Source organism: Medicago sativa, chromosome 5, assembly GCF_051527215.1.
Source record: "Medicago sativa cultivar Bolivia chromosome 5, Bolivia_mono, whole genome shotgun sequence".
NCBI classification, from domain to species: Eukaryota; Viridiplantae; Streptophyta; class Magnoliopsida; order Fabales; family Fabaceae; genus Medicago; species Medicago sativa.
In genome coordinates this window covers 65479188-65545516 of record NC_140753.1, presented here as the reverse complement: position 1 = coordinate 65545516, position 66329 = coordinate 65479188, and the positions used below count along the sequence as shown (strand labels likewise).

The following is a 66329-nucleotide window of genomic DNA, read 5'->3' as shown; positions in this document are numbered from 1 at the left end:
AGTCATCGAAGCTTAATGACTCTACATACAAGGAGAATTCATTACACCTTTTGAGGTTAGTCATGGTTTAGTTAATTTAAATTCTTTTTATTGAATTTGATTACACTTTGATTACACTTGTTCCCTTATTATATAAGGGATGTGGATATCTTATTGGTGTAATATTAATTGACATGACCATTGTGTGATAGAGAATATAGTTGAATATTAGTTTAAATATTTTAAAGTCTTGGATTGAAAATCTAACTATCATTCTCTATCAAGTGGGAGAATCTTACATGTCAATTATATATAAATGAGAAACAAACATCCTTTGTTGATGAATACTCTTTTGTTTATTATGGAGACTTACATTGAGGATATTATAGTTTTTTCTTAAATAATATTTTTTTTGACTATTTTGTCTTTTATCCTCAATGGTGGTGAAATTTAAGTCTCACATATTTCCGCTGCGTTGGTAATTGATTTAAATATTTACTTGTTGATGAGATTATGAGTTTAGCGGTAATGGTTACTATTCCAAAAGATAGCACATGATTACATGTTGATTTTCTTTTATGTGCTTTTAACGTACTTTTCTACCGCATTGTATCAAACAAAATTATGATGAATGCAAATTGAGACGATATTGACCAGTTTAGATGCATTTAAATAATGCATATTTTTTCTGTGTCGTATTTTGACAAGAGTTGTTGATTCCTATGCAAAAAGAATTTCTTGCGTTGATATAGGTCGTTACCACCAAAGTGGGACCGCCTTTATTGATTGATTGATGAAATTTATTTTTGTAGCTTGAGGAATGTTTTTAATCGTAACATGTAGTTTCCTGCCCAAAGGTGGTTATTGCATTTTACAATTAAAAATTTATTTAGGATAAGTTATTGGAGAATGTTTTGAACTAAGGAATTTTTCTGCCCAAAGGTGACAAATTTCTGAATTCAATACATGCTCATTGATTAACTTACCTGAGGTTTTGACTGGGGTTTTAACCTTAGTTTGTGCATTCTGCCCAAAGGTGATTGTACAATTATATTGACCTCATTGTGATAGCTTGTTTATTTTGAGCTATATTTCCTCAATGGATAATTGTTATGCTTTTATTATGCATGCTCATTGATTAACTTATATGAGATGGAGTTATTGGAGTATATGTTGAACTAAAGAATTTGTCTACCCAAAGGTGACAATTTCCCAAGTTCAATGTATCCTCATTGATTAACTCATTTGAGGTTTTGGCTTGGGTTTTGACCTTAGTTTGTGCATTCTGCCCAAAGGTGATTGTACAAATATATTGGCCTCGTTATAATAGCTTATTTATTTTGAGCTAAATCATGTCTTATGACATATTTTAATGAATTCATGTTTTGTACCAATGAATTTCTATGAATAATTGTTCTGCTTCCATCGAGATGTTAAACAAGTCAAACTGTAAGAAATGGAAGTAAAATTTGGAGTTGCCTCTAGGAGAACATGCATGAACTGCAATAACCTTTTGGTAAGTGGGAGATGACTCACAAGTTAAAGTACCTTATCATATTGGTCTCTATGTGTCTAATGAAAAAGCTATTGGACGTGAAAATATGACAATGTTGTAATTTATGAGTAATTGCGAAATCAGTGGGAGATGTCGACTTAATTTCAGATTAATATGATCTAGGAGTAATTGTGAAGTCAGTGGGAGTTGTCACCATGATTTAACATTCTAGTTTTGAACTTGTTTTGAAAAATATTTTTCCCTTACCTTCATTTAGGATGAATCTTGTTTGTTTTTCTTTGTTGAAGCAACTTTGTTTTAGTTTTACTCTTGGAGGTAGAAAACTAAAGTTTGAGATTAAACTCACATAACCTTGCTTCATCCTTTGTTCATCTATATAAACGGTCTCTAGTAGATAGTTCATGACTCCCTGGATCTTTTGTTGATGGTTTATATAAGTTGTCTTTGACTTCACATAACATTGCTTCGTCTTTCGTTGTCAAAATTTTTGTTGCTATAAAGTCTAATGTTGAGGAAGACATCCTTTACTTCATGACATAAGCACTTGGATCATATTTATTAAGGAAAGGGCTGAGAAATTAATCAAAGTAAATATTCTACCTTTCTTAATGTTTGATGATCCAGGTACTTGTGTAGATTGCATTAGAAGCAAATTTACTAAAATCAAAGGTTACAACTAGCATTTCTGAACCCTTAGAAATTGTCGAAATTGAAATTAGTGGCTCCCAACTCCTATATTTTATGGTAATAAATTATTTATTACATTGATTGGCTCCCTAACTTTGACATTAATTGTTCTTTTAACCAAATGACTTAGGTTCATTGTTTTCAAGAGTCGTTTTGAATAAACATGAATACTGTGAATTCTTTTGATGCATTTGGTTAGTGGGAGTTTGAATTTTGTATTATCAATTTTTGATGATGAATTTTTCTTTCACTTATTTTCTTTGATATATTGATGTGAATTTCCATTCAATTTAATTATTGATGATGAGATGAATTCTCGTATATATCAAATATCAAATGTGAAAAATTATAGCTCAGTGTTGAAGGGATCATTATGCCGGTGATCGACACTATTTTGGAGCTGAGGCATTACATGTGAAAAATTTGAGCTCAATGTTGACAGGATCTTTATGCCTGCTGTTAACATTATTTTGGAGCTGATGTATTATGTGTGAAAATTAGAGCTCAGTGTCGTTGGGATCACTATGCCGGTGATTGGCACTATTTTGGAGCTAAGACAATGTGGTTTTCCGTGGACCACATAATTTCTCTGGCTTTAAGGCATTTGAGAGAAATCACATAATTTCTTTGGCTTTAAGCATTCAAGAGAAATCACATAATTTCTCTGGCTTTAAGGCATTGAGAGAAATTGAGGACCGACAATGAAAATGATAGTATGATCGATGATCACGTTGACATATCATTTCTTGCTACACTCTACACAGATGACTAGCCGACAGAATTGGTGATATTTGTAACCATGGAAGGTGTTGTATCAATTAAGGATATAACTACCGCCATGATTCGATATCATTCAGTTCTTAGTTGGACGGAGTCTTTATTAAGTGTTGCATCATGGGATCATGTAGTGGCCACGTTAGTAAGTTTGTTATCAGTCCGAGAGTCGTTTTCAAAAATTATTTTTTTAAATTTTATTTTTATTTTATTTTTAAAATACACAATTGATTTTGCCCAAGTGGGAGAATGTTAGAATTTCTTCTAATATTTTGTGGGCTACAATCAATTGTTGGTTTTGGTTTTAATAAAAACGGACTGATGTTGTGATCCATTTGATGATGCTTAGGCCCTAATAAAAGTGATCAATTAATAATGGGCTTTTGGGCACTTAATATGATTTGTGTAGAAACATAGTGTAGGCCCAAACGTTAGGCCCATGATGGGTGGTGCCTAGGGTTGCACGATTATAAATAGAAAAGGCTAGGTCCCCTTTGCCATCACTCTGACTATTCTGCTCATTAGCGGTTTGCCCCATCGAAAACCCTAAGTTCGGAGCATGTGAAAGGCAAAGGAAGACTCTTGTCTCCAATCTCGGCGAATCCGCTCACCATGGTTTCCAAGTAAGTGTGTTCTAATTTCATATAATAACTCGATCTTGATTATTAAATTGTTTACATCAAAGGCAAAGACATATAAATTTCATCCCTCCAAACTCAAATTTCATCAGATTCAACCAATTCAACTTCAACTTCTACTTCAATTACAAGTATGTGCTTATGATCCTTTTGCATTGCCTTTTTTTTTTTTGTTTAAATGTTTGATTTTTTTGATAAAAGTTGTGAAATGTTAGGTTTTTAGGGTTGGTGAAATTATTAGATTTTTTGCATATTAATGATGAAATTAATTAGAAATTGGATTGTTAATGTTGATTAGTGTAAGTTTGAGCGCAATGTGGTTGTTTAGAGATTGAAATGACACAATGAACTCATAATGTTTATGTTGAACTCTAGGTGTTTGATAAAATGTCTCAATGAAAAATTAATTGATTTTTTGCATGTTAATGATAAAGCTACTTAGAAATTGGATTGTTAATGTTGATTATAGTAAGTTTTAGTGCAATGTGTTATTTTGGAGATTGGAATGACATAATGTACCCAAAATGTTTATGTTGAGCTCTAGGTGTTTGATAAAATGTCTCAATGAAAAATTAATTGATTTTTCGCATTATTTTATGTTTGTGTAGATATGTCTCACAACCAAAACAGGTAGAGACTCAACAAGGAGACGATGACCGGGAGTGCATGGGCAAAGAGGGTGGTTGTGAGCCCTTTTATTAGAAGGGGATACAACAACGGGCGTAGGAGTGGGGAAGGGTCGTCATCCCAGATAGTGGACCCTACACAACATCTTGAGGAGGACCCTCACCATTACGAGCATACGACTCAAGAGAAGGGTGAGGCTGACCCTGAGCAGTAGGGGGTACCAGAGGTTGCACCTGAACCGAAGGGTTTTCATAAGGGCCCTAGTGATCTGTCGCTTCTACCGAGGTAGGGTAGACACTTGGCCTGCAGGCTTTGGTGCGATGCCGAAGTAAGTATAATTGTTTAATTTTATTTAATTATTGTCTTTTTAAGATTCAATTGCTATCTTAAAATGTTTCTATGTTTATTTTAATTATTGTTTTTTATTATTTAATTGCTATGTTAAAATGTTTATTTTCATTATTGTTTTTTCAACGATCTAATTTTTATACTAAAGTGTTGATTTTAATTATTGTTTTTTTTACAATTTTATTATTATGTTAAAATGTTTAATGTTTATTTTAATTATTGTTTCTTTCACGATTTAATTTTTCTATTATAGTGTTTATTTTAATTATTGTTTTTTTACGATTTAATTGTTATGTTAAAATGTTTATTTTTTAGTTATTCAAATGTTTATATTATTAACGGTTTGTTGTTTGTTTTTCTTTTTGTATTTAAGTTTCGGATGACGCGTCGGCTGGGACGAGTTAGGCATTGAGCTGATGACTACTCAGTTGGGTGTATCTTCTGACGAGGCTACAGTGGAGACAAGCGCACAATGGGGTGGAAATGTGAGTATTCCTTCAGTGAAGAAACTTTACGAGAGACACCTTTGTAGGTGCAATGAGTTGGAGGACCCGACTGATGAGGAGGAGGAGGAGCTTCGTCAAACTAGGGAGTATTGTTTGAGAGCCTTTTTGTTGTTCTTGGTTGGTGTCACCATTTTCACCAACAAGAGCAACAAACACATTAGTTTGATGTGGCTAGAGGGGATGCAGAATTTTGTATAGGGTGCACGAGTAGTCTTGGGATGGGATGACACTGGATTATCTCTACAGTCCCTACAAATGACTCCATTGTCGGATACATGTCTCTACTTAAGGTAGTAATTTAATATTTTCTGTAAGATATTATAAATGTGTTGATATGAGTGTGTTTGTATATACATGTGATGATGACATATTTGTTTCAATACACATATGTTGATATTGTTTGTTTGTATTTGTAGGCATGGTATATGTAGCACTTCACCAAATTATATTTGTGGAATGTTAATGCAAATTATGAGCATAATTATCCACGTGCCAACCAATTTGTTCCGACAAGGGGTCATGCTTCAACTAGTCACTACCGAGGCCTCCTAGATCGACTGGCGATGGAGGATATCATATGGAGCCCATACGATGATCACATAAACGTTATGCCTTTTCAAAGAAATGTTTCTTTCCTATTTTGTTCACCAAACAAACACTTAATGTGTTGGACGGACCATAAACTATGATGATATGTCATACACCCAATCATACATATTTTTCTAATAAAAATCATCTTCTTCTTGCCATGCATCCTCCTTATCTCTCATCATCTTCTTCAATGAACATCATCCCACTTTCTTCTATGTTCATTTTTCTCCATTTCTTTTTACTTTCGATTACTCCATCTTCTCATTCCTTGCAAATAATCCATCAACTGTAATGATCTATTTTTCCACATTCAAGTAAGCCTATGTTGTAGAATCCTTAAACTCATTATCCATAAGACTTTCACGATAATTTACTTTTTTAGATGTGCTTATTTAACATGAAATGTTTTATTACAAATTAAGAAAAACAAATTGTGAGTAAAGACTAGGACACGTTTCCATAGTTGCATATTCATGTAAAATTCACTAATTAAATTTCGTAACGTCCAACATACTCTTATGTTAAATGGAAGAATAATAACTTGAGAGTTGAGTGCTCTAAATAATTATAGTGGACGATCGGCCATATACATATGCCTGAGTTTCAAATATCTAATTGCACTACTCTATGCAATATGGTGGACATGACTTTTTTTTTTTTTTATGTCGACGAAGTGGATGTCAAACACCACCTGAAAGTCACATAATTGCAAGATCTCGTATTCAAATCCGGATGAAAGTGTCCAATTTAACAAGATCGTCATTGTCGATTAAGCTACGTTTTACAGACAAAAAATAAATGTTTAAGACACAGAGAAAATATCTTGGAGTTTTATAAACACACATCTAAATCAAATCCTTGTGTCATAAGTAAAAGATAAACCTAAATCTTTAGTTACTCAGTTTATGGTTGCAAGTTTATTTTCACAAAGTGCAATCAATGCAAAAGAATGAGAAGAAATTGAGGACAAATGAAATGCTTTGGGGCCACTACCACTAACAAGCATATCCAATCCCTTCAAAACACATGTAATTTTATTTATGAAGAAAAATCTAACTCTCTTTTTCTTTAGACAGCTTATGTCTTCTTCATAAAGCTTGTGTAGTCCAAGAGGGAGACATGTATGTTACATATCACTCTCGTAGACAATTTGCATAGTACTCTTTTGTCCATAAATTCCATCTCACCTAGGACCCCATTTTCGTGTACAATTTCAATTCAATGTCATTTCATTAGAAAATTTGAAGTCCATGCACTCATGAAACACGGAGACAGAAATATCACGTATGTTTTTTCCACTAGATTACGACAATTGTTAGTTGAGGTTGTTCCGTAGTTATGATTTTTTTTTTTTTACTGACTTGAATTATTTCTTACTTGGTCCTTGGTACTTATATTTACCACTAATTACTTTAGTGGATCATCTGTAATTTTTGAATTACTTGGTTACACAATTTGTATAGGGTTAGTTAAATAAAAATACGTACATTAGAGGAGGGGTAAATTTCTTAAGTAGAAGTTAACGGTCCTCTCCAACCTCACGTCTTAGAAATTGGATTTTTACTTTTGAATGACAAATCGAAAGTATATTGGACCGAACTAAAGACTCGGTCTAACATGAACTTGATATAAACTATATCAGAAGGTTATGTTAGATGGTAGGACCTATATTTGTCAAAGGATTAATTGATAAATAGAGTTAACTCTTATAGGAGAGAGATGGGTAAATGGGGATTGGATTGGAAACCATGTGATACAAGGGATCAAGAAGAAAGTATAGGTAAGGACGTATGAGGAAAAAAGGACTTTTAATTCAAACAAAATATTAACTATACTAAAAAAACTTCTATTTTTAAACTCTTTAGGGCTCTTAGCTAGCACGTGTAAGTGATTCCATTACCTATGGGACACTCAGTACTATGATAGCTCAAATCAATATAAAGAATACATAAAGAGACACTTTAATTTCATTGCCTTGGATTCTAATTTATATGTCCATGAAATCATGTGGTTTTTGAGTACTATTGACTCAAGCACAATATGGTTTTAAATTTCCATACTCATCATTTGCGCCTCAATTGTAGCTAATTTTTAGTTATACTTTTTACTAATAAATTTTTTTCAGTTATTGCAACTCTTTACAATTTCTACATGAAATTTAGGACCATGCATAAGGCTGTCATAAAGATATTTTTACTGTGTGACAATGAAGATGAATATCATGCATGTCTTAAAATTGTGAGTGCCAAGCTTTCCCAGTTAGCTTTTATACTTAAAGGAAAATGATCATGTTCAATGGGGGGTAAAAAATTCTTTATCAAAAAGTGAAATCCCCATTTGTTGAATATATGTAATGATTAAAATTCCAAAATTCCCAATGGGGTAAAAATGACTTTGGCCAAGTAAAAATGAAGAGAATGATGATATATATTCATCCTCTCATCAATCAATGAACACTGTTTTATTCATAGTACCATTAATGGATTGCTAACACAATTTAAAGCGTTGCAAACAAAGCTTGCTTCCACTTTGTTATTGTACTTAATTACAAGTTCTATATATTTTTCATTTTCAAAAAAACAAAATTATGACTTGTACTAACATCCTCAACTAGTAAGAGTGAGAATATGCGCATATGTAGTCTTTAAAAGAAACCACATTTTTCTTCTATTCAATTCCAAGATCATATAGCAATACTTGATAAAAATTAGTATATGTTGAGATTGGGCGAGTTTAATAAAATTACGGTGATACTGTGATTTTGTTTAAGCCCTAAAGAGTGTCACCGAGCATAAAATATTTCTTAATTATCCTCATAAAAGATATATCTATAATTTCTACATAGTATCCATATTTTATCAAATTTAATCGTTTTCAATCTATAACATGTTTCTTAGAAGTACATCCAGAGATAGCACACCTAAGGGCTCATATATCACAAATCTTAATGTATAAACTTCAACAATTGTTCTCTACCTTGTTAATTTATTTATTTTTTGAAAAATCTACCTTGTTAAAGTTAGCATATAATTAATAACTTGCACGTTATAATTACATGTTTAGTGTCACGATGAATTTGTCAAATCACATGAGCCATTCTAATCTTGCAAAAACTATAACATTTATGTTAGGTGTCATAGTGAGTATGTTAAAATAACGGCGAACCATCGTAATTTTAAAAAACTACACCATAAATTTGACTAATTCACCGAGATGAGCATGCACAAAGTATATCCGACAAAGCCACCTTAAAACCAAACATGTGTATCTTGTGTGCTCACTCCTCAGCACAAACAATCTAATCTATTTGTTATGTACGTGGTGCTGCATATACATTTACATATAGGGTTTTTAAAAAATGGTCTTAAACGCATTTTAGATCACCACACATTAAAGTTATTCATTAACCACAAAGTAACTGTGGTTGAGATCGCATCAACCAATAGGACCACAATTCTCTGCAACATCATTATGATACAACCACGATTAATACAAACCATGATTTGAAACTAAATTACACAAATTGACATTCATGGAAGAAGAAAAGTTTGGTAAAATAGCATAAACATGGGATGAAGAAATAGATAGACCCGGTTGAAGAATAATTTACCTCATAGAGATCCAATTATTATTCAAGAATAATTTACCTGAAACATGTGGATCTATGGGAATTTCAGATTAAGAATTCAACCATGCTTAAAAACATGAATATATCATAATCATAAAAAAATAAAAAATTAACTTGCATCTGAATATGATTAAATAATTGATAAGAATAAATTAAGAAAGAAAAAGGACAAGAAATTAATGGATTAACTAAAGAATTTCCTTCATCTCAAAAAAGAAAAAACTTAAAGAATTTCCTTGGTAAGTGCAATAGGGCTAAAAAAAAGGCTAAAAATATGAACTTACATGAATGATGTCACTCTTTTTCATCCACTTAAAAGCATCTGCTATACGTGAAGAATTTCCTTGAGTTTGTTGATGTGCATAAGTTGGAGTAGAAGCCACCAAAGGATGAATCCAAAGGGATAGCATGATCCCAAATATTATGAGAAATTAAGGAAATTAAGATATTAATTAAGTAGCTAGGGACTTAATTAGATTTGGGATCAATGCGATCCCTTTGGATGCCTCCTCCAGTTGCAATGGATTAATTATAACCAAAACTTGTATATAATTCTTCTCTTTTTCTCATGGCTGGAAAGGAAATTGAATGGCTCTCAGTTTGAGCCTTTGAAGAAGAGGCTTTCAATGTAAAGGGGAACTGGTGCTTATATAACAACAAAGACTTCTCTCTTCTCTTGCCACACCATCATTTTTTATTTGATTAAATATGTATATTATGAGAAGTTCTATGGTATACTTGATAATTCTATATGTATTGGTATGTTTGGTCTTTGAATTATTAGCTGAATATTTTTTTAAAATTATTTTCTATCAATTAAATGAATATTTTAAAATTATTTGAGCCTTTGAATTATTAGCTAAATGAATATTTTTAAATTATTTTAAATATGTTAATTGTGTAATTTTTGTTTTACTCCTTTGAGTGACTAAAATCAAATATTCTACAATGATAAAATACCAATTCCAATGTGAAATAAATTGTTTAGAGACAAAATAAAACATCAATGACTAAAAACAAAAATTTGTATATTTACAAGAACTAAAAAAAAATAAAATTACGTAGACTAAAAACAAAAAAATGATATATTTTTATAGAGACTAAAAAATATTTAGACATTTTTTATTTGAGTAAATTAAGACTTTATTCCTTGAGATTGTAAATTCTATATATTACTTCAAATTTTTTGAAATTAAATACCACAATTATAAAGGTTTATGTTTTTTTATAACAATTATTTAGGGTGAGGGGGTGATGCCCAATGCAAGGGGGGAAAACACTTACAAATAAATTTATATATATTTATTCAGATCCAAACTACTATAGGAAATATTTAGATTTTTCCTCAATTTTAATAGATATTTTTAAACAGATATTTTATAGATGAAATTTTTTTCCCTCCATAATCATAATGTCTATGTATTTATTTCTGAATTTCCCTTAATTGGTAGTATTTATTAAGATTTGCAGAATAATCTGAAAATGTTTTGCACAAAATTATTATATTTTATTAGATGTAGACCCCATTCCCTAAAAATCCAGACATATGGAAAGAAAATTTACCCGACAATGGGTCACCTATCCATTATTGGAAATTCTCTACAAGTGGCCAGCAATATATTTGTTAGAATTTCATTCTCTTTCTTCACCAAAAAGAAAAACAAGTGATATGATTCTCTATATTTTTCCCTCTTTATTTAAATGAAAGATTTGTGGTCCAAACCATGTTCCCACTGACGCACAATGAACACTAATAATACTTTTTTCACAAGGTATACATACATTATACTATATATTACAAAATTATGACACATTGTTTATATGCATTAATAGATATTATATCAATTATTTACTTTTTTTTTTGTTTTGTTTGAAAAATATCAATAATGATCATCATATTGACTGGACCAGGGACTAAAATAAACATAATGAAAGATACTCAAAGAAAACCAAGTAATGTATATTGGTCAAAGATGCTTAACACAACGCATTAATTATCGACAGTTGAATTAGTACAATGTGTCATTTTTATACTGCTAATGACCATATGATTTAGGGCCTGTTTGTTTTGGATTTTTTTTCAAAAAAATCTATTTTTTTGAGTAAAAAATCACTTTTTTAGTTTTTGTTGTGTTTGTTTGAGATTTTTAAAAAATCCATTTTACTAAAAAAATCATTTTTAGCCTCAAAATGAAAATCTATTTCAAGTAGCTTTTCCAAAATCTATTTTTTTTCTTAATGCAATTCCAAAATCTATTTTTTTTCTTAATGCAAGGAACTCAAGTGTAAGTGTTTTAAATCTCAAAAAAATGATTTTTATGATAGTAGACAAACAGAAATAGCTTTAGATTTTTTTAAAAATCTCTAAAAAAAAAATCTCTAGATTCTTTTAACTCAAAATCTATTTTTTTTAAAGCTGAAACAAACGCACCCTTAGTGGTACCATACTTTTAAAAAGTAGGAATAATCGATATCATGTTCCCATTTCTAGTAAGTTTCCATGTTTACACTCAATCATCTTTTCCCATCCTCTTACATCAAAATCCAAAGATCTGACTTAACCGGAAAATTATATTACTATACATAAATAAATTTATACTTTATAGTATTTCCTTTCTTTTTTCTTGCTTAATATATTATATTTGGTTGCGGAAGGGGTTTAAAGTGACTTGTGTTTGTTAACCATGTTGTAAATAAAGTACTCCCTCCGTCCCGGTATAATTGACCTACTTTGGTTTTTCACACAGATTAAGAAAAGTGTATAAATAAAGGGGAAAGTGGAATATATTGTATTGGGAATGATAAAAGTAGTATTATTTAGTGTTATATTGTATTGTGAATGATGAAAGTTGTATTGAAAATTGAAATGGGTCAGTTATTTTGGGACACTTTTTTTTAGAAAATGGGTCAGTTATTCCGGGACGGAGGTAGTATTCATTACTATTTAACCGTGTGATTAATCTTTGAGGGGGTAATGTATTAGACAATGTCCAAACTGGATAAGAGTAGGAGATTTTGAATTCCTAACCTTTCTTACAGTTTCTGATTTTTTTTTGGTGGTTTACAGTTTCTGATTGAAAACGAGTAATAATATTTTTTTTAAGGAACGAGTAATAATATTTGTACAATCAATTAATAATAATTTTTGGATAAATTTATTCTTTTTTTTTATTATTCAAAAATAATAGAGGGAGAAAAAAAAAGAGATAAAATAAGAACACTATGAAAATATGAGAGAAAATTTTGTACAAAAGTTATTATAAAAATAGTTGTACAAATATCATTTTTCATCGAATACATTGACATCTATGTTAGCACTTCTACTAATCTTACGTAGGGCCGTCTTGAACATTTTGGAGGACCTGTTCTGATTTTGGGTCTTCAAATTTTGGATGTCGGAAGACCCTGTTTTAGACCCTTAAAATTGGTATATGCATGAATTTAGATTCATAAAATTAGTATATATGCAGAAATTTGGGCCCTTAAAAATTGCTATATACAAGAATTTGTCCTTAATACTCAAAATTTAAGATTTATTGATGTAATTAAGCTCAAAACTTTAAATTTAAATAATATTTAGATCCTTAAATATTTCTATTATTTTTTTTTTAATTTGAGTCCCAAAATTTAGAGGCCCTGTGCAATAGGCTGCTTGCACCTATCCACAACCGACCCCGCTCTTAAGTTATAACTAAACATATAATGAACCCTAATGATTTATTAAATTTTTTTAATCTAAGGGGCTCAAGCCCCAAAGAAAAAACAACTAAAATTCTTTAGAAAACACAGTTTCAGAAACATCAACCAATAAAGTAGAAATCTGTTATATGATTGATCAGCTAATCTATTATAAAATAATATCTTATTTGTTAGAGAGTGTTATTTATTCACAAAGTTTTAATTAACAAGTATTAGTATTCTTAATCTCTAATCGTGGTTGGATACAACCGAAGAACTATCTCAATTTGGGGAAGAGATTCTCGCTAGTCACTTTACTTCCTTCGAAGATTCAAACCATTGAATATATTCTCTCTCTTGTTTTTAATATTAAATGTTTTTTATCATTTATTTTGAATGGTTAAGATTTCACTAGATTTTTTCATTCACTAGTGATGATCCATTCCCCTCAATTTGAATCACTCAAAATTAGTGTCATGTGACTTCTCTAATGATTATGATTGTCTTTGATAAAAAGAAAATACGTTAATTTCATCGGAAAAAGTCATCATCAATAATATTGAGATATTTAATTTATGGGCAGAGATCAAACTTGGTACTCTGAATTTGCAACACTCAAATCCATATGCTAGACTAGACCCTAATGACAACAATAACGAGTTATAATAATATACGGTAAGTGTGTCAAAAAATAATAATATACGGTAAGTGATACACACACTTTTTATTTTTACAGAAAAGAAATTAAGAGATCACCTGTATAGAGAGTACATTAGTAATAGTATAGATAATTGTTTTTTTTTCTAAATCATTTCTCAATGTGCTCTATACATGCAACTATTTTTGAAAATTTTCATCATATTTAAAAGCTATCTCTCTTAAATGGTAATTTTTTTTACGCTGAAGTCATGATCAAACTCATAATGACCACACTAAGGACCACACTTAGGATTCTAGATGTTAATTTACCAGTCGGACCACACAAACTTAATTGGTATTTCAAATTCATTAACGTGAAGAAAGTTTTTTCTTTAATCACATCCTTTTAATGGGCAGACAAATACATAAGGATCACCCAAAAGAGAGTCATTTGTTTCCTTCCAATTCATCCTAGTAAATTTGCACATGGGAGGCACCATTAAGCTTGTATTTTAGCTGTCTAGATCCTTGCAATCTTTTCCTTTCTTTTTTTATTTCTGTTGTAAATCTTTCCCACATGATCAGGGGCCTCATCAACCATGCTTATCCCCTTTCAAAAACAAAAATGCTTATCAAATATTCCTATTATTCGTAAAGCTTGAGGACTAAATTTGTCTTCTTTACTATGCAACCCATGAAGCCAAAGAGTTCAACTTTTATCAAAATCTCCACGTGAAACTGTCTTGTGATTTACCCATAAAAAATCTTGTAGTGTTATAAAGATCTTTGTAATTTTCTGAAATTTGGAGGACTATTTGGTGGTTATGATAGGATAAGAAGTGATATGATAAAAGAATCAAATAATGATAGAGTAAATTATATTCTTTTTTCTTTAAATATGCTTGAATTAAATATCTCTCACTTCTTAGGTTAAAATATACACTCTCATTCCCTATTATGCAAAATATATTAGAACACATTCACTCCCATCCTTTATAAGAGAAACTTGAATTATATTACTCTCTTATGTTAAAATCTACTTTTTCTCCTTAATAATTGTTTTGTTATTTCTAATAATCTAACAAAAAACAATCTAACACACTACAAAGAAAAACAATGTTGCAGACCCATTTTAATATAATCAAAATTTGAAAGCATATTTTTCTCTATTTTTTATTCACAATTTCATTAACATTCAATTTTAATTCATATTATAAAATCGACACAAAATAAATTAAAATATATGAAAATTTTCGAAAGTTGATAAAAAAAGATCATTTAAAAATGAATTTTATATACTAAATTATCAAATTAATAATAAAATATTTAAATTTAATTATTCTTGACATTTATATTATATAAAAAATAAATTTATTTTTCTTAAATAGTGTTTCAAAGTTATTAGATATCATTCCTTAAAAAAAGTTAGTAGATATAATAAAAATATTTATGTTAAAATAAATTAAAGAGTAGTGCATATTTAATTGTTAAGGGAGGAGGTTATAATTCAAGCATCATATATAGAAAAAGAGTATTAATTTTACTTTTCAAGAGAGGATATTGTATATTTTTGCATAAGAGAATGGGAGTGTAATTCAAGCTTCACTTAAGAAAGGGGAGGTACAATTTACTCATAATGATATGATAAGATATAAATATGATACTTGACCATTTTTTTTTGGTGAGATGGAGAGATATGTTGAAATTTTCATAGGCAAAATCAATCTTATTTTACTTCCAAATTCTAATATTTAATTGAAATTATTATTTCAACGGCAGATATCATAACAAAATTAATTTTATCAAATTAATATAATATTGTATAATTAAATAGTAGAATAAAATAAAATTAAAGAGTACATAAAACTGGGGGACATAAAATCTGACCCAGTGACAAAAAACAATCCTAGTTGGGTAAAACAAAGGTTCACTAAAGATTATAAAGACCACACTGATGACATAGCATCATATGACATTTTGGCTATATTTTTTAGTACTTTTCTTTGCATTTAAATACAAATAAGATGAGAGATAGATGAGTTGTCAATGGTTTGAGGAATATATTGTATTTTTCACTCGAGTCGTTGTAATTCAGTTTTATCCTAAATCATGCAACTTCATAGGTGTTTTGAGTATTTTGTAGTGATGAATCATGTAAATCGAAAAATCAAGACATCACAAAAAGGATCAAGGATATGAAATTGAAGATCAATGGTTCTTAGAAGGTAGTTGAAGACAATACAAAGTGAAGAAAATTCATTTCAAGTTCCTAAGAGTTTTTAGACGGAAGAACGATCGAAAACGGGACGAAAACGCAAGAAATCATACCTGTGGGGCTGCCATAGGCTCCCCTGTACCATGCGCCCCTGCACGTGGGACAACATTTATTGCTGCCTCAGGTGCCCCTTGCGTGTAACCCCAGGCGCTCAGATGCGGGTAAAAATCGTTTTTTGCTTGTTTTCCAAGCTGCATAGGTGGACCCATTTTTCTTCTCTTAATCCCTAAGTAACATCATGCTATAAACAGAGACCCTTGCACACTATTTTATTCATTCATAAACATTTGACGGTGAAGGCAAGGGTCAAGCATCATGGTTCCAAGACAGGATTCATCATTCTTTTGTTCTCTCTAGGGTATGTTTTTGTATTATTTCATATGATGTCTATTGTCATGAGCAACTAAACCTCTTTGATTAGGGTTCCACGATGAACCCCTTCTTATTTGTTGGAATTTATTAATAAAGTTTTTCATTTAGTTTATGCTTTGATTGTGCTTGATTTAAATTAGATTATGCATGTTTATAATGCTTCGTCAATTGGTTAACTCTAAGTGTAACCTTGAGGATTGAATCGTAGGATTAAAGTAGGTCCTGACAACTCAAAATTTTACATGTTCCATTGACTTTTCTAATTACCACTTCTTATAGAGGCTAGGAAGTTTGAGGTTTGAATTCCTTCCATCATTACTCTTTTCTTTAGACAATGTTGTACACGACTCCGGTTGTTTAAAGAAACTTCGTACGGGTTTTACCGTTGGATTCATTAAATCAAAATAAGTACCACATAAGTTGTTTGGTCTCTTAAAAGATAATTCCAATAAATACGAAGGGGGGATTCAAGGATACCCTAATTGTCGTTAATCATCTGAATCACAAAAACCTAATCTTGAATTGGGCAGGGCAATTCAACCCTGCAATTCTATTAACTTTTATTTACTTTCGCCTTTTGTAATAAGTTTTAATAATTACTAAATTGAATGACAATCCCTGTGAAGAACGATAAACTTACTACTTTATTACTTGTTACGATTTGGTGCACTTGACAATTTCGTCCATCACCCATCCTAGTCCAGAATTGACAATTCCACACCGCAAACACAATCCAGCATCCCCATTACGGGACTTAAACCAATTTGCAAAAAAAAAAAAAAATACAGTGTATAAACTGAATAGTACCAGACCTAAATGTAAGTACAACCATCAACTGACACCATGACAGAGCCAAATCTTCGTTAACAAGGCAACTGCGAACTTCTGAGCAGAACTAAAAATTATCGACTCACACCTAGGCCACCGAGAAATCTAGTTATGGTGGTGTGAAGTAAGGACCTCGTCGCACCACCAAGAGAAATAGTTACATGGTGGCAGGTCGTTTGCATACTTGAGGGAGAAAAAAGGGGGGCAGTGGTGAAGGTTGAAAGGTTAGAGAGAAGGCAGAGAAAGTCAGTTTAATGCTTTAGAGAGATGAAAACAACCACTAAGGATATTGATAAGGTAATCAAGGAAGATATCAAAATTGTAATCACTTTAATCTAATAAAGGACATTATATTTTAAAGTTTCTAAAAATTATCTAGAGTTTAATGGTGGTGAGTTGACAGTTCAAAACAATTTTAACCTGTCAACCAACTTTCATTAAACTCAATTATCTATATATTAAATATTCAAAATTGATCTTATTTTACTTATTTATTTTGATAAATCAATTTAATTTTTTTATTTTAATGGGAGTGAGACTATAACTACAGTAATTCTAATATAATATTATCTATTAATTAAAAAAATTAAAATTTAAGTCATATTCTGTGAAGTGGCAGGACCATCTCTTTTTGAAAATTATATGGGTAAAATTAACCTTATTTTTCTCTAGAGTTTTGAAAATTTATTTTCAATTATTATTTCAATATTAGATAATGTATCCCATACGTGTGTGTCTATATATATATAATCTAATTTCTTTATTATTATTTTTTGACAAAAAAACTGCTTTATTATATCATCCTGAAAAAATGCTTTACTATATCTATTTGGAAAAGTAATTAAATTCTTTTATTGGAACCAATTGAACAATTCTATAGCATTTTTAGTAAGTTTCTTCATAATTCTTTATTTTTGACTCGTTTCTTATTATTTTTACAAAAATAAGGGAAGGAGATTTATTCCCAATTCTTATTAATTAAAGAGGAATTAATTTTCTATTAAAAATATACAAATATAAATTTTTATTAAATATTATTTTAAACATACAGTGAAGCATAAATGGCATTTGCGAAAGCACATACACTTTGCTAGTAATCTAAAAAAATTGCTTACCTCATTTGACAAACACGTCCCGATTCACCACTCAATAGGTGTTGATGGCCCATTATTCTCTCAATAAGCCAAACTGTTACTATAGGTATATTATCTATATATGTATTAAAAAAATTGTATTATCTAATCAAGCTCCTTTTGTTCTTATATTTATCATGTCTACTAATCACTATAAATAGTTTGTTAATTGAATTTATATTTGACTACAGTTAAATTGTTAATAGATCAAGGATGGAAATCAAGCATTTTACCTTCTTGTTCTTTCTTTATGCACTAATTATAATTTATGTTGTGGCAATTGATCCATCAACAGATGGGAAACAATGTATATGCATATAAATAAATTGTCTTCTCATTTCTTTTCTTCTTTTATTATAATTAATAGACGTGTTTGTTTGATTTACAGTTGACGAAACTAAAGATTCCAAAACAAAATTAACGGTAGATATGAATGGAGGCTTTGGAGGAGGTGGTCACTGTAGAGATCACGGAGGAGGACATAGTGATGAAAATTTGGCAAGTTGGTCAGGTTCCATAGAATGGAAAGAAAACAAAGGAGTTTGGGGGCGAGTAGAAATTGGAGGACCTAGAAGAGGAGGAAATGAAGGAGGAGTGGGAGGTGAAGAAAATGAAGGACCTAGTTGGGGAGAACGAAAAGGCAGATGTGGAAAAAATCAAGGGCCTAAGGAACGTCCAAGCAAAGACAGAGGAAGACGTGAAGGATATTTGGAAGGAGGGGAAAATGAAGGACGTAGTTGGGGAGGACAAAAAGGCAGATGCGGCAAAAATCGAGGGCCTAGGGAACGTCTAAGAGAAGGCATAAGAAGACGCAAACGATGCTGGGAAGGAGGAGAAAATGAAGGACCAGGTTGGGGTAGACGAAAGGGCAACTACAGAGAAAATAAAGGTCCTAAGGAACGTCCAAGAGAAGGAAGAGGAAGGCACGGAGGATGTTTGGAAGGAGCGGAAAATGAAGGACCTAGTTGGGGGGAACGAAAGGGCAGATGTGGCAAAAATTGTGGGCCTAGGGAACGTCCAAGAGAAAGAGGAGAAAGACGCGAAGGGTTTTTGATAGGAGGAGAAAAATAATGAACTAGTTCAGTAGAATGAGAGGGCAGATTCTGTTGAAATCGAGGGTTTGGGGATCCCATAAAGTATGTATAAGAAAAACACACATTTTACCTTAGTGCATAGCTAGTCTTTAATATGATTAACATATTTACCTTAAATTAAAATGTCTTTCAATGACCATCCTTAGATTTTACCACTTATATTATCATATTTAAATGAATAAGAAACACCACAGTTTTTTGTCAAATTGTTTTATTCAATTGCCTGCTTTTATTTCGATCTTTAATTTTGTCATATAATATAACTCATCAGTGAATAAATTACAAACAAAATGTAATATGGTCAGGCTATATTTTGTAATGAAAAATTAAAAAAACATTAAAATAGCTTCGACTTAGTTAGTTCCCACTGATTAAATAAGCTTTTGATATTTCTTTTAAGATTTGATTTTCTCACTTCTTGATTAATTTACCAAGGCTTTCTATTATAAGCCTTTTGCTCAAATCACTCACAAGTCGGGAATTATGGACATCTAACATGCTTCAACTTGTGGGATTGTGTCACAATCTAATGACGCCAGCTCGACAACCAACTCAACGACTATAGTGTTAGATACTTAACCAAAGTTGTTAGTAGATGTTAAGAATGTTAGTTATACAGTTATTAGATAATGATCTATGTACATTTGAGTCTAGCTCACTAGTCTATACCCTATCCAAGTATACTCTTTGTCGTACCTTTCTCTTCAATAATGAATAATGGAATTTTATTCATTAGCTCTGAATCTGAATTTATACTCTTGTAAGTTACCGTTTTAAACCTTGAGTTTTACATCCAACCATTAGGACTGGAGTTAGAAGGAGGACCATCAGAGGCCAAGGTCCATCAAAACTTTTTTAATTTTTTTTTTTGGTTACATTTTTTTTTTAATTTTATGTTTCATTGCACTAATCCTTAACTAGAATCCTAATTTTGGGATTCCTCATTGCAATTTCACTTAGAATTTTTGACCCATTGTTTGTTATTTTGTTTGCACATTCTAAGCCATTACAAATGATTCACCACTCGCAATTTCATTATGAATTCATTCTCTTACATTTGTATTTTCTTTGTTTAATATTTTCTTTCTCTGCTATTTAAAAATCACTTAATCTAATCATTAACGAACAAGCTTCAAGATACCTGTCTTTTCCATATACTTCAAAAAATTTATTTATAATTTTGGATATATTTTAACTTTAAATATATCATATAATTTCTTACTTAAACATACTTTCAACTCGATCTTCCCTAAACCTAATTTTTAGTTCCGTCCTATAACCATCCCAAAATGTATTGGCTATCTTGTAAGTAATTTTCTGCATGATTCGACCAATTAATAGACGGCTACAAATTATAATGTATGGTGTTAGATTTTGTCCACACCAATGAAGCAAAAAATGACCAAACACCACAATATGCACATAACGATCCATTAAAGGTGGTTGATAGACCCTACCACCTCATTAACATTTAACTTTCCTGAGCACACCGTGCTTTCTCATGTGTTTGTGCACCAACTTTCCTGACCATATATACCACAATATGCACCTACCGTTTCTAAAAAAAAAGTTGCGGAAACAAAACAAGTGACTAGTACACCAACTAAGTGTGTCTTTCCTTTTGAAAGAATTAATTTTGTAAAATTAGTTTTAACTATAAGTGAGTTGAATACTAGCTTATAATTTGATAAACTGATTATTTGTAGAGTTTTATATAAAGGGGGTTGAGGAATAAATGTAAGGTTAAAAATCAATTAAATAGATAAAAATGTCAAAATCTTTTTTTTAAAGAAAAAACTTCAAATACTATCGTTAAGTATAATCAATTTTAGAGGTAAAATCTATATAAGGTGACAAAAGAAAGTGATAAAATGGCTTGGCAGTATGTATTTATCTAAGATGTTTATCGAACTTGATTGCAAGCAATTACGTGACTCAACACCAATTTCATATTTGGTGTTATTGATATTCGTAAAACTTCATTTATAATCCAACAAAACTTTATGATTAGATTCATTAGAAGACAGGTAAATATTGTTGTCTATTTGTTAATAAATGTGCCATTCCTTTATGCTAGTTCTCATGTTCATGAGCATACATTATTTTGTATTGAAATTGTTATTATTAATGAAATGTGTCAAGTTTTCCTTCCGCTAGAAAAATAAATAAATCTTTATGCCATCCTCTTAAGAATTCTAAGAAAATTGTAAAAACATATTATTATTTTTTAAATAACTAGTAACCTCTCAAAATACGTACTAAATAAAAAAACATCTGAATCAGTAATACATGGATTGAGTCAACTATAAGTCTACTATGACATAGAACATATAGTTTTAATTGGGGGTATATATATCATATCACACACATAATGACATAGAAGTAAATGTTAAAACGATCCTGTTCTGTCTGATATATGATTTAAAAATGGTAGGGTTTTGGTTCAGGTTGTGACCTGTCACCTGTGAGGTAGATGACAACATATGTCTGTTATTTAAAGGACACAAACATTAGTTCCTCTCAGCCTTTGTAACCAATTGAGTGGAGCACAAAGGGCTTTCAATCAGTGTCCCATTTACATTGCTTCCTATGCCCTTAATGTTTTTCTCGTACCTTCCATCAATTTCCTACACACATTTCATTTGCTTACTTCCACTCATGGTTCCATTTTTGGGGTGAAACTTTGTCATAGTATGTATCTATATCAATCACTTCTTATGTTTAAATAAAATTTATGGAATCGCTTAATTAATAATTTATAATTTGGTTTTAAATTTTTTAGCACTAGCTTGTTTTTTGAATAGCAAAGAATTTTTTTATTGAATGAGAAGAAATAAGTATAGATCTAAACTAGCTCTAGCTAATTGAAACAAGTGTTTATCTTCTCCATAGAGGTGATTCAGATCCATCTAAAAATAGCTATGAAGCATGCACACCTTTAAAATTAGGCGTGTTCCTTTGTCTGACATACATGAACGACGTTCGTATGACACATGTCGGATAGCTCTGACAAATGTCTCAAAAAATATATTGTGTCTTGTTGGACCGACCCTGATAATATGTTGTGTCTTGTTTATGGATGGATGACATAGGTACATTTTCATAACAATGGGTAAATCACTTTGTTCAGCATGTAAGTATTCTTAAGGGAAGAAAGGCTACGGAAAGTTAAACATTTAATTTGATTAACTTCTATTCGGATGATTTGGTTAACAAGGAATCGTTATTTTTTTAGGGGAAATTGCGGATAATAGTTTCTTGTTAGCTAAGGTTAAGATAATGTTTTAGACTTTTGGGGTTGATTTGTATTTAGAAAAGGTAGAAATTCGAGATATATATATAATTATTCTTTCTTGTGCTTTAATCCATTGAGAAAAGTGGGTTTTACCTTGTATTAAAAAAAAGTGTGTTTTACCTTGTATAAAAAAAGTGTGTTTTACCTTGTAGAAAAGTGTGTTTTATCACACAAAAATTGACTTTAATTTATATAAGTTACAAGTAGCCCACATCTTTTTCTCCCACTTTATTATTGGCAATTGAATTGTGACCTTAAAATATGGTGGCTGTAATCCATTTATCTTCCAATCAAACTCAAATTGTAAAAAGAAAAAGGATGCCTATTGTGCACCACCTACCTGATTTAACCAATTTGACATGACAAGTTTGAAAGTTTGCTTCATTATTTCTACTTTCTATATTACAAAAAATTCATCACATTATATTGAAGGAGCTAAAGTTACATTGGACCTTTTTAATTTCAATTGATTTATAATTCTCTAAACATGTGCTGGTTGTTAGCTGACTTTCATGTCTATGAATTCTGCAATTCAATCTTTCCTTCTTTTCCAGCTCTCTCCCTTCCCTTTCGTAAAGGAAGTAGTTGCATCTTTTTAAAGAATTTTTTTGGTGGTCCTTTTTTATGATTTTTTATTAGTTAATGCTCAAATTGCCATGCATGGACCACATTGCAGCTCTAAAGTCTAAACCTTTCTTTGATTCCGAGATAAAGCAACAAGGAAAGAAAATCACAAAAGAAAACTTAGTTATTGCGATATATTGTGTATATATTCTTAGAATTTGAGTTGAATCTAGCTCAATTTATAAACCTTTCTTCAATTTATATAACTTCAATATAGTGAATTGGCTAGCCTGATAACAATAAGTTGATAGCATGTAACTCAACAATCTTAGATAGTTCTTATACCATATTAGAATTTAAGTTGAATATAATTTAACTCATATAAAATCAATTTATAAGACGATGATTGTCCCTATTACAAGAAATAAGAGATAGTGAGAATAATCCGTCCTTTTCTTTTTTAGGGCTAATATACTTATTTTTTTTGTGAGAAGGTATCTAATAAACTAGATCTCTGTTTGGGTGAGCTAGGATTGGCCCTTGGCTAGTCTGAAACATGCTCCAAAATTGACACACCAATATGATAATATGATAATGAAAGTTCAAAAATAAAAATTAGCCAAGAAATTATGTTTAGGATATTTATTCCTAGTCACGGATAAAGACAGAATTCAACAGTGTATATAAAAACACATTAATATCGAAAAGTAAAGTTGTCTAGGTGTGACAAACATGTTAACATGCAAGAGCTCAGTAATGATTATCATGTGCAGAGATCGAATTTAAATTGTTTTGTTTGTTTGTTTTCTCACAACCACATGAAACTTCAGTGTTACATTATCGCAGACTCAATAATAGGAAACTAATAGTAAAAGAGCAATACTATATCTCTAAAAAAATAACATAATTTTTTAATATTGGTCTTCAGTAATTTTTTGGGACTATTTGAGGCCTAGTTATGCTATGGCTTGAAATTCATTTGGAGTATTACTTTTCCCACCCTATGGCCACCTCGCGCGCCCTACGCAAATTACAAACATACCCTCCGGATTATGTAATCCGAAATATAGGTAAAACCTCCGGATTATATAATCCGGACAGTTGCGAGGTATAAAAGGAACTTCACCCCCTATTTTTACAGTTTTACAGTTTCACTTCTCTCTCTCTCTCTCTCTCTCTCTCTCTCTCTCTCTCTCTCTCTCTCTCTCTCTCTCTCTCTCTCTCTCTACATTATCCCAAAATCCGGACACCAAAAATCTTGACCAAATTTGGAGTTTTCTTGCTCAAAAGCACCACATTTCAACCCTTGTCAAGCATCATGGAAGGTAAGTTCGTAAGTTCGATTTCTCTACACAAGCAAGTTCAATTAGTTCGTATTTTTTTTTTGAATTTCGTTCGAATGAAATCCGGATTTCGTTTTCCGGACTAGGTTGTTGCTCCTCCGGATTACGAAATCCGGAGTAACCCAGAACGTTGTTTTGTTTCTGTTTTGTGCTGTTTGATTGTGTTGTTTGATTGTTATTGTTGATTACCCTAATTTGAATGTTACAGAAGGTTCAACATCAGATACCCGACGCGTAAGAGAGGCAGGGCATGCTTCCCATAGGAGAGAGCGTTCTCGATGGATGCAGGAGGAAGGTGGTCTTCGTCCGAGGCGTCGGGGTGGTAGAGGACGCCATGCTGATGTCGAGCCTGATGTCGAGCATCAACAGTATATGGAGCAGGAGTAGGAGCAGGCTGATGCTGATGTGGAATTGCAGCATATGGAGGAGCAGGAGCTTGAGGAGGAGCTATAGGGTATGGACCAGGAGATGGAGGATGCCGAGCCACAGCAAAGGCGAAAGAAGAAGGAGAAGGTGGTGGACCCTGAGCCACTACATGACTATCCCGGTGGCCCACACCAGACTGACCTGTTGTGGAGGTATCATGTGCACGTGGCCAGGAAGGCGGCTGATGGCGTGGTATGCACTGTTAAACTCACTTTATATATGATTTATATTTGGAACTGCCTGTTTATGTACTGTTTAAACTCACTTTATTAATTTTAAATATATGCAGTGGCGTGGAAAATTAAAATGCATCAACAACGGAAAGAAGATAGAGGCGATGCATGATGATGATACCAGACCTATCATGGCTGCACGGTGGTGGGAGAGCAGATTGCGTCGCACAGGCCTTGGTTGGCTCCAGGATACGAGCTACACGATTATTGATCATGGGCTGATATGTGCTTTCGTGGAGAGGTGGCACGAGGAGACTTCCAGCTTCCACCTTCCGTTTGGGGAGATGACGGTCACACTTGATGATGTGGCCGCTTTGCTGCATATCCCCCATTGACGGCATGCTCCTATCCCACGGGTCCATAACACGGGACGAGGCAGTGGAATGGATGGTGGAGTACTTGGGGTCTGATATGGGTGATGCACTCAAAGAGATCGAGAAGACCAAAGGTGCACATTGCAGATTTAACTTCTTGGAGAGGATATTCAAGGAGCGGTTGAAGGAGCAGAGGGATTTGGTGGAGGAGTATGGTGTGACTGAGGAGGTGGAGAGGTTGCGGGACCAGGCTGTCCGCATATATTTGCTGTACTTGGTGGGCATCACGATCTTCAGTGACAAAAGCCAGTGGAATGTCCATGTTGTCTACCTGAAGTTGTCTACCTTAAGTACTTCAGAGACCTTGATATTTGTGCTGGTTTTTCGTGGGGAGCTGCGGCACTAACTCAGTTGTATAAGGAGCTTAACAATGCTGCACGTTGGAACACCAGTCAGGTGGCAGGATACCTGAGTTTGCTGCAGGTATAAATTAAGAACTATGTTTTTTTTTTTTTTAATTTAAGTGTATATGGTTTGTATATTTATATGTGGTTGTCTTTGGTGCAGGCTTGGGTGTTTCATCACTTCATAGGTATGGGCAGCAAGGATGTCTGGGAGGGATATGTGGAGAATTTGTATCCACGCGCGATGCTTTTTGTACCACTGCATGGTTTAGGCACAGTGGACCAGTACAGGAGCTATCTAGATGCGCTGGATTTGACGAGGGTTGTCATGGCCCCATATGGAGAGCACCGTCAGACACGTCCATTTGAGCGGGTCAGCCTTTACTCTGGATGGCTGAGATGCGGAGAGCGCATGGTGAGATACCTGCCGGAGAGGGTGCTTCGCCAGTTTGGGTGGGTTCAGACCATACCGAGACATCCTGTTCAGAGTGCACCTGTTGATGTTAACTTGGCGGAGATCACAAACCGCTTTCAGCGTGCACTTGATTATGCGCTGACACCTCAGGAGTTGGGACAGGTTGCAGTTCATGGTGTGGAGGTAGCAGATGGATACATCGACTGGTTTTACCAGGTGTCTCATCCACGCATGATTCTTACAGACATGCCGGTACCGGTGCCACAGCCACCAGAGCGTGAGGTCCTTGATGCCCGAGCTGCTCAAGATGATGGAGACCTTGCGTACTTACAGCTTAGCGGTAGGATGAGCCGCATCAGAGACCACATTTATGCTGTGATGAGAAGCGGTCTGGTGCCAAAAGGGAGTGAGGAATGGCAGCATTTGGAGGATGCCTTGAGAGAGGTGCATGATGCCAAAGTTTACTGTCGTCGGAAAGCTACTGAGGGTGGCAGGGGTGGTGGCAGAGGTGGTGGCAGAGGTGGTGGCAGAGGTGGTAGCAGAGGTGTAGTTATTAGGGACTGATAATTTTATGTAATTTTATTGTTTGAATATTTTGGATAATTATGTTATGTACCATTTGGATAATTTTGATATTTTATTAAAGTTTAAAAATTATATTATGTTGTTAATTTTGATGTTATAATTTGATTTTCTGGTTTGCGTATGGTCAAAGGCCAAAAACATTGACTGAATTTGCTCTAAAACAGAGGCTCAGCCAAAACAGATGGCTTCTGCCTCTGAACTGATGCACTCCGGATTATAAACCCCGGACATATTTAACGCTTTCCGGATTATATAATCCGGAACTGTCGTTCACCCCCCCTTTTGTTGACTTTCAACGGGGTGATTTACATGTTTCGGATTATATACTCCGGAATATCTCTAACGTTTCGGATTATATAATCCGGACCACTATTTTTATAACTGGTATCATCAACCATCAGGGTGAATGGTGTCAAACTACACGAATAAATCCGGAATATGTATTCTGGAACTGGTTCGGAATAGATAATCCGGACGAAGGGTATTTTGGAAAAAAAATAGGGCGCGCTAGGAAAGACATAGGGTGGGAAAAGTAACTCCCATTCATTTGATGTGCCCGTTATACTTGTTTGACCATCTGGTGTAGTTTGGTAATTTATGTGGCGTTTTTAGAACTATTCAGTCTTCGTTAAATATGATTTAGATAGTTTGTGTTTGAATTTTTTGGGAGGAAAATAATAGTTATATCTTTCGGTGTAAGTAGGAATCAATTTTTAATTTGTTCGATAAAGTTAAACGTTTATCATTTTAGTGGTTGAAGAAGAAAATCATTAATTTAGCTTTGTTCGACAAAGTAAAACATTTATCATTTTGATGGTTGAAGGCGAAAATCTATAATTTAGCTTTTTGATCTTCAACTTTGGTGTCTAGTCCTATTTTGTATATTGGTTTCGTCTCTTGGTTTTTCAACTAGTTTGGTTTTTCGTTCTTTGTTATGATTTTGCAATGAACTATTTGTATTCTTGATTTCTATCATCGTAGCCTTTGAGCTTGATAGAGATCTTTGTTTGGTTAATATATTTCATTTTACCTTCTTATTTTTCTTTTAATTTGGTTTATTGTTTTTTTTTTTGAAAGAATTTGGTTTATTGTTAAGTTTCAAAATATGCACGTCGTAGTCATTATTGTTTTTAATTAAAAAAAACGTTCGTGAATATTAAATTCTAAGATAGCTAGTTCAAATCATCAAATTTCATTCTTTTTGTTGTGGAAGCACATCACATTTTTTTTAGGAGAGCATGAAGTTTTGGGTTTCCTTTTGCTGAGTCTGATTAACGTAAATTTTTTTTTACTTTGGATTACTTTTTTTTTTTGACAAATACTTTGGATTACTTTTATTAAACTAAAAATTAATTAAAAATATAATTTACGTGAAATTGTCACTTAACAATGTCAACATCTAACCATATGAATCTTTTTTGTTGTTGAATGATGTGAGGGGTATTTCAGCAACCTAGTGGCGTCTATAAAGCAATCATCTAACTTGAGTATCCATTTCTCATTCTACTTACTCCTAATCCAATAAACTGAGCCCTCTAATGCGATTAGGTCTAGCCCAACTGCAAAACTGCTAATTTATAAGAATATTGATGTTCACACCTCAAAAATTGCTATCATACACATGGAAATTACACATATCTCCAACTGCAGTTAACTACCGTTCCGCAAGCGAACTGTATTTAACTTCCGTTGTGCTCAGCTGCACTTAAGTGCAGTTCCTGGCAGAAGCATTTAATGTTTTTCCTTGAGTGCTTGAGTTTTTGATGTTTTTCCTAAAAATTATGCTTTTCTAGAGTCTTCATAATCAAAACACACCTCATTTGAATTTAAAGTTTATATTTGAACTCTTTGTACTGAAGCAAGAACATAAATTCAACATATTGAGTATTATGTACTTTCATTTTACATAAATGACTATGCCTGATGCAAATTACATATGTTACCTACTACCACTGTCTACAAGTACCAATGAAGCACATATACGGATACGGACACCGGACACGACACGGACACACCAACACCGCTAATAATTTGAGAAAATCACACATTTCAATGTAATTATAAGTGTTGCCTGTCGGTGTGTCCAACACCGGAACATGCCTAATCCAAGGAGTGTCCGTGTTTCATAGACGAGTACTAATTTATTAGCTCGCGATGTGAAAAAAAATATAGATTATTGTTTGCAATATGAGAAGAAGAAATTTATTTCAGTAGTTTTGATAGGGGATATGGAATCATGTTATTCCACATAATCATAATTGGTGTTGCACACATGATAACAACATTCTTAACTGTCTGAGTAAGAATTCATTCTATAGTGACATGACATCCATGTTAATCTACCTATTGCCTACTGCCTGAGCTTCTTCTGCATATGTTAATCCATTGTTGTATGAGGCATCTAAGTTTTTATTTTATTTTTATTTTCATTTTTCTAAAAAAATTAAATAGAATTTTAATTTTTTAAAATATGTGAGAAGCTAGTACATGTTAACTTTATTTCTTAATATTGTTATGTATACAACATGTGATTCTTAAGAGATTCTAACATATAAAATGTATCACTTTAAATCTCGGTCTCTAAACATATTGAGAAGTGAGAACTAACAGTACATATAAAAAAATTCTTGATATAAAATTATTATTGAAATCTATTAATTAATATTTGTTGATGCATTTTTTCACCACACTATTTTATTGAAATTAAATACTTGTTTTATACTACTATTGATTATAATATGAGTGATACACGCAAGAGGCAAGATTGTTAGTTTTTTTATGTTATGCCAGCTATGGAAGCATGTATGTTTTTCTTTTTGAGAGCATGCAATCATGTATGTTAACATTTCCCGATAAGTAAACATGTACCTCTGAAGCATGGATATCGGACACGAACACCGCCGACATCCATAACAATATAGTTCAATGTAATTATAAGTGTCGGCGTCGAATATCAACGCATGTCCGACAACGGACGAGTCTCCGTGTTTCATAGACATGTACTCTTCAATATCATAGTGAGAAAAGTGAATGCCGAAAAGGACAAAAAAAATTCTGCTTTTCACACTTTCCTCTGTACTTCTTAGTTTAAACTATATCGTAAGCAAGCACCTTCTTCAACTTCATTTTCAATCTCAATATTCCTCATTTTCTTTTCCCTTCTTCCATGCATTTTCTGTTCTCATGATATGGCAGCAGAGTGCAGACAATAGAAAACACAGTATTTTACCCGCAAAACTCGCTTAGAGTAACAAAAAAGAAAAAGTGGGGTCCACTTATTTCACATCTCATTAGACCATTAATTTGGATTTGCACCATTTGACAAATATAGCATTTGACTAAATTGCACATCGTAGAGCATTTGATTAAGACGTAGCACCTTAAATATTAATTGAATTCGCATTGACTATGGTTGATAATCGCATGGATTCACGTGGTTGCAATTGAATCGAGATCAGATGATCTCAATCCAATGACTAGCCACTTTTTAAGTGCATTAGATTATCGACTCTAGACAATCCGAATTTATATTATAACTACGACTATATAATTAAACCTCTAAAAAAGATTGTATAATTAAAATATGAACTGTCACGTCTAAATTTAAAAATCTACTATGCACAACTGTGTCAAATGTATAATTTCTTAAATGTATCTTAATTTCTTAAATGTATCTTTCACATGAGCATTACCCTTGTTGAATAATCTAATCCTGTTTTAACCTTTCTATATTGCTTGTTTTTGTTATCATAATAATATGGACATGGACATGGAGAAAATAACAAATTAAAAACTATACTTTTTGTGATACAGTTAGATTTTCAAGAACCATTTTTCTATTATTGCATAGAAACAAACAAAAGAATAGGAAAAAAAATTATTTACTCCCTCCGTTTCAAAATGAGTGTCGTTTTAGGTGTTTACACACATATTAAGAAATGCAATGATTAAAAGAAAGAGAATGATTATTTTACCAAATTATCCTTATTAACTATTGGTTAGTTTTAAAAGTAATACTTTGGAAGTAGTGTGCAGAGTATTAATTGGAGGGTACAATTGAAAAGAAAAAGTTATTATTGCATTGGAAACTGAAAGCGACATTCATTTTGAAACAATTTTTTTTGGCTAAAGCGACACTCATTTTGAAACGGAGGGAGTATTTTTTTGCCAAATTTTTCTCTATTAGATTCACTGCATAATTCATAATGCTGTTTCTTACTTTTGTTAATAATAACAACAGCTTTTGTTGTTGCATCTCTCTCTCTATAGGGACACAGAAGAGAGAGAGAGAGAGAGAGAGAGAGAGATAAGTTACCTACCACAGTGTAGAGTAATATCTTTTTTCACACAATTCATTAACCTTTTGGTTCTTTTTTGTTGAGCTTCATAAAAACTCAAACTATCTTCATCAAACTTTGGTGGAGTATTAATGATCTTTGCTTCACTTAGTCATTACATGAAGATTCTCATCTTGGTTGTTTCAAAATGCAGGTAAATGAGGACAAGTTTCATGTTGTTGTAGACATAGACAACAATGTATGTCACCGGAGTAATGAACGATGTTCTAACTCCGGTGACCGGTTAAATGAGGAAGATCAAAGGTGTGAGATTGTAGGAGTGTCTGAAAAACAAAAAGGATCTTGTGATTCAGATGATAATTCATCTGAATCAGAATGTTCTGTGGAGTTGGATCTGGATGATGGTGGTTTAGTTTCTGATGTTAAGGTGCATTTGGATAAGGTGGAGAGGGATTGTAGGATTTGTCATCTTAGTATGGATATGACAAATCATGAATCTGGAATTCCTATGGAGCTTGGATGTTTTTGCAAAAATGATTTGGCTGCTGCTCATAAGCATTGTGCTGAGGCTTGGTTCAAGATTAAAGGCAACAAGTAAGTACTAGTATACACCCTTTTGGAATAAAGTTGTAAATTTGTGAGATTTATGAATGTTTTTGCTATCCACTATATTTTAGTTGATATGTGTTGTAGACTTGTAGTATTATGTGTGAGTAAGAAGCCACATTGAATGAAATTGTAGATGTTGAACAATGTATAAGAGTATGTTTGGTTCTGCCGTCACAGAAGTGAATCGATTTATGTTTAGATATATTCACGAAAAAAATTAATTTTATCAATTTATGTTTAAATAGTTTTGTTAAGAATTGCTTCTTTGTGTATGTCAATAAATTTGAGAATTGATTCTAAGTTACTGCATAAGCTAGAAATATTAGCTTTTAGGTAGAATTGATTTGTGGACTGGAATCATTTCTGCAACTGAAGGACAAACATAACAATTGATGATCAAATCACATTTGACTAACCCAAACATGATTTTGGGAGGAACAAACATGGAACTAAACATAGGCGAAGTGAGAGATACATATACCGGATGTCTTAAGATTTTTGTTTGAAGATGCGGTGTTCATTCTTCCTGTCAATTGTGTGGTTGTTCGTAGTATTATGGGATGATCCTAGAGTGTTTTAGGATTCTCTTATGTTTTTCTTTTTGTGGAAAAATTGTGGATAAGGCACATATCCTTTACCTTATCTTAAGCTATTTGACTTTTCTATTTGTTGCTTGTCCTCCTTAGTATATTCATTTGCTGCCAAATACTTTGGATAATACGGTTTAAAGATAGTGACTATGAAATGTCTTGATAGTGGAATGTGAATCTAATTCTTCTTTTGTAATCAAAAAGGACATGATGAAAACTTAGCTAAGCTGAAATACATTATTATAAACAGGGTTTAGGTAATAATGGTTGAAAGAAAAATATTGGAATGTAGCTGAAAATATCCCATTCTCATCCCAACTAGTGTTCAAGCATACTTATCAGTTTTTGTGATATCTGCATTTCTCAAAGTAGTAGTTTCATCTGTTTTCATCTGTTCTGTTTTATGTTTCGAATACTTTTTGAGGTTTGACATTGTAAAAGCAGAAGAGTTTCTACTTTGTACAATTTGACTATAGCAACTAGTAAGGAAACATGAGTATTTACCTGTGAAGCCCGGATACGGATACGATACGATACTGCACCGATACGTCGATACGGGAAAATTTCAAAAATCAAGATACGATACGGCTGAGATACGTTAATAAAAAAATTTATATAATTAAATGTACAATATAATTATAACCATTTTTTTAATATGCAAATATATTAACAAACAAAAGAAACCAGTCATAGGCTCGTAGCACATCAACATAAATATAAATAATATTGACGATGAAAAGAGTGATGATTAGTCAATTACATACACAATATATCTCAAAAAGAGCACCATAGGTGTTATACTATATCCAAAAGGAACATTGTTAGTGCTATACTATATCGATCCAAAAAAGAAGCACTATACTCAAGACTTAAGTTATTTTAGTTAACATTAATTGGGAAGTATTGGCGCAGGTATCGGTGCAGGATAACTATCGGATACTTTCCTGATACGTATCGAGAAGTATCGGATAATTATTTTTTAAAAAAATAAAATTTAATCTTCGGATACTCTCCTGATACGTATCGGGAAGTATCGGGCAGGTATCGGTGCAGGATACGCAGGGGATACGATACGTCATCCATTTTGAAGTATCGGGGCTTCAAAAGGTATTTACATATCTGCATCAAGTTTCAGAAAACTAGATATAAGCGCCAAGTCCGCGTTTATGTAATGATCAAACTACAGGAAGATTAATATATTGATTGAATGTAAAGGAGTTGAAGTTTGAAAGGATTTGTATATTAAATGCAGATAGAACTAATTATCAATAAGAAAAGCAAGTTGAATCATTTGATGTTGGTTCCTAAGTTTGACACTTTATTCAAAAGTATATTTGTGAATATTATTATATTTACTAGTAGTATGAACTGCAATAATTTTTTGACTTGCTTGATTAACAGAACTTGTGAAATCTGCGGATCAATTGCACACAATGTAGCCGGTGCTATGGAAGTTCAAATGACAGAACAGTTTAATGAATCGAGTGATCCCTCCATTATACCGCCAACTGGACCTTCACCGCCATCAGAAACTCGAAATTTTTGGCAGGGACATCGGTTTTTGAATTTCCTTCTAGCATGTATGGTTTTTGCCTTTGTCATATCATGGCTTTTTCACTTTAATGTTCCCTCTTGAATTCCTGTGTAACTTGAGGATGAAGCAAGTAACATGATAGAGGGTTATGAACACAGGTATCAAACTCAATACCTTATGTCTCTCCATAGTTTGATTTGGAGATGTATCTTTTTTTTTACATATATGATGTTCATATATGTTTTTATGATGTATTGTTGTTTCTCTTGTTTTGTTCAACCTAGGATAGTATCAAAGGATGTTATCTTGATATCTTTATTTCTTAATTTAAATTTGTATATCATTGTAAGTCTTTTTTCTCCATCATGCATGTAGAAATTGTATTGTTGAAATTGATAGACATGTTGAAATTTGTGTTTTGGTGTATATATAATTAATATTGAGGAGTGAAGGAAACATATGAATTTATGGAATTGCTAACTGACCTTGAATAAAGGTTGATTTTGATTGTTTTTAACTGCAATTGAGGATCTTGATTTTGAAAGTATTAATTGTTATATTGAATAACTTTGGATGTATTCCCCATCCACTCTTCCATGATGCCACATTCAAACCATGAGACATTGAAGGGAGGAATTAGTGATATTTAAATGAAATGTTAACTTATGCCCTTAAGACAAATTAATAAAGTAAAATGTAGAATTTTTTTGTTGAAATCCGTATATTAAATTTAATTTTTTAATTTTTAATTCATTGAATGCACTAACTTTAAAGAAATATTTCTAATTTTAGGCTGATTAACATGTGCACAAGTTAGCATCATCCATATTTAAATTTATGATAATTTTGCCAAATTTGAGCTTGATCTAGATTGAGATAAGTGATATAATGGATTTTGCTCCTCGTTTTGCTTCATTTATCTTGTTGACTAATAAGAGTTTTGTATCCAACATAGTGTGACATAGTTTGCAGAGAATTGAATCTCTTAAATTTGTGCTCATGAGTACAATTTCTTGTTGGTGTGTATGAAAGCGCATTTGTTTAAGGATTATTCTCTTACTTTCGACTAGGAAAAAAAAAATATAGTTAGCTGAAAATAGGAGTTTTGTACCTTTTTTTAAAAGGACTTTTAGTTTTTTTTTTCTCCTTCCTAATTTGGGTTGCCCCTTCTCTCAAAAAATATAGACAGAAAAATTGTCTAAGATTTCCAGTTGGGTTTGAAAATTATTTTAGGTTATCTCTTGAAGAACTGTTTTATATGAACTTATCAATGGTATGGTTTCCATGTTCTTTAATCGAGTATTATTGACTACCACTTAGACCATTGCACTAGTAGTAAATGGTAGAAGTGTAAAGACTAACCACAACAATAACATATCAAACTCGTAGGGACTAATTTACCCACTAAAAGAAAGCTAACCATTAAGTACTCTTGGGACTAAAGACAAAACATGGGCGACAAAATGTGAACCACCTGTAGGACAAAAAAACAAACAAAGGTATTCAAAAAGGACCAAGGCTTCCCAAAAAAAAGGACCAAGGCAGTAGAAACCAGCACAACCGTGACCAGACACACAAAACTTCAGAGTAAAAAACAGTCATCCGGGAGATAACTCCCGAACTTGGCGAACGGGAGTTAATTCTCAAATCTTCCAAGATGTATATACCATACGATATATATATGGTAAAAGCGGAATTGTGGAGAATCCGTGAGATATTGAAGAGGTCTAAAAAGAACCACTTAACGGAAATATAACACATCAAGTTTAAACAACATATAATTAGCGCACATAAAGAACATGAAATAATGATTTACATCTTTCATAACGCTCACCAATTTAGATATCAACATTCACACATCATTCACAACACTATATTTTAACACACCAACATTCATGTGCAAAATGCATTTCATTCCTATCACCTACATGCATGTTGTATCAATTCTACACACCAATTTTTGTATGTCAGAGTTGTTATTGAACATACACTCACTAATCTCATCAATTTTCTAATAATGATATGATGCATGAGGAAACTCACCAATATAAATACACAACAATTCATCACCATAAAATCAACACCATGAACATGATTTCTCTCACCAATATTTAACACCATTTCACAGCATAAATCTCACCAATATTTCATCACCTTTGTACAATGTATATCTCACCAAATATCAACACCATAAGAAAGTTTATCTCACCAAAATACAATATCATTAACAAGAATTATCTCACCAAAATTCAACATCATAAATAGGAATTATCTCACCAAAATTTAATATCATCAACAAGAATTATCTCACCATTAACAAGAATTATCTCATTTTATGAAGAAAAGGAAGGGTTTCTAATTAGGTTGGGAAGGGAGCACGGGGAACGACTGTGCGCCCCTCAAGAACACAAAAAACAAATTTAGGCAGCACGGGTCATGCTGCCTAGGCGCACGACCGTGTGTGTCTTCCAGGTTTTCAAAATCGTAGATTTTCTGCGATTTCACTCTATGAGGCCTTCCCAAACTCTGTATTCGACCCCAAACTCACCCAATTTGTCCCTAAACGTAACCTTAAAGTTACCATATCATCCAAACACTAATTTTTCACACAATTCCTTAATTACAACAATCTTTTACATGTTTAATTCACTAATCAAAACCCTAGTTATTCAATCTTTCTCTTTCAACATATATTTACCATCACCACTCCTCAACACCAACCTTCACCGATTCTTTCTATTGATTCTCTATGATCATAATATAAATCATCACAATTCTATTTTTTCAGAATTAATGGACACAACAACGTGAAGGTTTGTGAACCCTTATTCTCCCCTTTTACAATTAAAAAAACCAAAGATGAAGAATTTTTCCCCTTACCACAAATTCACCTAAAATGCATCTTTTGGCTTGATTTCCTTAGTTAAGGTTCTTCTCTATTCTTCTCCTCCTTTCTCCTGATTTTCACGTTATTCTATGTATTTTATTGTTCCGACTATCTATTCTCCTTTTATACCAGCAAACTAGGTTTATTATTATTATTATTATTATTATTATTATTATTAGGAAAATGTTAATTTGTGTCCCGAAGGCACAAGTTAAAGATTTAAATATAGAAAGAACTTATTAGAATGTGTGCATTGCATTTAATATTTAACTTTTTAATCATTTAAATACACAAAATTTTAGAGAAGTTTCTTTTTTTAGATTTCTTAACATGTGCCCTAAGAGCACAAGTTAACACTGCCCTTATTATTATTATCCCCTTCTTTTTTAGAAGTTTCTATTTCTCACCTCTCACCTATAATATTTATTGTTTCATTCCCCTTCCCATTATTTTAATTCACATAAAATCTTAATAACCACCGAACTCTTTTTTTTCAACAATGGTTTGTTACTTTTCAAGTAAAATGTTTCGTCACCATAATAATTAAGACACTACTTGTTTAACCTTATTAAATTAAAATAACTAAAATCCGGATGTTACATCTAGAGTTGTCAAAACGGGCCGGGCCATATGGGCCTGCCTGTTTAGCCCGATTAATTATAGGGCTTGTGCTTTAAATATTGAGCCCGAATTTTAATAGGGCTTTTTAGCCCGGCCCTAAAAGGCCCGTATCCGTAAGGGCTAGCCCGAAAGGGCTGCAGGTAGCCCGTTAGCCCGCATAACATAAAAAATACTATAAATTATATATATATTTCAAATAACTCTTTACTTAGTTGATTATCAAAGTAAAAAATAAAAGTGAAAATTCAATGAATTAACACAAATATAAATGTAATATAAAATTATATTTACTCGTTTCGTTATTTATAATTTTAAAGATCGAATATATAAATATTTATAACCATAACATATCTAATTTATTTTAAATTGCCTTGCTCGCCCTTTTAGTTTAAAACGTTTGTACGAAAATGTTTACAATTTATTTTTGTGCCAGACATTATTTAAAAATATTAAAAATATTATATATAAAAAAATTTATAGGAGTATTTTATAGTACTTTTTTAAAAAAAAATGTAATTTTTAATACGGGCCAACCCGTTTAACCCGCGACCCGTGTAGGGCTCGGGTAGTATATTTCAAGTCCGTTTTCCAACCGGATTTTTTGGCCCGACCCGATAAAGCCTGAAGCCCGCTAGGGCCGGCCCTAAACGGGTCGGGCCGGCCGTTTTGACAGCTCTAGTTACATCGTAGACCAATCAAGTACAAAACATATATCAAAATAGTTTTAAAATCTATAGTTGCTCACAGGCAACTCACAAAAAAAAAATGGAGTTTGAAGGCGGAGGTGGGACAAAATCCTAGGGGCTTGGAGGAAACCTAGGCATCCTTGGACGCCTACGAAGATTCATAAATGGGTATGAGTTTAGTGGGTTTGGGAGGATCAACAAAAACTTCTTCTAGTTGGGGAGGATCAGCAACAACTTCTTCTATTTGGGGAGGATCATCAACAACATCCAGAAAGTCGTGGTTGCCACAATATACAAACAACATCGTCTACAACAACAAAGTGTAGATTAGGTCCCAACAGATATCTGGCATAATCAACATATTCCACCAGATCATCAGAGTCTTTAGAAGATCATCAACTGCTTTGCCAAATATCCTTCTCTTCCAAATACAACCATTGACCTTAACAAAAATAAGTAACTAAAATAGTTGTCAAACTAACAAACTGAGAGATACAAATGAAGTAAAGATATATTTGTACTGGTATCGCTTAAATTAATAAAATAAATCGCAAGAACTTAAATTTTATTTTTTACTCTAACAAAACATGCTGGACAACAAGGCATATATATATATATATATATATATATATATATATATATATATATATATATATATATATATATATATATATATATATGGGATTTGCTAGAACACACCCACTAGTTTTTATGTGGGAGTGTTTTAGCAAGCTACACCTTAAGGTGTATTTAACTACTTTTTAGTTATAACTTGCTAAAACACACCTTCTAAAAAATAAGTGGGTGTATCCTAGCAAATGCCTATAGGAGTTGCTAACATACACCCACTTATTTTTTAGAAGGTGTGTTTTAGCAACATTCACCTTAAGGTGTATTTAACAACTTTTTAGTTATATCTTTGCTAAAACACACCTTAATAAAAACTAGTGGGTGTATCCTAGCAAACCCCTATATATATAGAGGACATATCAAATGAGAGCACCCTTTATTATGAGAGGATGAGAGGGTCTTTTATCAACCATTGGATCTAAATCAATGGCTAATATCAAAACTCTTATTTTAGTGACTGCCATGCTTGATTATTTTCCCCCTAGTTTCATTCCATTCCTAAACGTATGTCTACTCATCTTCATCCTCAGACCCATTCCCATGGATCCAGGCAATTTCTTCAATCCCCCTCTCACATAACATAACAAAGGATAACAACCGAAGACGTTTGAAACGGAAAGATCAAAAGTAGCTGAGAAAGGGAACCTTAATGATTTGAATCTCGTTTCCGAGAAGCTGAGAAGATCTGGCGACGACTCCGGTGTTCGTCGTTGGTGTTCCCATTCGTCGGAGTTCGTCATCGGAGTTCCTGTTCGCCGGAAAAAGATTTATTTCATGGTTGTGATTGATTTTGGATCTGGGTTTTGATGTTCTTGAATATTTTAACAATAAATTTTATATCGGATCTGGGTTTACGTTCTTCAAAACTATAGATTTTTTTCTTAATTTATTTATTGATTACGTGAAAATTTGACGATCTGCATAACAATTTGTGGGATTCTGTTGAATTGGACATGGATTCACACTTGAACACCACAAACTGAAATCAATTCATGCCTTGAATTTAATTTGCCACAAACTTTTGAAACCAATTTGGATCTTATTAAAAAACATATGAATCAATCTGGATGTTTTAATTTGGAACGAAGTATTTTATTTTAATATGGAACAAACCTGTTCTTTAATTTATTGAAGAAGAAGATGGGTATGATGGAGTCATGGTGTGTGTTAACGAAAATGAAGATGAAAGTGAGAAGATGGAGAACGAATTTTGTATGATGCAGTGTACATTAAAGATTTAATCACGACCGTACATTTACATCCTATGGTTTATATTAGTTCCTCTCACCTCTCACAATAACTACTCCTCTCACTTGATACATCCCCTATATATATATATATATATATATATATATATATATATATATATATATATATATATATATATATATATATATATATATATATATATATATACATCTCATTCGAAATACGAAGAGAATACATTATCTCATAAAATCAAAAAATCAACCAAGCAAAAGATCGTACAATCCCAAAAGAGAAATGTTCACAAAATATCTAGCATTCCTACTATCACATAAGTCACTCAAGCAAAAGATTACACAATCTAAAAAATTAAGTATTGCATCAATGTTCTAAGAACGATCAATAAAAATCTCACACACACATGTGTAAATTAGCAAGCTACATTCACTTGCTTTTTACCAAAAAACCAATCTCCACTATTTGAAGTCATTTGAAATTAAAGGAGATAATTTTGTCATTGTCACTTTAATTAAAAAACACAAATCTTATATTCCTCAAAACAAACCAAAAAAACTATGATTGTGTAACTGTTTTATCTATTTTGGCCGCAAAACTTTTTTTTTTTGCCTGATAAAGCCAAAACTTTTTTATTTTTTTCTACGTTAATTAATGATACCTTGATTTTACGAAAGAAAAAATGCAGGCTAATTGCAGATTTTTTTTAAGTTAAGGACACTTTGAATTTAAAAAAAATTGTACTATGACTCCATTTTTTTATCATACATTGGATTTAAAAAAATTACATATTTTTTTAGTATAAGGTCAGACAAACTTTTAGGGAAACAATATTTAAAATGTTGAAAGTGGATGTAATTTATTTTTTTGAAACAAGAAAGTGGGTGTAAATTAGTGAGGTGGGTGTTAACAATTTAATAAAACTTATAAAAATGAGTGTAAATAATCAAGTGGGTGTAAGTTGCTAACTTACACCTTAGTGTTTTAAGTGAGTGAAAATTAGCATCCCTAAAAAATTCATTCTCCCAAAATTTTTTATTTTGTTTTTAGTCCCTAATGGAAATAATTTTTACATATTTTTGATATTTTTCGAACATAATATGAACGTATAAATGTTGAATATAGTATACAAACATCACACGGATACATCTTAAACATAAAATAATTATAATTTTGACATTCATATGAACATAAATTGATCATTAAGGACCAAAAACATAATAAATAAAATGTGTGAGGATGAAAACGTTCTATTTTATTTTTTAGGGACTAAAATCAAAATTCGTTATATTTATAGGGACGAAAAACTTATTTAACCTTAATATTAATTTATGAATAATTGCTATTGCTTTTCTAAATTTACTCTTCGTATTATTTATTGCTTACTTATTAGTTAAAAAAAGATAAAAAGATGCCAATAAATAAAGATATTTTAATTAAAAATATTTAACACAATCAATAATTTAAAAGTAATCGTATAGAAAATGAAAAAATAAAATAAAAAATGTCTTATAAATCTAGATAGAGAAGTTGATGGACAACTATTTTTTTCAACTAGATATATCATTTGTTTTAATAACCAATATAAAAGACACAATAGAACCTCCTAATTAAACTAATTCTTCAACTTATTATAAATCAGTTTAATTTTATGCATCAGTGATCAACCATAGAATCAATCTACTTACTGCGACGTATAAACGAATATAAAATATTTGCACTTAGTTTTTATTGATTTCGAGAAGACATATGATAGACTTCCTAGAGAAATTTTGTGGCAAGCTCCAGAGAAGAAAATAGTTAGGTTTGATTATATTTGAGTTATCAAGAATATGTACGACAAGGCTTCAACTAGTGTGAGGACGCATCCAATGATTTTCTCATAACAATAGGATTGCACCAATGATCAAATCTTAGCCCTTATCTTTTTACTTTAGTTTTAGATGTGCTTACGAAATTGAATGGGAGGTTTCAGACAAGCCTTAAAAACACATGACTTCCGCCTGAGCATAAGCAAAACAAAGTATATGGAATGTAATTTCAGCAAAAGGCGAAGTCTTTCTACCTTAGAGGTGAAAGTTGGAGATCATATCATACCACAAGTTACATAGTTTAAATATCTTGTGTCAATAGTATAAAATGACAAAGAAATAGAACCAAATGTAAATCTTCGAATTGAAGCTGGATGGTTGAAATGAAGTAGACTCTCATATGTTTTATGTGATGCAAAGTACCGCTCAAGTTGAAGAGGAAATTTTATCGGACATATGTAAGAGTGACAACGTTGTGCAGTGGCGGAGCCAGGAATTTTGTAGCCCCTGGGAAAAAATTATAGAGTCAAGAAATCTTGTGCGCGCGTGTGTGAAAATATTGAGTTTGCCCAATTTTTTAAAATTTTTTTAAGTGAGTTTATGGGCTATTGGGTTGGGCCAAATATAAAGAAAATATCGATTGAGCCCGGGCGAGTGCCCAGGCTCACCGGTTGGTGGCTCCGCCCATGGTTGTATGGAACAAAGTATTGAATGGTGAAGAACTAACACAAGAATAAATTTAGCATAGTGGAGAAGATGTTGTGTTGGATGAGTGGAAAGACTGTAAATAAAATATTAGAAAGAGTGTTGTGAATTCGTTAAAAATCACACAAATAAAAATTCTTGATGTGTGGAGCAAATTAATCAAGCAACCAAAACGTGGATGGCAGTTATAAACACAAGCAAAAGATAGAACAACAATGAAAGAAAGAGAGAGAACACACGAAATTTGTTTACCTAGGTCGGTTCAATACTGACCTAGTCTGGGGGAGAGAGCAGCTCTCCGTTCCACTATAATGATGAGTTTCTTTACAAAGAGAAACCAAAAGGGTTACAAGAATAAGTCTTTAAACCTAATTCTACCCAAAGTCTCGAATCTCTTCCTGTGATCAAGAGACTCTATCCTAATAGTGTTTCTCCAAGGTGAATCAATCTCAACCCTAGTGTTTGTTGCTAAGAGAATTCTCTACAAACCCTAGTTTTGATGTTGGCTTCTAAACCCTTGTTTTCTGGCTCTTTACTCTCCTCTCTCTCTCAAGGTTTACATCTGATACAAGGTCTATATTTATAGTAAAAACATCCTTTAAAATTTAGAACAAATCCAAGCCATAAAAATACGTTTTATTTTTATGCTGCTGCGCGATATCGGGCGCTGATTTTAACAAATCGGACCCCGAAAAATGTCGAAAGGAACAAGTAGAAAAGCACTCAAAATTGGCCACCGATTTGTCCAAATTGGGTCCCGATTTCGCACTCCTTCAAAACCACTATTTTGAATCATACTACAACAAAGAGAGTTGGGGTAACACCTATAGCAAAATAATGAACTCGAATTCGTTTATATGACAAGGTTGTAGACACCTATTAACCCCTTTTTATACTCGAATTGTAAATTTCAATTATGCTGTAATCAATAAATAAAATACCCTCTCTAACTAGTTACGGAGATTGTTGAGATTGTACAAGGGAAAAGAAAAACATGAGAAAATTTTCCAGTAGAACATAACATTTTTCTTTCAATAGAAAAAACGTATGAAACAGGGTAAAAATTGATTGAATCATATAGATTTGGACAGGATTCTAATTGATGGATTGAAATAATGGATTAATTTATTTATAAATTATTAAAAATTATTTAAAAATATATCATTCAATCTATCCACTAAAACAAAAGAACCATTTAATCAATATATTTTGTTTTTCCGATTGATGAATATCCATCAAATCCAAGTAAAATCGCAAGTTTGGTCTGGTCTGATAGTACACTTCCGGGCAAATGTTGAGGAAAAAGAAGTTTTCATTATAAAATGAATGAATTGAATCTAATCATTTAACAATTTAAATGTTGTAAGTAAATTGGATTGAAGAAAGATAATTAACCTCAAGTTACAACCTCTAGTATTAATTGAAGTTGTAACAACAACGTAAGTTACTCGGAGGTTGCAACTCCAATATAGTAGCATATTACACAAGAACAAGAACGTGCATGAAATGATTCGTAATTTAGAAAGGACAATGTAATAGCTTGTCGCTTTATACCATCCTAGTCAGCATAACAGGACCAAAAAGAAAATCAGAAACAAGATCAAAGCACAGCTCACATGGCCTTGTCTATTTGGAACACGAATAGATTCATGTGATCCATTCATGCTAATAACAAAGCAACCACCAATGGGCAGGGCCATGGGTTACCATTCTTGATTACATTTTGAATTAGAATGTTGGTCGTACATCTTCTTTGCATATCTTATATACTTGGGACCCCTGCATCTTTATGTTCTCTGCACCCATATCATATTATATACGAACCATTATTTTTTACTCTCATGATTCTTTAAAATCTATCCCGTCCAGAAGTAGACATTTGGACGGAAAATACAAATTTTCTCGCATGAGATTGATGAACTAAGAGAAAATACATGTTTTTTCCTCGTCTGATGATTACTTATGGACGTGATTGGTTTTTTTAAAAGTTGTTGGAGAAATAAAATTAGTTTTTCCTATTATATATTGTGGACATTATTTAAGGTACAATGTTAGAGCATCCAACCATAAGTATGATCATAGTATAATATTATAGAATCCTTTACCTAGTTAATGATTGTTGTGTAAAAGATAAAGCTAGTGAAAGTATGTCATAATATAAGGTAACAAAGTTTGAGTTGTGGGGGTAATCAAATCTCTTTTGAACTCAAGTGTTTCTCTTTTTTTTCTGTAAATTGTAACATAAGCAATGAATTTCTCTTTTCTTTTAGCTGGTTTCACTTTTAATTTAAGATCCGTTTACATCTTAATCAAATTCCCTTAGTGTGTACATTTATACGTCTAATTGAAGAGAAAGCATAATCTTACTTGTGTAGCTAAAGGATACACCAAGTATATAATATATGAATTTTACCTACCTTTTTTTAAGGGATATATTTTACCTACCTATGACATATGATATATCGATAATGCCAGTTTATAAATTGTTAACTAATCATGGTAAAACTATGTGAAAAAGAAAGGAGAACATACTTTTTGGTACACAAAGGAGAACATATTGTTACATAATTAAATTTGAGTGCAAATTATCATCTAAAAAGTAAGGGAAAAACATTTTTTTGTTCGTTTGTGCAACATCCAATTTTGTATCAACCTATATTATTTTGAATTTTTTTGACTGGGTTATTTTGATTTATTTGACTATGTTATTACTTTGTTACTAAAAAACTATGCTAATACTTCTAAAAGGAATCAATGTAAAATATTTATATCAACATATGTACAAATGAAGAAAATCTCAACTCATAAAAATGGAGATGATCTCAAACATGTAAAAAAATTTGTATCACCATCTATATCATTGAATAACGTGTAATATCAAACTCCATAAATTTTGATTACACATAATATATATATAAAAATGGAGAAGATCTCAACGCGTAATTTTTTTAACAACATATAGCATTCAATAAGGATAAAGCTACATATAGCGAAAATATTGTCCCGAAACTATCCCGATATTGTACACGTGTACTGTAGCAAGTCTTGCATTTAAATCCAACCACCCATGCATTGTGTGCCATGAAGATCCAATGGTAATGCAACTTTCACTATCAGTCGTGAGCATTGTGTTCGCTAGACATAGCAACACTCATTCAATAATGTATAATATCAAACTCCATAAATTTTGATTACACATCATATATAAAAATGGAGATGATCTCAACTTGTAAATATGAATGACCTGAAATTAAAATGGAACTTTTAAGACATCTATGAATGAGTTCAATGATATGCAGAAGACTAAACAAGTATATATAAATAATTTAAATTCAGAGATAATTAAAACCAATAAAAATGAATGACACAAGTTTAATACTATATGGACTTGGAACTTTAAGCACCAACTTGTTTTAGAATTAATATCAACGACAACGATCCACAGTAATTAACATGTCTCCTTTATAAAATATAGCAAAACTAATCCTCAAAATTAATCAAGTACAAGTATAAATTTTAAACAAACCGTAATTTAACTTTCCAATAAGTAATAGTATACGAGATGCAGATGCGTGCAATCACGACGAAATAGACAAAGAGGGGGTCCCAATATAGTTTGGTTGGTGATCTTTTTCCAAAGTTACATACACATTAAGTATCTCATACATACATCCCTTTCTTTCTCCCTTTCAATTCAAGACTCCAATCCTATTTCCATTGGTAAGAAAAATCACACATTCAATGCAATCAAGTGATCTTAGCCTTTCGATCTTAACTAGACAAACAATATTCTAATTAGACAAATCAACTCGTGATTACGAAGTCAGAATATAAGTTATCTGATCAAGATCAGACTGTCTATATCCTTGCGAGCCTAAATATGATGTGATGACGCATGTCATTCATACATAACATATAACCCTTTTTATCTCTAAAGTCTTTCTATTGTATGAAATATTCAAATCAACCCAAGATACATATTCTCATTATTATCTTCTTAAACTCTTATTCATCTTTTTCTCTATTTTGATTTTTCTCTCTGCTATGAAGAAGCTTTGTCCCAACCTTTATCATGAGGATGGCCTTGAAACTGTGCTAGAAGTTCCCATCCCAGAAGATATTTTCACCAACAAGAGTGGAACCACATGGAAGAACATGAAGCAATGGATGAAACCAAATAGTGAATCAAGATCATCACGTTTTGAAGATCCAAACACAAATATTCAACTTTTGCTTGGTGTTGTAGGAGCTCCATTGATTCCTTTTCCTATCACTAATGAGTACAAACCCATCATCACTCGGAACATTAAAGGCCATAACATTGTAAGTATAGAAGAAACTCTTTTGTTTTGTTTTCTTGATTGAGATTAATTATAAATTTATAATGCAATACCACAATTTTTAATTAGACAAAACTCATGTGTTTTTACTTAGGTGATTTTCGTATTGTTCTTAAGTTAAAATATTCATAACTACCACGAGTTTCTTAAATTCATAATTTTCTCAAAATTTTATCTAAATGGATTTTTTCGAAGCTTTTTGTGGTTGAATAAAAAAAATATTGAAGGTAAGAACAACAAATAATGAAATATACATAAGTTTTGTATAGTTAAATAATTTTTCTTAAATAATTTTTATGTGTTTTGAAGGAGGCGTCGATGGCGAAGTATATAGTAAAACAATATGTTGCAGCTGTGGGAGGAGAGAGTGTTTTAAATAATGTTGAAAGTATGTATGCAATGGGTGAAGTGAGAATAGGTACCTCAGAGTTTGTGGTAGGGGAAGGGGGTGTGAATAGCAAGAAGATGGTGAAGAAAGTGAAGAAGGTGGATATGAAAGAAGAGTTGGGAGGTTTTGTGTTGTGGCAAAAGAGACCAGAATTGTGGTGTTTAGAGTTGGTGGTTTCTGGGTACAAAATTAGTGCAGGGAGTGATGGAAAAGTGGCTTGGAGGCAAACACCTTGGCATCATTCGCATGCTTCTAGGGGTCCACCTAGGCCACTTAAACGTTTACTTCAGGTAAATTTAATTTAAAGTTCATTAATCATTTTGTGAATTTTGTGTTGCAATCATATTAATCTCGACCACTATAAACGAACTCAAAGTGTCTATGAGATGTCAACTCAATTTTAAAAGTTTGATTATGTATCTCAAGATACAGAGTTCAAATCTTCTAAAAAACTATTGTAAAATAACTGTTATTGTTGTTTTAATAATAATAATAATAATAATTTATTTTTCATCATTTTATTTTTATAACAATGGACTCAATCCCATGGTGGAGGGCTGGGAAATTTAATGTTACGTTTTCAAATTTGTTTGTTTCACATTGTTTCAAGTGTGAATCTGATTTTAATGTGTTCAACTGTATGTTGTGTTCCCATTTCACTTTGTTTTCCCTTATCTTTTTTACATAAAGGTCTAGCTTTCTATAACAAAAAATATAAGTTTGGACGTTGCAAGCTTACCTAACCAAACATTGCCTAATTGGTTTGAATCTACCCAACCTAAAACTAGGTGCTTCCTCCCTTCTCATTTGAAAAAGGTCAATTTCCAAATTGTTTTTTCATGGAAATTAACCTATCCCTACCATAAAGTGAAGGTCTACATTTAATATCTAAAGTCAACAATTTAATAGCTAATGCAAGGAAATCTAAAGTTTGAAATTTGAATTTATCCAATTAATTAGTTGTGACGCCTAAATGTCAACAATGCTTGTCATTCTCATTGCTTAGTGCATGACAACTTGTTTCTAATTTTTTTTTCTTTCAAAATGCTTTGTTTTACTTTAATTTCCTGCCCTTCCAATCCCTTTGATGGGCCACCGTGAGATGATTGGAGTCGTCCCTTGCATCAAACCCGCACAATCTTTAAATCATAGTTCAACTATTTTAAACCACTTGAATTTAGACAAAATTATGATCGAACCATTCAAATAAGTGTATCATAGACAATGTCGATTTATTGTTCAACCGGTTGAACCATGAAGTTCGGTCTAGTTTTGAAAATGTTAATATGAGGAAATTTTGGGGGTGTGGTTTGCAAAATGTTGTGTTGGTAGCAATAATATGATACTATATCTCAAAATCAAAAGCTTTATGATTTCATGCTTGTCACATATTTTTCTTTTGGCTATGGGACAACGGTATAATGCATATCAAAAGAGGGGAATATAAAAGGAGGACATGATGCTATTGTGTTAAGAAAATACAAATACTAGATTATAAGTTTATACAAATTACTATTATTTTGTTCATTATAATTTATACATATCTCTTAATAAATAAATTAATTATTGTCTTAATTTGAACAGGGTCTTGATCCAAAGTCCACTGCCAATCTATTCAACAACTCAACATGCATAGGAGAGAAAACAGTAAACAATGAAGAGTGTTTCATTCTAAAACTTGAAGCAGAATCCACTTCATTACAAACAAGAAGCAGTAGCAACATAGAGATAATTGGTCACACAGTTTTAGGCTATTTCAGCCAAAGAACGGGACTTTTAGTTCAGTTAGAAGACACCAACTTGATTAAACTAAAATCTTCTGAAACTGAATTCATATTTTGGGAAACAAATACAGAATCTCTCATACAAGACTATAGAATAGTGGATGGTATTCAAATAGCACATTGTGGGAAAACTTGGGTCACTTTATCAAGGTTTGGTGAAGGACCTGAGAATCATTCAAGGACAAGTATAAATGAGGTTTGGAAAATTGAGGAAGTTGATTTTAATATTAAAGGGTTGTCTTTGGATTGTTTTTTACCTCCTAGTGATTTGAAGAGAGATGAAGAAAAAGGAGTGGTTTCTGTTAGTAATGCTAAGTTACCATATAAAATTCAATCTGCTTCTTTTAAGATTAGTGCTTCCAAAGTAGCTGCTATTGATGTGGATGATTCATGTGTTAGTGATAACATTCAAGATATGTAGATTTGACTATGTTTTATGTTGTAATATCACTAGTTCTGTTGGTTTGGTCAAGTTTGTAGTTGAGCAATGTAATATAGTATTATAAGTTGCATAAATTAATTCCTTTCTTTTGGATTTTTTTCTCCCACCCATTAAAATTCTGGATGAAAAATTTACCATGATCAATGGGACATTAAACTAAAAAAAAAAACTATTGAATCACTTTACACCTAAAAGTAATTATCTTGCTCACCCAAATCGACAGGTGGACGAATTTAGGTTAGTCGAGTTTGCCCTAACCAATGGAAGGTTAGGTGAGAGCCTTATAGCCAAACAAGGGTTAGTGGATTCTTTCTTGAGTCTATGTGTGTCTTGAAGAGATCAAACTAAGTAAAAGATAAATGAAACTGGACAATGAGTCACTAAACCCGCACTCCCTGTTTATAGCAACATAAATCGCAAGGGACGATGAGTAAGGATGAATGTTTTGAGAAAGAGACACGCACATTGGACTTTGTCAATGGATCACGCCGTGAAGTGGAAAGTTGTCGACCAAACGTGGGGCACCACAAACCACCTTAACGAGGAAAGACTAATGCGTTACCTGCGCATATAGCCGAGCTATGCTACACACTCTAAGTCATGTCATTTTGGCGAGTAGGAATACGTTTTTTTCTAAAAATACTCGTTTTTACACTATTATATCTCTTTACCTTTTTTTCCTTTATATTTATTTACATGCATTTCCTAGTCTAGTAGCAAAAAATCTAAAACAAGTGCACTGTGAACACACATAGAGTTTCTTTCTACACGATCCATAGGTAGACCAAGAAATAATAGTATTTATGTACTTGTGTTGTGTCCTTATGTTAAAATGATCTAGTGCTTTTATGTTTTATATTTGCTTTGTGTTTTGATTTGTATGTCTCAAGTGTCTTATTGTACTTTGTTGCTCTGAGTCTGTATCTTGCTGTCTAGTTCTACCATTGCATTGCACTAATTTTTTTGTTTTGTTTTCGGGTTGGCATTGTACTAATTAGTATATGGTTTGTGTTTTTGTGTTATGCTTTCTATTCGTGCATCATAGTATGAACACACTTCATATAAAACTTGGATTTTTTTTTATTAATTGCTATTGTTGTTGATAAAAATAAGTTGAGTTCATATATATGACCTCCTTATCATTTCAATATTCATATGTTCATCCATAAACACAGGTTCGTTCTCTGCCTTTTCATCCACGAGCTTCACTTTTTTGTAAATTCGTTTCATTGGAGTTCGCAAACGTGTGATATGTGTTCCTTCCTTAAGCAATGTTTATGGGAATGCACTTCATAAAATTGTTTTATAATTTGTAATCATTTGAAAATGGCTCAAAATCAATATATTTTCAAAAATCATGGTTGTATTTTATACGACCGGTCCTAACATTTTACGGGTCTTAGATATAGTAAGAGAAAAGGTCTCCTTACATAATACGTCATAATTGTTTTATCATAAATGACGAATGACACATGTATTAAGTATGGCGGTTGACAATATTTTATCCATTTTAGATCACTAATCTCATCACTTAATTTTCTTGAATAATTTGCATGTGAAATGACTAAAATATTTGTCATTGAAAAATTGAGATTCATTTCCCCAGTAAACTCATTTTCAACTAGAATATTCCTTAATGTCTTATCGAGATTCTCTCAATTTCTTGGATCACCAAGATTGGAGATGAAGGATTTGACACTCTTGATGCGTTTTTTCTGATTTTGCGTTTATATTTCTGCAGAGTTTTTGTTTTTGTTGTGTCATGTTTTAGTTTGCTAAAGTAAGGTGTTGTTATACAGAGCCCCCTTATGCATTGGTATGGACCCTTTTAACGAAAAAACAGTTTAAGGGCTGTCGGGCTGAAGCTTTGATACTTCGTACTTTTAGGCCCTTTTGGTGAATTTACTATACAGACACCCTTATAAAGCATGTATTGCAATATACACCCCCCAATGTAAGAAACTTTTCGAGCCACCTACGTGCATGGGACTTAGGTCGTCGCACCCCATACCTATGCCTTGGCTCAGCCTTAATTATGTTTATATATATATATATATATATATATATATATATATATATATATATATATATATATATATAAACTTACACCCACCTAAAAACACTAATGTGCAAGTAAGCAAGCTACACCCACCTAAAATTATTAAGGTTCAAGTTAGCAACCTACACCCACTTGATTATTTACACTCATTTTTATAAGTATTATTAAGGTGCAAGTTAACAACCTTCACTAATTTACACCCACTTTCATCAATCCAAATACTGTTTCCAAATATTGTTTCCTAATAATTAAAGATATTAAAGATAAAAAATATGCATTGGTATGTGTGTCAGAATCAATTAGGTCATCTAATAATGGATGAAGGGAGTATTAACTTTGATGTATTAGAATTTGAATCGATCTAATACAAACTAACAAAAGTCAATTTGTTAAGTGAGGACCCCAATCACATCAAAGACAAGATAGGAACAAGAGTTATCTGAATGACTTGATAACAGAAATCAGATAGCAGGAGGAGCAACGGAAGAGCACTGGACCCGTAATCCACATGACCATTGATTGTGACCAACTCTGATATTAACTTTACACAATAGACTTATAATGTGAAGAATGTCTCCACTTATAAAATTATTCTTAAGTCATATCTCATTCGATTGGAAAATCAAATAACATATTTATAGTTTTTTTGGAAAGAAAAAAAAGTAAGCTGGAACTTTGAACGTGTTTTTTTTCTTCATATTTTTGTTTATTTTTTATGACTCAATCGATAATAGTGGTGAAGAATTAGTTTTGACATGTTTCATTGTTTGAGTAAAATTAATCCACCATTCACAATTTATTTTAATTTTAAGTTATGATATTTAAAGTTTTTTATTATAGAATTGATTTTTAAACTAAATTGAACATTTTTACACAAATCAAAACATAAATTATTTTGATGGTGCACAATTTATTGTTTCATTTTTGGCGGATTCAATGTTCACCATAAAATCTATTTGTTATTTTTATGTTTTGTCTACTAGTAATGACTTAATTGAGGTTTAATATTGATGTGACCTTACCTATTTGAGTTGATTCGGTGATATTCGAATATCACTTGAGAGTGTTCTTTTTTAAAATCTCATGTTCGATTCGATTCTATCGGTGAAGATTTGAATGAACTTTTTTGGTAGTAATTTGTGGGGACTTTGTTAGTCACAAAATAATGTTATTCTTGCAGTGGTAGCACTAGAACATTCTAGGAGAATCTATTCTAAAGCAAACAGCTTGACCTAAATGACACTGTAGAGTATAATAAGATCTCAAAAGATGCGTTGGACCATTTCATCGATATAAAAAGTGTTTATAAAAAGTGTTTTATACTCGGTGCATAGAAGAATCATTTCTAAAAGCAACCAAGTAACACAAATACTAAACTATCTAAACTATAGACAAATGAAAATTAACTTATGGAACCAATCCAACAATAACTAATTTAACATATTTATTTTGTGAATATGTTTACAACACCCTGCATATAGCTGCATATACATTATTTTTACCAAGACCTTAGACCTTACACCATAGGACATAAACATGAACAAAAGTAGACATTGTTTTACGAAAGGAACATCACAACATGGATCAAGTGAGAATTGAGAAACACCCTTCAAGATTTATCCAGAAATTTCAATAGACTTAACCTCACTCTTCTTCTCTTCTTCCTTAGGAACCGTAACAGTAAGAACCCCATTCTCCATAGCAGCTTTTACCTGATCCATTTTAACATTCTCAGGTAACCTAAACCTCCTCATAAACTTCCCAGAACTTCTCTCAACACGATGCCACTTATCATCTTTCTCTTCTTTCTCTTTGTTTCTCTCACCACTTATCTGCAACACATTTCCATCTTCTATTTCAACTTTTACTTCTTCTTTCTTCAAACCAGGAAGATCAACACTGAACACGTGAGCTTCTTGTGTTTCTTTCCAATCCACACGTGTGTTTGCTAATGCAGTTGTTTCACGAGCAGATGATGGAAAACCTTGGAGTGGGTCCCATATATCAAAGGAGAATGGATCAAAAACATTGTTTTGTCTACCACCAAAGAAGCTTGGAATGAGAGACATTGTAGAATCTTTGTTTTATTAGGAGGTGAATTCACTAGATTAGATCGTTTCGTAAATTAGATTAGAATTAGAATTAGATTGCTGTTTCTGTTGCTGATAGAGAAAAGAGAAAGACAGGAAGGTTTATATAGGAGCCAAAATAAGTATCTAGGATTTTCTTGAATATTCTATAGAGAGAGAGGGATGAACCGAAAGGATTATTTTCTTTTTGAGGCAAGTGAACCGAAAGGATGTTCTATAAATTTCTACACTATTCTATTTTAATAGTATTTGGATTTTAGCTTGCATTTTTATCCTACCAAATAAATTTCAATATTCTTGAATCACTAACTTACACTTTGTTTGGTAGAAGAGAAATGCTGAAGAGAGAGATATCAAAGAGAGAAATAGGGGAGAAACTAGCATTTTCTCTTGTTTGGCACACACATGAAAGAGAGAAGAGAGACAAATCTGAGATGGGGCCCACATGTTTTTTCTTCTCTCCAAAACAGCAGAGAAAGTCTAGAGAAGTTGCTCATTTTAGTATTTTTACCTTTTCACCCTTTAATTTGTGATGTAGTGCAACACGCCTATGTTGTTGTTATTATATCATCATGTGACTTTCTTTTTTTCTTGGGTTCGTTTAATTAATATTAATAACCATTAATTATTTTATTGATTAAATTATAATTAAGTAAAAATAAAATAAACTCAGTTTAATAATTGAGGCATTTCAATTAATTAATTAAATTAAAATAAAAATAAAATAATTTGATGAGAGGATTTTTTTAAGGACATTCTTGTACTTTCAAAAATAATCAACACTTCTCTCTTCTCTATTTCTCTTCTCTCTCACTTGTACCAAACAATACATCAAATCTACTCTATTTCTCACCTCTTTCTCTCTTCCCTTACTCTCTCTCACCTCTTTCTCTCTTCTTATTTTCTTCTCGCAACCAAACGCACCCTTAGCAAGCAATCATTCATTAGTTTGAGATAAAATGATCAAAGTTACATATTCACTAATGTTGATTTAGATTAGAGTGTTAGACAGAATAATGTCTATTAAATTTGGGGCTATTTTTTTATCTTTTTAATTGAATGGAACTAATATATTTGGCTCTTTTCTAGTCACACCCTTAAAACATCTGGTTACACCCAAAATTTTCATAATATTTTTTCATAATTCTAAAATAGCCCTTAGTCCCATTTTAACTTTACCCTATATTTTCTACTCCTAATTTTAATTTTTTTTTTTTAGGATACTCCTAATTTTAATCTTCACCTCTGTCACAAATTTGCTTGGGCCTGTTTGGTTTGGCTTCTGAGAAGCAATTCTAGCCCAAAATCAATTCTCTACAGTGCCAAAAGCAATTCTAGCCAAAAACAACGTGTTTGGTTCAGCTTTTCAGAATTGCTTTTGTCCTCCAAAAGCAATTCTCCATGAAGCTACAAATCATAGCTTCTAGCTTTTCTAGAATCAATTCTCCTTGAACAACGTGTATAGGTTTGTATATTTTATTATTACAACACGTTATTTTACTTTATTGCCCTTTATCAATTCTCATTCTTTATCAATTCTCCTTTAGCTATGTCTATTTTAGTAATTATACATTCAAAAGCAATTCTACATAATTGCATCCAAACATAAATCATTTTGTTTAATCAATTCTACATAATTGTATCCAAACATAAATCAATTCTCTCAGAATCAATTCTGTCAGAATCAATTCTATCAGAATCAATTCTCTCAGAATCAATTATATTCAAAGCTGAACCAAACGGGCACTTGTGCTTTTTCTTTTTCTTTTCATTCTACCAACATCATCACATACATGCTCACTATAATATTGACTTTGAGTTTGTATTGTTTTCTACCATTGCTCTCTTATCTCTAGATCTTCTCCCTTTTCATAATGTTTTTTCCTCTATACTTTTTCTACCATCACTTCTACTTCCCTCATTCTTCCAATTTATCCCTAGGTAGCTTCATTTTAAATCTTTAATTTTTGTGTACTTCTGTTCTTTTTGTTGTATTTTGAGAAATGAAACTAGTTCCCAATTCACAAACTAGTTCCCAATTCACGATACAAACATAATCCACATGATCTAAATTAACGTAAGCACAAATATATAGAAAGGGAAAATAGGTGAATTAAGATCACGTTAGTCTCTGAAAACTCCTTTTAAATGGGTGTATGTAAACTTAATTTACGTGAACCACTCAGGGTATTTTTGGTAATTTTGGGTGTAACGTAAAATTTATGGGGTGGAACTAGAAAAATTCAATATATTTTCTTTGCTTTACATCCAAATCCCAAAGTTGATTTCTAAATTTTAAGCTTGTATAATTATTATTATTATTATTATTATTATTACTTATTTTCAATCAATAATAACTTATAGTGGATAGATTATAAGTTATCAAACATTTCAAATTAGTTTAAGGAGAATGTGGGGTACTGGTTAAGGAATCCAAAAGTAGAAAAATTGTCTTGAAAATATAAACTGTTACTTTTGACTAAGTAATTATTACATCACTTTTTAATAAAATCTTACCTCTTTTTTACCTGCTTAACCAATGCTCCGGAAACACTGGTGAACACGACCCTTAGTTTAACCTCTACTTTGAATTCAATCCATCGATTTATCCCCGTCAATTATATAAGCTAACTTAACCGTTATAACTTCATTTATTATCAATTGACTTCATTTAGCCACTAATCCACCCTTCCTCCACCCACAATTATGAGTTTATTTTTTATTCCTATAAAAAAAATTAGGGAAATGTTAACTTGTGCCCCAAGGGCGCAAGAAAAGAAAACCAAAAGTAGAAACTAATCTTCAAAATTGTGTATTTTTAATTTTAAAAGCTTTAAATTTTATGATTTTAACTTGTGCATTTATTGATTAATTCTTTTTTTAGCTTCTTTACTTGTGCCCTTAGGGCTAAGGGCACAAGTTAGCATGACCCAAAAAATTAATAAGCAAAACGAGCTTCCCAAATTACCACCGTGGAGAATCGAACTTGAGGAAGATCACACTTCGATATTTTAAGCCAACACACCAAGCCAACCAAAGTGGGTTTTTATTCCTATAAATATTTTAACTTTTTGTTAGTTTCCTTAAAAAATTATTCAACTTTTAGTCTGCAAAAAAATTTTGTCCACGCATTTGGTATCTACTTTTATGTCACTTCATGTGTATCCATCATATTTTTTAATGAGTTCTTGGAGAAATGTTTTGAATATTATAAAAAAAAATTCCAAAAAAAAATAGAATTTTTTAACGAAACATCAAATAAATATGATTTTTTTTAAGCGTCCAAAACATCAAAATTCATATTTAAGTCATGTTTTGTTCGATAATTCGATTTTATTTTGTAGAGATTCTTGTAATTTTTAAACATAATTGCAACAAAACTTAAAATGTCAATGATACATATGTGTTGATTTAAAAACAAAAACCAAAAATTGTGATGAAAAACTTACAGATACCAAAAATCGATGAAATTTTTTATAGAAATTAAAACCAAAAGTTTAAGCATTTATAGAGAAAAAAATATATCAAGGCCATTAATTTATCATCCTCCACTATTTTTATCTTTAACCAAAATTTCTTTTACCAGAAATAAGGATCTACATGCCTGTATCGATTCTATCTATCACTAATGTTAAGTTCCTATTTTTTCTTCTTCCAAAAATGTTCCAATTTTTTGACGGGAACTTCTACGGTACACTCGTAAATTGAGGTGTACATGTACTCCTGCTTCATAAATCTATAAATTAACGATTAATTTTATGAAATAAATATTTATTTGTCGGCATCTATATTTTAGAAAATATTATTTCATAAGAAAAACACATCATTCGTTTTTTACAAGACTCATAGTAATTTTTATACATATTATCGTATAAAATAATCAAAGTTCTCTATTATGAGATGAGCAATGATATATGAACAACCATTAATAGACAACTTTCATGACAATTTCATTTTCCTCTATTTCTATTGGTTGAAAATAAAAGAGAGAGAGAAAAAGTAAGAGAGAGAATAAAAACATATTGTGAGTATGAGAGAGAAAGTTGTCAAAAAGTTGTTGGTAAATGGTTGTCAAAATATCATTTCTCTTATGAGATATAAAAATTCAATTTTATTTCATTAGCGCTTTTGGTGTATAAGATCTAATCATTATAATTATAAATGATAAAAAAATTATATTTTTCTTAAAAAAATTAAAAAAACTCATTTAATTATTAATTTAAAGTTTAAGGGTACCGGCTTTTTTCACCGGTCTTTACGTGGCTGTTTTCTTCGTATTTTGAAAGAACAATCACACTCACCAACATTCGAGAAATGTCTTGACTTTTCCACAACTTCCACGCTGGCATGCCACAAAAACTCTTCCTCCGGTTTCTTCAATACGTTGTTCTTCATCCTTCCTGAACAATCACGAATAATTCACACAACCACCCAAATATCCTTCTCTTCCTATATATATATATATATATATATATACACTCTTTCACTCGTCATTTCTTCATCAACCGAAAACTTCAATCAATCATCATCGTCATAACAAGTCAACAGAACCATAACTACATCAAACTTTTCAGAATTCAGAACAATGTCGCTGATTCCAAACATCTTTGGTACAGGACGAAGAACCAACATCTTCGACCCATTCTCATTAGACCTAGACCAATGGTACCCATTCCAAGATAACAGCTCCACCAACAACACCGCTGCTTTCGCAAACGCACTCATTGACTGGAAGGAAACACCAGAAGCACACATATTCAAAGCCGATCTTCCTGGAGTGAAGAAAGAAGAAGTGAAGGTTGAAATCGAAGAGGATCGTGTGTTGAAGATAAGCGGAGAGAGGAAAGTCGAAAAGGAAGATAAGAACGATACATGGCACCGTGTTGAACGTAGTCAGGGAAGCTTCCTTCGTCGTTTCAGGTTGCCGGAGAATGCTAAGGTTGATCATGTGAAAGCTGGTATGGAGAATGGTGTGCTTACAGTTACTGTTCCTAAAGAGGAGGTTAAGAAGCCTGATGTTAAGCCCGTTCAGATTACGGGCTAAGCCTTTTTAATCCGTGTCTCTCAATAAATTATGTGTATAATAAAGAAGTAAATGTGTGTGTAGGTTATGCTTTGGAGATTACTATGGATTCTGCTACTAAAATAGTGTGGTTTATGAGTGTTGCCTTCCCTTCTATGTAATGAACTTTTTGTTAGTATATATGGAAATTTCTTTCGATTAAACCATTCGACCGTTTGAATAAACAACTTATTTGAAAATTATAGCACGAGTTTTATCATGAAAACTATTTTTATAGCAAAAGATAAAAGAGAAGTGCTAGCAACACTCTCTTTTGAACACTTTCTCTAGCACCCATTCTTTTATTTGGTGAAATCAATGTAGGACCTACACTTTGGAAATGAAATCTACATAAAGTGGTGGGACATACATTGATTTCACCCAATAAAGAAGTGAGTGCTAGAAAGAGAAAAATTGATATATCTGCCCCTAGTTGAAAACTATTGATACATATACCCTTGTCCTCCAATTGAAATGGCGAACATAACCATTTTTTCTCTACTTTCTGAGCAGTTGCAGGCTTTTTGTAAGTTCTACAAATGAAATGGCGAGCATGATTTTATTTTATTTTTCCTGTTCTATTTGAAATGGCGAGCATGCATGGTTTTTTTTTCATTTAATTTTTACATGTTTGCCAATGAAAATGGTGACCATACCCATTTTTTTTCCAATTTTTTTGTTCATGCGGTCACCATTGTTGCTCTCACATGAAATTTCTCTCACATGCAATAACAAAATCAATTCATAGTGCTTTTATGTAAATCAATTCATAGTGCTCTTATGTAAAGCACTCACATGCAATAATACAATCAATTCATGGTGTTGTTATGTAAATGGTTAGTTCAAAAACAACATCAATATAGCATGCTCGCCATTTTAAACAAAGAGCAGGAAAAAAAAAACTAAAATGGCTAGTTCGCCATTTAAAATAAAGAACATGAAGAAAAAAACAAAAAGAAATTATGCTTGCCAACTAAAATGTAGAGCAGCAGAGAGGTTCAGGAAAAAGCCTGCAGGATGTTGAAAAAATGGTTATGTTCGCCAATTCAAATGAAGAACAGGGGCATTTCTATCAATAGTTTGCAATTAGGGGCAGACATGTCAATTTTTTTTGTGATAGGGGCAGGAAAAAAAAAATTCCTAGAAAGAGTGCTCAAATATGATTGCACGAGTCTTTCACCCCACATAAGTTGAAAGTGAAGGTGAAAAAAATGTAAACCTTTTTCGGTAATTATATTCAAATTGGAAAGGTTGATGCGAGGTTTTCTGATAAAAAGTTCAAACTCGATTTTTTTTTTTACATGCCAAAAAATCTAATACATAATAAGCTTTTTGGTAATTATATTCAAATCAGAAAGGTTGATGTGAAGTTTTGGGAAAAAAAACTTCAAACTAAAAAAAAAATTACATACCGGGGTGAACTCATACTAAACCCGGATATATTGAAAGTGAAAGTGAAAAAGTGGTGTAAAACTGATATTATTTGTAGTTTGTAGGGGTGGAGGTACATGTGTAGGGTTACATAGTAAATTTTTCTGGTTTTACTTTGATGGGCTTGTCCAACCCCTTTTAAGCCCATTTGCCTTGTTTATATTTTATTTTTGACAAAAATAAGCAATGTTCATTCATTCAAATTGATATAGTATATCGATACAATACAAATCCAAAGTCGCATGTGAACAAACTCACATCATCCATGTTAATAGCGTAAAACTACAAAGTACATATGCCTATAAATATGATTATATTCATGTCTCTTGAGTATTCATGTCTCTGGATTTGCAATGTTGAAGACGCCAAAGTCAACGACTAAAATTGCATTTGCTCAAAGCTAAACTTTCTTATTCAAATAAACACTGCATTAAGACGGAAAATCAAAATAAACAGAATCGTGTAAAGATGACAAAATCACAAAAACAAACAAAATAAGATTGAAAATATGTGGAAATATATTATTTATCTAAAAATCTAGAAAAACAATTTTGAGGGTTGATTTTGGGTTAATTTTGATCCAAATCACACATCTTCGATAGATCAAGAAGAAGAAAATTGGTGAAGACTTGAGTTTGAGAAGGAGTACATTGTATAAAATATTAAGTATAAATTTAATATAATTGTCATTTGATGATTTTTTTTTTTTGTTATTTTACAAAAATAAAGGTGTAACTATGTTAAATAATTATATTAAAAGAGTAATACGAGAGTTTCATTTTGATACAATTGACAGGGTAAAACTTTTTATATTTTCAACTTTCAAGCAATCACAAATCACAACTACTTGTATACGTGAGTAATTTTAACCGAAGTCAACCACTCAACCATTTATAATGATTTAATACGGAAATTTTGGATACATTTCAAATGTATGGCAACGATTAATGTTTAGATTCAAGATGGGTTCACATTTTTTTTTATTGTTTTCTCTTGAGGAAATTGAAAAGTATCAAGGCTTTGCAAGTTGTCTATACCTTTTTTTTTTTTTTTTTGAGGAATGTTGTCTATACTTTTCTGGGAGGTAGTTTACAATATTCAAAATTTTGAGAACCACTATGACTGGTTCCTTAACATACACTTGGATAATATGTTACACTCTTCTCAATAGGTATGACTCTTTTAGAATAATTAAGAAGATTGGTTTTAAGGGATGAAAAATGATTTTGGGTTAATTAATTTTGATTAAAATAAATTTAAACATAGTATAATTTATATTTGGATACATTTCTATAATGAAGAAGAAATTTAAAACTAGACTTATTTTCTGTTGGATAACTTTTACCTATATCAAAAATTAATCAAATCAATTTTATACTCTTAAAGTTACTTTTAACTTTAAAAAAATCCAAATAAAATTTGAGATTGTGTTCGTAGAGATTGTTGAATGTGTTAAACATTCCTATATTTGATTCTGTTTTAAACTCATCCGTATAAGCATGAGTCTCATGTATCAAATATTTTCTTGATTTTATGACTATAAAATGTACAGTCGAAAAGTAGTTAGTAGGGTTTTAATTTTAGAAGAAACCTAGAGTATATGATGACGCCTCATCGTATAATGTTCTTAGTTACATTATCAAGTCTTTTTAAGATATTCTAAAGGTATTAGAGTGAGTTACTTATGGTTTAGGAAATGTTTTGTAATGTTTGTGAATAGACTCATTGTGATTCACTTTCTTCCATAACCATACAACTTGATATATAGATGCTTTGAGTCTTTTATAGTATAAATAAATCATGTAATTTAGCAAAGTAAGACATTTCATAGAAGCTATGAAAGCTAGAGTATCAATCACAATGAAGGATTGAAGACAAACCAACTTGGGGTAATCATGCTCCAAGTTCCAAACTCATATCGATGGAGAAAAATGCACGAAGAATGACCTTGGAACAAGATGAGGAACATTTATAGTTGTATGGGTTTCTTTCAAGAAAATGATGAATAAGATGATGAATGTATGAACAAAATAATGAATATAATGAACATATATTTTTCTGGTTTTTTTTAATTCTTAAAAAAAATACAATTTGCTGATTTAGACTGTTGCATAACATTAAAATTGTCACATCAACGTTATTGTAACGGAGTTACGTCAAAAGGGTACTATTGTAAATAATTACAAACATAAGGGATCAATTTGAAGCAAAAATAACTTAAATGATCGATGTATCACAAACCTTAAACTTCAATGACAGTCGGTGTAATTTGACCTAATATTAAAAAAAACTAACTAAAAGTCTTAAAAACACACTAGATAATATTGTCATGTAATTTCTCTCTAAGAATGGATCCTCGCATCTGATACGAGAGTCCATTGAAATATTCTTCATTCATTACAAAGGAGAGACAAAGATTTTTGAAAAAAGTGAGTTTTAAAAATGGAGATCAAGAAACATTAGCAAACATGAGATTTTTTTAGAGAAGACATTTTCGTATTTCTCCCAATGTTTTGGGTTGAATATTAGTAAACTACAATGACGAGGTTGTTGATGAGATCACGGCCGTTGTTGCTGTCATGATGTGATGATGTTTTATCTTCAATCGAAGAAGGAAAAATCGGTGAAAGGATTGAGCCAATTCCTTCCACAACCAGAGGAGGAAGGAAAAATGTACTTGCAATCATTATTGTCTTTGGATCAGTTGCTTTTCTATTTCCAACCACCGCAAATGTTCAAAATGATAATGTGAATCTTAGAAAGGAATTTTCATAAAAGTACTTAATGACATGTAGTGGACTTGAAGACGACGATCAAAGTTGATTGAATGGGTGGGAGGAACATGTTCCTACTTTGTGTGGTGACTAATCATAAAACACTAGTTAAATGACCCTAGAACCAGCCAACCTAGCAACAAAGCAATCATCTCAAGAAAAAGGTATTGGAAGATATACATGTATTTTTTGTTGAAATAACTAACAAAAAAAGTAAAAAGTAAAAATCTCCAAGAAAAGCTACATCTCTTAAGATCTAACTAATCAACCTAGAGAAATAAAAGTAATTAAGAGGTGTCTCAAAGACCCTAATACTATCATTAATAGACCTTACACTATCTGCAATTTATTTGGCCTCTCTTATTATATCACAAACTATATATTTGTTCCTTATACATTTATATATTCAAACACAAAATATCGAATAGAAGGCAAAAATAATAGAGAATATGAAAGTATAATATCTTAACCAATTTTAAAATAACAAAAAAGTTGCAAATTTTTAGGGCTTCAAATCAGCAGGTGGAGGGGAGCGGCAATATGGGGGATCTTCACATATCATGGGGATGCATACAGGCGGAATTGGACAGCAAAGTGGTGAACAACCTTGCACGTTGCCTACTATAGCACCTCCAATAGCAACAAGTAATACCACAAACTTTAAGAACAATTTGAAGAGAGCTTCCATTATAACTAGACTTGGTTTGCAAATTTAAGAAAATTGGATATCTTATTGTTAGTGGCATGGTAAAGAAATGTATAATCATTTAGGGTGCGTTTGATGGTCAGGATAAAAAGTCAGGATAGGAAAGATATATCATATCATGTTTAATCCTTCGTTTGATGCACCAATAGGATATGATAAATTATTCCTTTAACTTATCATATCCTATCACTCCTTTGTATTTTCTATCCTGAGTTTAGGCTGGGTTAAAATTAACCTGTCAGGTAATAAAAAGAAATCCTAATTTTGCCCTCACCCTTGTCCTCTCTACCTGATCGATGTCTTCCTCTCATCTTCTTCTTCCTCTTGTTGATGCCATATGCACTGTATTCTCTATCTTTTTCCTAAATTTCACTTTTTTTTATTATCGGATTTCAATTTTTCTTTGTACAGATTCTTTTTTTTTTTTCTTTCTTCTTTTCATCGATTTCACTTCCTCTTTTTTAATTCCCCTTTTTTTGAACTCCCCTTCAAATCATCTTTCTGAAACGAATTCTGTTGAATTCATTTTTGTTTTGTTTAAAATTCAAATCCTCATTTTTTTTTTATTCCGCTTCTTTTTTAATTGATTTCTCATCTGTTTTTTTTTATAAAGATTCCTATTGGTGTTGTTTTTCTTCTTATCGATTTCAATTATATTCCATTGATGGTGCTGTATTATGAAAGCTTGATACAAAATAAAATTGATTATAAGAGTAATTACGTCATTTAATATGATAAAATAATGTTATCTTACTTATTATCATGTGCGCGTCAAACACATGATATGATAAATGTTATCATGTCTATATCATATCCTGTCTCTATCCATTTTTATATCATATCATGTCTTTATCCTATCCCGACCATCAAACGGACGTTTGATGGTCAGGATAGGGGGACAGGATATGATACATTAATCATATCCTGCTTAAATTTCATGTTTGATGCACCAAAGGGATATGATAAAATAAACCATTTTCCTATCCTATCCTGACTTTCCTTTGTAATTTCTATCCTAAGTATAGGCTGGGTTAGAAATTACCCTGATGGGATTAGAAGATCATTCCTTATTTATTATCCTGATATTCTGCCATTTTTAAAATATTGTCATTTTTAAAATAATGATAGCATATATTTTCTATTATTATTAATAACATTCCATTTTTATAATATTTAATTAATTATGAGAGCAATTTTTTCATTTAATTATAATGATATCATGTTTGTTATCATGTGCGCATCAAACACATGATAGGATTAATGTTTATCATGTCCTTATCATATCCTATCTCTATCCAGCTTTATATCATATCTTGGTTCTATCCTATCCTGACCATCAAACTTATAGTCAAAATGAGAATCATGTTCAATGTCATAATTGAAAATCCTTAAAAAATGCCATAATTGGAAATATTTAAATGATAATAATGAGTAAAGCTTTGATTTTTTTTTATTATCATATATGATTTGTTTTATTCTTTGACCGACTAATAATGACTTATTACTTTTATTTTTTGAAGAAATGCCTTATTACTTGTTAAGCTATAACTTCTAATGATATTTATCGATAATAAATTGCCATTCTTCATTAATTTATTTATTGCACATTCATCTATGTGAAAATAGTATTACAAGTATTTTTTTCGAATGGTAAATAGATATAGGGTCCTGCTAACCGGTGTCCCCGGGACATTGGTTAAGCATACCATAAAAGGGAATTATTACCATAAAAGGAAACTGTTTTTGACTTTATTATAAATTAATTACACAATTTCAATGCATTAACTACTATATAATTTCCTTTTTCATATCCTTAACCAGTGTCCGGGGGCACCGGTTAGCATGTTTTTGACTTTATTATAAATTAATTACACAATTTCAATGCATTAACTACTATATAATTTCCTTTTTCATATCCTTAACCAGTGCCCCGGGGGCACCTGTTAGCATTTCCCTTACTATAATTGCTTCGATATTTAATTTCAAATATTTATAAAATAAAAATTAAATTAAATATAATAACTTCAACATTTAATTTCTATTATTTATAAATTATTATTTTTGTGATGAACTAAGATTGTGGTAAAACATCAAGGTGAAACTTAGATGTTCCAACAAAGTTGGCACCTCCAAAAAACACCTATCATTTGCTACCCTAAGAAAAGGAGAAAAAAAAAAAAGAAGAAGAATAAGTACAAGAGGGGGACTAAACTAAAACCCTAAGAAAAAAAAGACAAAAACAATAAGAAAACAAAGCAAAGAAAAGAAACAGTCTAATTGAAAAATGATGTCGTATTCAACCGTGGATGGTTAACTTAACCATTGAAACTAGTGTTGTAAGCTGCTATATTGGTTTTTTTTTCTTCGTTAAATAAGGTGTAAAGATTACGTTAGAATCGTCTGCCTCTTTAGCCAACAAATACCTAATTAAATTGAGATCATTTTATAATATCAGTGTCGGACACATGATTGTGTTATCTCTTTGTTCAATTGTGTTACATGAGCAACTGGCTTGTAATTTTCGAAAAATATCTACTTGAGAGTTCAAGACACTTGAGAATTAAAAGTGAGCATATTTCAACAAAGGTTTAAACAACGTGCTTCATTAATACATGTTATACTTCTAACACCCATCCTCCTTCTGGTGGAGGAGTGGAAAGCCTATGCAACAGAGATTGACTAGTTTCCTACACCACTGGTCCAAATAAAATTTCTCAAGCAACTATCAATATGATTCAACAATTACTTTGGCCAAATTCTTAAGGAGTG

The 66329-nt window shown here is 31.8% G+C and overlaps 5 protein-coding genes and 1 long non-coding RNA gene across 7 annotated transcripts; 4 read left to right on the top strand and 2 right to left on the bottom strand.

The window, feature by feature from the left end:
- Positions 1–9039: 9039 nt before the first annotated feature.
- On the bottom strand, positions 9040–9918 carry LOC146924068 (uncharacterized). Its single transcript, XR_015010031.1, has 2 exons — positions 9579–9918; positions 9040–9328 (listed from the first exon to the last, which is right to left on the bottom strand). It is a non-coding gene; the product is annotated as an uncharacterized LOC146924068 (long non-coding RNA).
- Positions 9919–18326: 8408 nt separating this feature from the next.
- Positions 18327–19519, top strand: LOC146924067 (uncharacterized). Its single transcript, XM_085709097.1, has 2 exons — positions 18327–18526; positions 18608–19519. The coding sequence occupies exons 1-2, from the start codon at positions 18433–18435 to the stop codon at positions 19288–19290; spliced, it is 777 nt and encodes a 258-aa protein (XP_085565223.1). The 5' UTR covers positions 18327–18432; the 3' UTR covers positions 19291–19519.
- Positions 19520–31094: 11575 nt separating this feature from the next.
- On the top strand, positions 31095–34418 carry LOC146924066 (uncharacterized). The gene is made up of 2 exons (XM_085709096.1): positions 31095–31784; positions 33791–34418. The coding sequence occupies exons 1-2, from the start codon at positions 31378–31380 to the stop codon at positions 34023–34025; spliced, it is 642 nt and encodes a 213-aa protein (XP_085565222.1). The 5' UTR covers positions 31095–31377; the 3' UTR covers positions 34026–34418.
- An 11611-nt stretch (positions 34419–46029) lies between these two features.
- LOC146924065 (uncharacterized) lies at positions 46030–49531 on the top strand. Of its 2 annotated transcripts, XM_085709095.1 has the most exons (4): positions 46030–46204; positions 46535–46807; positions 47134–47502; positions 48797–49531. In XM_085709095.1, exons 2-4 carry the CDS (start codon positions 46640–46642, stop codon positions 49415–49417), a joined length of 1158 nt encoding a protein of 385 aa, XP_085565221.1. In that variant the 5' UTR covers positions 46030–46204; positions 46535–46639; the 3' UTR covers positions 49418–49531. The 2 variants fall into 2 exon arrangements, with proteins under 2 accessions (XP_085565221.1, XP_085565220.1); XM_085709094.1 differs by lacking the exon at positions 46030–46204 and having other exon boundaries at positions 46429–46807.
- Positions 49532–52899: 3368 nt separating this feature from the next.
- LOC146924064 (18.2 kDa class I heat shock protein-like) lies at positions 52900–53673 on the bottom strand. The gene has a single exon (XM_085709092.1). It carries the CDS (start codon positions 53564–53566, stop codon positions 53114–53116), a length of 453 nt encoding a protein of 150 aa, XP_085565218.1. The 5' UTR covers positions 53567–53673; the 3' UTR covers positions 52900–53113.
- A 4416-nt stretch (positions 53674–58089) lies between these two features.
- Positions 58090–58813, top strand: LOC146924063 (17.5 kDa class I heat shock protein-like). The gene has a single exon (XM_085709091.1). It carries the CDS (start codon positions 58173–58175, stop codon positions 58629–58631), a length of 459 nt encoding a protein of 152 aa, XP_085565217.1. The 5' UTR covers positions 58090–58172; the 3' UTR covers positions 58632–58813.
- Positions 58814–66329: the final 7516 nt, after the last annotated feature.

Coding starts and splice junctions, on each gene's coding strand:
- LOC146924067 (XM_085709097.1), top strand. CDS start 18,433: ATGGAAATCAAGCATTTTACCTTCTTGTTCTTTCTTTATGCACTAATT. Junction 18,527..18,607: donor ATCAACAGATGGGAAACAAT/GTATATGCATAT, acceptor TTTGATTTACAG/TTGACGAAACTAAAGATTCC.
- LOC146924066 (XM_085709096.1), top strand. CDS start 31,378: ATGCAGGTAAATGAGGACAAGTTTCATGTTGTTGTAGACATAGACAAC. Junction 31,785..33,790: donor TTCAAGATTAAAGGCAACAA/GTAAGTACTAGT, acceptor CTTGATTAACAG/AACTTGTGAAATCTGCGGAT.
- LOC146924065 (XM_085709094.1), top strand. CDS start 46,529: ATGAAGAAGCTTTGTCCCAACCTTTATCATGAGGATGGCCTTGAAACT. Junction 46,808..47,133: donor ACATTAAAGGCCATAACATT/GTAAGTATAGAA, acceptor TGTGTTTTGAAG/GAGGCGTCGATGGCGAAGTA. Junction 47,503..48,796: donor CACTTAAACGTTTACTTCAG/GTAAATTTAATT, acceptor TAATTTGAACAG/GGTCTTGATCCAAAGTCCAC.
- LOC146924064 (XM_085709092.1), bottom strand. CDS start 53,566: ATGTCTCTCATTCCAAGCTTCTTTGGTGGTAGACAAAACAATGTTTTT.
- LOC146924063 (XM_085709091.1), top strand. CDS start 58,173: ATGTCGCTGATTCCAAACATCTTTGGTACAGGACGAAGAACCAACATC.